The sequence below is a fragment of the Nelumbo lutea genome, chromosome 1, assembly GCF_056320005.1.
Source record: "Nelumbo lutea isolate HS-2025 chromosome 1, American lotus-T2T, whole genome shotgun sequence".
In the NCBI taxonomy this organism is placed as follows: Eukaryota; Viridiplantae; Streptophyta; class Magnoliopsida; order Proteales; family Nelumbonaceae; genus Nelumbo; species Nelumbo lutea.
Window position 1 is genome coordinate 135,301,008 of NC_142684.1, and position 71,595 is coordinate 135,372,602.

At 38.9% G+C, this 71,595-nt stretch overlaps 4 protein-coding genes and 2 pseudogenes across 11 annotated transcripts in view; 3 read left to right on the top strand and 3 right to left on the bottom strand.

Moving 5' to 3' along the window:
- Positions 1 to 391: 391 nt before the first annotated feature.
- Positions 392 to 19,377, bottom strand: LOC148877742 (RNA-binding S4 domain-containing protein). 2 transcript variants are annotated; one of them, XM_088943345.1, is made up of 10 exons: positions 19,230 to 19,377; positions 19,003 to 19,115; positions 10,668 to 10,799; positions 10,507 to 10,580; positions 10,320 to 10,425; positions 9,665 to 9,733; positions 7,286 to 7,350; positions 7,065 to 7,163; positions 1,032 to 1,131; positions 392 to 668 (listed from the first exon to the last, which is right to left on the bottom strand). In XM_088943345.1, exons 1-10 carry the CDS (start codon positions 19,375 to 19,377, stop codon positions 606 to 608), a joined length of 969 nt encoding a protein of 322 aa, XP_088799471.1. In that variant the 3' UTR covers positions 392 to 605. The 2 variants fall into 2 exon arrangements, with proteins under 2 accessions (XP_088799471.1, XP_088799480.1); XM_088943354.1 differs by lacking the exon at positions 9,665 to 9,733.
- A 138-nt stretch (positions 19,378 to 19,515) lies between these two features.
- LOC148877743 (dihydroorotase, mitochondrial-like) lies at positions 19,516 to 33,214 on the top strand. 5 transcript variants are annotated; one of them, XM_088943305.1, is made up of 8 exons: positions 19,516 to 19,647; positions 24,251 to 24,393; positions 24,561 to 24,742; positions 27,004 to 27,140; positions 29,280 to 29,445; positions 29,530 to 29,646; positions 30,748 to 30,908; positions 32,732 to 33,214. In XM_088943305.1, exons 2-8 carry the CDS (start codon positions 24,311 to 24,313, stop codon positions 32,927 to 32,929), a joined length of 1,044 nt encoding a protein of 347 aa, XP_088799431.1. In that variant the 5' UTR covers positions 19,516 to 19,647; positions 24,251 to 24,310; the 3' UTR covers positions 32,930 to 33,214. The 5 variants fall into 5 exon arrangements, with proteins under 5 accessions (XP_088799431.1, XP_088799447.1, XP_088799455.1 ...); XM_088943335.1 differs by having other exon boundaries at positions 19,580 to 19,671; XM_088943313.1 differs by lacking the exon at positions 19,516 to 19,647 and adding an exon at positions 22,347 to 22,532.
- An 8,062-nt stretch (positions 33,215 to 41,276) lies between these two features.
- Positions 41,277 to 42,405, bottom strand: LOC148877744 (non-classical arabinogalactan protein 31-like). The gene is made up of 2 exons (XM_088965335.1): positions 41,909 to 42,405; positions 41,277 to 41,789 (listed from the first exon to the last, which is right to left on the bottom strand). The coding sequence occupies exons 1-2, from the start codon at positions 42,315 to 42,317 to the stop codon at positions 41,500 to 41,502; spliced, it is 699 nt and encodes a 232-aa protein (XP_088821461.1). The 5' UTR covers positions 42,318 to 42,405; the 3' UTR covers positions 41,277 to 41,499.
- Positions 42,406 to 60,224: 17,819 nt separating this feature from the next.
- Positions 60,225 to 61,176, top strand: LOC148877745 (G-type lectin S-receptor-like serine/threonine-protein kinase At2g19130; annotated as a pseudogene).
- A 3,715-nt stretch (positions 61,177 to 64,891) lies between these two features.
- On the top strand, positions 64,892 to 66,066 carry LOC148877746 (G-type lectin S-receptor-like serine/threonine-protein kinase At2g19130 pseudogene; annotated as a pseudogene).
- A 1,216-nt stretch (positions 66,067 to 67,282) lies between these two features.
- LOC148877747 (proton pump-interactor 1-like) overlaps positions 67,283 to 71,595 on the bottom strand; it is an 8,285-nt gene continuing 3,972 nt past the window's right edge. For all 3 annotated transcript variants that reach the window (XM_088943398.1, XM_088943402.1, XM_088943411.1), the window contains 3 exons: positions 68,649 to 68,747; positions 68,027 to 68,542; positions 67,283 to 67,914 (listed from right to left, as the gene is read on the bottom strand). In XM_088943398.1, coding sequence (XP_088799524.1) covers positions 67,603 to 67,914; positions 68,027 to 68,542; positions 68,649 to 68,747 — 927 coding nt within the window. In that variant the 3' untranslated portion in view covers positions 67,283 to 67,602. The remainder of the gene's footprint in view (positions 67,915 to 68,026; positions 68,543 to 68,648; positions 68,748 to 71,595) is intronic.

Sequence of the window (71,595 nt, forward strand, 5' to 3'; positions counted from 1 at the left end):
GCTTATGTTGCCAGGAAATTCAGTTTCTACATTTAAAAAAATGATGTACAATAACGGATCCTGTGGTAGAGTAACCTAAGTACTATCTCCCCCAGAGGGCACAAAATTCAAAATTCAATATGATTAGCATCTGACACATATAGGACGTTTTAAAATCTTATAATTGGCTCTGCCAATGGTGGAATTGGTAATGTTAGATTCTCTTTATTCTGACGGAGATTAACAACATTTGAGACTTGATTTTAGATACCCAGAAATACTATTACAAAGACCTAAAGTTTTGTATACATGGAAACCATGGAGACGCAACTTCAAAGCAACAGATTTTCTAGAGATTGGGCATCTGTTTTTTGTTTCGAACTGTGTCTGATGCATGCTCATGACAATCCAATTCACTGCAGAAATTGCCTACCTTCATAATGTTGACTCACGAATAACAAAATTTGAATCCCTTGTAATCAATCTTTCCACGACAAGCTCATTATAGAATACAAATTCCATGAATAAGGTATTCAGAGAAATCCTTTTTTTTTTTTTTTACAACGAACAGGAAACAAAAATTACTACCTGGGGTAACTATAATTGACTGAAGATTTAACGCACATTTATAAATATCGAATGAGTTCAACAGCAAACTTTCCTTTCTTGCTTGTGTTTATCTCGCCAATCTGCATTAACAAGAGCGTTGAGTTTGATGATTGCTTCAAAAGTGAATATTGACTCCCTATAGTAATAATAGTATGCTTTGGAAAGAAACTATCCACTCTCATATTAACTCGATGCTGATATAGAGTATCAAATTTCCTTTAAACTAATTTATTCTATGTGCTAAAAGTGGCTGCCCTAATAACTTTAGAAGGTGATATACTATGCTTTTCCTTTCTCTCATTTTCATTTTTAAAATTGACCTGGCATTGATAAAATGACCTTTAGATAGGGTGTTCATTTATAGATTGACTCAGTTAAAATATCATTTAGTATTAAGGTGGTGCAAAAAGTAATTGATGGCCAATTGAGATCTTATAGCCTACCTTCAACCTTCCCTTTCCACTGACAGAAACAATGTCTCCAGTCTTGAGTGTGGTTCCGTTCTTTATTACAGGACTCCAGTTGACACGCACATCTCCATTACTAAAGGAACAGAAAGAGGAGAAGATTTTATGGATCAATGCTGATAGTTGAATTACTATCAGATAAAACATCATTTCCATTACCTTTCATTATCAAGTTGTATAGTAACACAGGGTTTACTAACATACAGCTAATGCATAAAATGGAATATCATACATATGGAAAAGGTCTATGATGTCCTCAAAAGTATCTGTTATATCTTGAGATTTATAAATGAAACTGAAGCAGGTGTCAATCAAGGAACACGACTGGGGGAAAAGAAATTTTCTTCATATTCTTAACTAGTGGGAATTTTGCAGTTTCTTGGTGATATGGATTTTTGTATTTTTTGAAAAATTTCGAATTTATTTTCTAGTTTGTTAATGTCTCAAGAATAAGGTTAGGTATCTTAAAGGGTCAAATTGATTTAAAGATTTCATTTATAGTTTTTAGAATTTTGAAAAGTTGAAGATGCAATAACATCACTTTTCTTTCAACCTATTTTTCTGGGATCAAAGCCCTTCTGTTTGTGTGATTTTAGTATTATTAGATATTCAACTAAGTTGTGACTATTTTATTGATGAGGTCTTAGCTTGTAAAGGATTGCTTGGTCATGGGAGAGATTTGTGTCAAAATTATATTTAAATGTTTATGACCTAATTTGTCAAATCTGAGCTGTTTGTATTTGTATTTGCCCTATGTTCTGTTTCTGGAAGTATGGTCCATTTCTAATATCAATACACTTTTTGTTACTGATGAAAATATTCAGAGTTATTTTAGAAATTGTAGTCCTCATTTGAGTGTCCCTATGTTAATATACGATCTTGCCTTGGTTTTTGAGTAATTAGAAGTTATTTTGATTTAATTTGGAGTCTACAAAAGGAGAATCAAGCCTTTATGTTGAGCCTATAAATAGGCATTGTAATTGAATTTTTAGATGATAATTAATGGAATAGTTTTCTAATCGTCTTCTTTTTGAATATTTTTCTTTCATAATTCAAGTTCTTAATTCCATCAAGAAGATCCCAATAGGATTTTTTTCGTTCTCATCCTAAATTAGAAAAAGTACATCTTATGCAGAACAAAAGCACAATTTTATCATGTAGAATGAATGGTATCCTTTTTAATCAAATGTCATGATATCTGTTTGCTACCACCTTCACATTGACAAGATAACAGAATGATTTTCCTTTCCTTCTCAGTTCTGTTGTTATTTTCTCTTTTCTAGGAATGCTAGTCTTACACAACTTGGTTAGGTTACAAGCAAAAAGAAGGAAAGTTTAAATTCACTGAAAAAGTTCTGCATCACCAGAAAACCAGACATCTTCTAATTTCTTAACTCCAGTCCATGTATTGTAAAAATATCTCATGAATGTCCTTTTCTTCTTTTTCTCTTTTAGTTGTCCCAACATAGTCCTTATCCATGGAGATTAGTCATCTACATATATGTATTATTACGAAATGGGTGCTCTCTCCGTGCAGGAAATGGAATCTACTCATGCGAGTAGATTGAGAGTCCCACATGAGAGCAACCCAATCATGTGACTCAAATTTCTACCTCTCCCGCCTCTCTACTCATTTTTAAATCTTACAGTCTCTCTCTCTCTCCCTTTCCCTCTGACTGAGAGCTAAGGGAAACCTTGCCATTTTCCCCTCTGGTGCTGCCATTTTACCCTGCCGTTTTTTCCCTCCTGCGAGGGAGAACAAAGGAGACCCTGCCGTTTTCCCCTCAACTCTATCTCTCCCTCTACTCTGACCATGAATGAGAGCTAAGGAAACCCTAACAAAATCCTGCCGTTTTGCCCTCAACTCTATATCTCCTACTCTAACCGAGAACAAGAGGTAAGGAAACCCTATAATTTTGCACTCTGGCGAAGGGGAGCGAAGGAGATCCTGCTGTTTTCCCCTCGGACAGTATGGATTTCTGCTCCTATAGTGTGCTCTTTTCTCTTGTCTGATCTTTGTGACCCTCTTTAGCCCCCTCCCTCTTCTTCTCGGTCCCAAAGTCCCAAACCCTACCTTCCTTCTTCTACAAAACCCTAATGAAACCCTGCCATTTTTCCCTCAACTCTATATCTCCTATTCTAACCGAGAACAAGAGGTAAGGAAACCATATTATTTTGCCCTTTAGCGAAGGAGACCCTGCTGTTTTCCCCTCGGACAGTATGGATTTCTGCTCCTATAGTGTGCTCTTTTCTCTTGTCCGATCTTTGCGACCCTCTTTTGCCCCCTCCCTCTTCTTCTTGGTCCCAAAGTCCCAAAGCCTACCTTCTTTCTTCTACAAGATGGATTTGTGTTCGTTCGGTGCTCAACCGTGTTACCCCAAAACTCTACCACCCTACTCCCTTCTCTCTTCTCTCTTCTTCTTCTCCTACACTTCTTGAAGTTCATCCCAACTGAGCTGATAGTGTTGTCTGCTTTGTCGGATTACCGGCAACCGTTTAGGAGATTACATTGGTAAGTAATCAATCTGGTAATCGTTCAGGAGATTACGTGGGTAAGTAATCAATCCCTTAATCTTTTAGTTTTAATTAATTACAACATTAATGAATTTTAATTAATCATACCTATTAATTATATTTTGCATGGTGGACACTTGTATTGCTGGCCATCTCCTCGTAGATCTGATGGCTCAACAGCTACCCTCACTTGGCTGAGGCTATGATTACCAAGCACATGAATCCTACCGTCAGTTGTTCGGTTTGATATTTATTTATTTGCACTTTTTTGAATGTCGAAAATAATTATATTTTTTAGCTGTCGATTTGGTTTGCCAAGCACATCAAGTGTGTAATAAGTGTCATTCTCACTCTTTCTAATCTCTTCCTATTTCTAAAAATTTTTTATTTTTTATTTTTATACCACTAACTTGTTTCTGGCACTGGCTATTTTTTTTCTGATGGCTGATTTTCATTTCAGTCAGTTTGATTGATTGGGTTACAGCCATAATAATTCCTTCTCCTCCCCAAATCACTTTCTATATATAGACTTCCTGGTTCTCCCTTCTAGCATAACCATCCCTTTGCTACTGTTTTGGTATTGTCTTGCTCCTCATTCCCTTCTTCTTTGAGTTTTGTTTTGATTTTGCTTTATCTTAATCAGTTTGTTCCTAAACTGTTTTCCTTTATTGAAACCTTTAGTCATGCAATTTTTCTTATTACTCTAAACATATTGAATTCGTTGTGTTTTTTAAATATTGCTGTTTGTTTATGTTTTTTTAAATATGGTTGGAACTGTTGTCTGTTTATGTTTTCTTACAACTAAAAGTCATTTGTTCTTCTCTTTTTGGTTGAATGAATATCTCTGTTCTTGGAAAGCTTTGTTCCAAAGGATGATGGTTGGTAATGTTGCAACCTTAGTCATTCATCATTTTTCAGTAAAGACAACTCTTACTGGTTTAACTAGTAAGACCAACTGAATTCTGTAATTTCAATCTCATGTTTATTGGTTAATAAATTCCATTACAACCTAATGGAACTCAAAGTTCCATTACATTTGGAGTGCAACCCTAAACCAATATTTACAGTTCTTAGTATGTGGCTGCACACTCTCATGTTACTAGCATTCATCATATTTACTTATATAAGTTATGGTGGTTATCTGTTGCCTTGTACATCTATTTCTTTTATTTTGTTATATTTTTATTCGATGACAGTTCGCTCCTAATTTTCTATTTCTTCCTCTGAGTTTCTTTGCATAAAACACTAATGCTGAAATTGGAAAAGGAAAAGAGGGTGCATGTCAGTATAACTTGATTCAAATTCTTAACCCATAATCCCAAATTCACAACTCTCTACCAAAGAATTTAAAAATCACATATTTATCAACTCTAGCAACCAAATTGTTAGATGATAAGAAGTCTGTCAGCAGTACAAGATGGATGTGGCTTAGAGCATGGATGCTTTCACTCATTGCAGTAAAATTAGGCAACTATTAACACTTAGATTTAGGTTTTATATTTCTCTCCTTTGGTGGGAGATACGAAAAGAGAAGTAGACTAGGTGGACTTCATTTCATTCCATTTACTTTATCCCTTATTGCAGAACTTATATAGTCATCTATCTACTCACTACTTCCAATCTTTTACGTTATTGGCTCTTTTAACAATTTATTTTTATTTTCCTTTTTGATTGAGTAGGTTTACTGAAGAGAGCAGTATAGCACATCATTTCGCAGAACCACAGGGCTGATTCTCTGAAAGAATAACAATTTTGTTTTTTTTACTATTTTTGCTTATTTTGTAAGAACCATATGGGCAGTGGCCAGTGGGGGAGGTAAACACCAGAGAGGGCTTGAACTAAATTGTGTCTGTAAGTTTTCATGTGAATATAATAGGCAGGTGTTATCTATACTGGAAACATCTCTTCATGTTTCTATCATCAGTAAGTCTTCAGGAATTGTACTAGGAAAAACTTTCATACTTTACCTTCCTCCCCACTCTTTAGGAGAATCATGTCTATTTATGAATGTTAACTTTGTTTTTCTTTTTGTTGAAATTGGTTGGTTTATCCATTAGATCTAACTAATGTTGATTTTGTTTTCAATTTTGCAGATGCACAAAGTTGAACATGGACATCGTATACACTATACCTAGTAGTCTAGTACAGTTACTTAAATTTAGTCATAAGCCCTCTATGTATTTGTGAACAAGCAACATTTCTAGCCTTCCTTTTTGTTAATTTTCAATCTTTTTTCTCACTATTTGCTCAGTCTTTTTTTTTTTTTTATTTAAAGCAGTTAGGTTTTATTTTCTAATTCACCATTTTTCCATTTCTTGAACTCACTGTATAGAGAATTTACTTGGAGGAAACAAGTGAAACTCAAAGAATTGACAAATTTATGCTACATCACATTTGAATATTGTATTGGTACATATTTTATTTCCTACCTTCCAATTTATTCAATAAAAGTCAGGAGTTGCAATTATGTTTCATGGGATATTTCTTGCCCAGCCGATGCTCATTCTAACACCCATTTGATGTTTTGTCCTCATACTTGGAATACGTGTGATAGGCCTCCTTTATGCCTACTCCAATAGGGTTGTTTTCATCTTTAACTACTTGGGTTCAAACTAAAGTTGGAGGGTCTCACATGAATTGTGGACCACTAGTTGAAGGGCACGTATTAGGGATTTCAATGGATTCTGAAAGCCCCGAACCTGATTCCACATCTGGCCTTATATTATTCAAATCATATTACTTTATAATATATTAATTTAATATATAAATTTATATATGATAATTTCAATTTTTATATTTATATTAATGAATGATAAATAAGTTAAAAGGTAATTATTTTTTTATTTTAAAAAGTATGAAGTAGAATCTAACTAAATCCAATACAATACAATCCAAGATCTCTACAATCTGTTGTCATTAGCCCTGCGAAGCAGGGCCCCCCCGCTAGTACTTACAGTTCCAAATCATGATTCAGCTCTCCTCCACCAATCAAAGATCTTCAAGTGTTCTTTCAAATGAGAAGTTACATTGATCTTTCATTGCAGGTATCTGATGGGCAAGTAAACACCAATGCCCCTCTCTCTCTCTTGATAGTAATGCCTGACCTCTCTTTTTGTGTTTCTTTCAGCAAAAGAAGATGATTCTCCCATAATTTCTGATTTCCACATCTCATACCAAGGAAATGATTCTTTTTTTTTTTTTTTTGTTTTTAATCACCCATCTTTTTCCTCTTCTAGGGAAAGGCAAATGGTGATTTACAATGGGGAAGGAGGAGGGAGACCATTAAGAGGGGAGAAAAGAGAGAACTAATGAAATTCCTATTTTGAAGGATCAAAGTTTTCTTTAAAATCGAAATGATGAATCTTCAAATACCAAAGTAATGTAAGTGAAACAATTGAGCGCAACCTTATATGGAAGTAAAGGAAGAAGTTGGAGGGAAAGCCATACAGCTATAAACTAATGCAAGAAACAGTATCTATATGAAAATGGTCATACCTTATCAAGTTAACTAGTTTTGATCGTGAAATCTTAAATCCAGCACTAGCAAGTGCATCAACCCGCAATGATTCTTCAATTGTTTTAAATGATTTTGTCCTGTAAAGAGTAAGCAACCATCTGCAGTTTTTATCTGATCTCTATATAAAATGTATCAAACAATTGGAAAACAGAAACAACATAAATACCAATAAGGGGTTACAAAAATGACAAGTTCTAACCTTGGTGGTTCATAGTCTAGAGCAAGCAATGGTATCTTTTCACAAGAGACTGGAACATTACCAACCTACAAGAAGAAAATTGGTGGCATCATATATTTTGGATATTAACCTAACAACATTATGCCCAAAATATCAAGGTCCCTCTCTTCTCCAATAAAAGATCCATTTGGATTAAGTTGGACTATGAATACATGTATTTGTAATTGTACTAAAAATATTTGTACTGAAATTAAGCTTGATGATCAGGTGATGCCCCAAATAAACCATTTATGGTACAATGGATCAATCACCCATAACAAAGTGTTAGTGTCGAGTATGTAGGGGTATTACTGTCTTTATACTTATGTTGAGGTTGCTGATGTGTAACATTATGTTAGAACTAGTGTCCCCCACTTAAGTAGGGGCACATGTGTCTTTTCCATTATGTTAGTAATATAAATATCTGGCCGAATGGGAGAGGTAATTTTTTCTCTCATTTGAACCAGACTTTTCTTCTCTCCTTTTCTCCTCCTTTCTCTCTCTCTTTCTTTCTTCTTTCTTCTCTCTTCTTGGCTGTTATCAAACTAACAGAACTCAAGGGTAGGCCGAATCATAATATGGTATCAAAGCACAACTAAGCAACTCGGATCTGCCCAGATTTCTGTTTTCTGCGCACCCAGTCTAGGGTTTTCTCTTGGTTTCTTTGCCATTGGTTGGAGATAAGGGAAATGGCTGAAAAGGAGTGGTCGCCCTCTTCTGCAAGGTGGTTAATGTGGAGAAGTGTATCCAATATGCTGCGTGATTGGCATATACCATTATATCAATGAGACTAAAAAGAAAATTCTATAAGATAGTATACTAAGACCAGCTTGCTATATGGAACAGAGTGTTGGAGTGATCAAGAAACATGATCAAAATATGTGTAGCTCAGACAAGGACGTTGAGATGGATAAGTAGCAAGATTTTAAGTGACAAAATAACAAATGAGCAATTAGAGAAGACTTAGGAGTAGCTTCAATTACTGACAAGATGGGGGGGGGGGGGCAGTTAGTTGAGATGGTTTGGTTATATGCATCAATGGCTACACAAGTGGGGAATGAATTGGTGCAAACACAAGGCTTTAAAAGAGCAAGGGGAATACCAAGAAAAATGTAGTTTGAAGTGGCAAAAAAATTATTTAAGGACTTGTAATTTGACCAAAAGTTCGAAAATAGAGTACAATGATGGAAGCTGTGGGAGAGAATTCATGTAAAAGCTGAGGTGGTGATTGAATCCCTGGATTCAGATAGAGATGAATTATTGAGGCTGGGAGATTTCATTGGCTTAATGGAAGTTGAATGGGAAGAGAAGATGAAGGATATGAGAGATGACTTTAGAATGTATAAGATCCATGTCCACCAAATTGGCATCCTTACTCAATCCAATCATTTATGCAAAAAAAAAAAAAAGCCAAAGGTCAGCCCATGTCCAGTATATCTGTCCCAAGAGTCCAAGACCCCAGATAGCCGAGACCAATATCAGGATATGGCCTTTTTACTCAATCCAACCATTTAAGTTGATCCAATGGGTGACTGAACCCATTTCCAACATGCTACCTGAAATGGATGAGTTTGTGTTACATGCCCACTAGGGGGGCATGTGTTATGGAAAAGAGATGTTAGGGATATTAGCCAGCATGGGTTTAAGTGTCACACAGGATGGTAAGTTGAGTGTTTGATGTAAATAAATAAGTCATGTTAATGAGATGTTTGAGTGAGTTATGTTGTTATGGACACAATAGAGGGCAGTGGGCCACGTACTTGTTTGTGTGTGTGTGAGTACTGGATCATGAGAAGTTGGAAGCTAGCAGGAAGACTCCTGTTACGTCTGAGAATCTGATGTTCCTCTCATGGCATTATTGAAGAATTTTACCTTTAAACCGTTTAGGTTTTTATCAGAGGTCTCTCGTCTCTCTCGAAGCAGTCAGAAACTACTGTTACGTCCTACCAGGAACGTAACAGTTTGGCTGGGTTATAAGTGGATGGGTCAAATGAGTCGGTAAAATATTACAACCCTTAGGCCATCAGGTGGTAAGAAAAGATTGCACAGTTCATTTATTTAAAAGAAGATATGGCACATACAAAGTGGGGATTGATGCAGCCAAAGCCAAAAAGGTGAGATAAGGCAGATGACGGGAAGGACTTACCTAACCCATCTTCCCCCAAAAAGGAAAAAGAAGAAAAGAAAAGACAGGGGGCAAGGTTGGTCTACATTTTGCTTTATGTCTGACAAAGCACGCAAAAAAGAATATAATAATTTGAATTGAGGCAATGGAACCACTAAAATTTAAAACAACTCATTGTGATCTTCCTAAACATAGGATAACTTAGAAGTAAGTGATGCATATGAAAAAACCACTACCTTGTCCAATGATGACACCATAAAATCCACAAGTTCTGGAACAATAAGAACCTGAGCCCCTTTTTCACCCTAAATAAAAGACATAAAAGATCAAAATAGAAATTGAACATGCTTTCTTAAGGTGAAACCCTATAACCTGAGTGTTGTAGATCTCTGCACTGTATAAATGGTATGATAACAAATGTTGCATGCACGTAGGGATAAAACAGAAACAAACCAAGTGATCTGCCAGAGACATACGGTCCATAAATAGAATATTAGCATATGCATCACACCGAATGGATCAAGAAAACAGATTGAGAAAGCTTAAAGCTCTAGGGAAATGTTAACCCCATTGGGCAAAATAACCATCTCATCAACTTGAAGCTCCTGAACTGTTCACTAGCTTATTCTACATCATAAGAACAAGTACATCAGGTTTGCCTTGCTCTGCTTCATGTGCCATAAAATAATTAATCTGCTGATGGAAGGGCCAGGTTAAGCATGATATACAAATCATATTCTTTTCAGGTCCTGCTAAACCTAGCATTTCTACAGCAGGCTTATTTTTCGGTCTATGAAATTTCCACACAACTCACTCTGAAAAAATAGAAAAGTTAATATGGATGAATTGCCAAAAATGTGAAAATATCTACTAATCAGTTAGAGATGGAACCTGCAAGAGAATATCCCCAAGCTTCTCCCTTGCAATCCCTGTACCAAGAATTGTGCCAAGGAAGTCACCATGAGAACAAGGTTGAAATCCAAAGTTTCCTGTGATACTGAGAGGATAACTATTTAGCCATTTGGATACCACTGAATCCAACTGAGTAAAACATAGGTGGAAATATAACTAAGTAGACCTCAGTGCAGCAACTATATCTGGAGGACTTGTCATTACTTCAAAATGTCCAACTGAGAGCCGGCAACGTTCAGCCTAGGCAATTCTAAAAACACATCAAAACGGGGCAATGATAAAAAAACTATTAGTAATGGAAATAAAATGAATACTTGTTAATTTAACCTGTGGATATCCTCCTTGAGGTACACCTTTGATATCTGCTAATTTTTCCAGCAAAAGCATTGACTCTTTTAGTATGGGTGGAGTAAGGAAATCTGTGTTGAGAACTTCTCTTCTTGTAGATGCCCGTTTTGCCTTGTGAAAATATTGAAGACAAATAGAAAATCAGTTCAACAAACTTTTACAGAATTTTTATTCATCAACAGAACAAAGGTTTTATTAATAGGTGATCAAAGAAACTAGCAAATCCCTTTTCCATCCAAGCAATACAAAAGGGACAAGAACAGTGCTGTGCAACCATTCCCAATAGATAGCATCCGTTTCCTATTCCAACATTCCAATTTGATGATTTTGGTCATGATTGACACCATATCATTATCACCTTTCTTGCTGCTTCAAGTACTACTTTCATAGAGACCTAATTCATTATCTCCCACTAGAAGTTCCATCCTTTTTTTTCATGATTTTGCTTCTAGCAATTTATTTTGGTATAAAATCTGTCTTATTTTAACTCCATAATTGTCAGTTAGTTGAATGGTTGATTGTTACATTTGATCCTTGGTCAGATGAATAGCACTCTAACTATCACAATAGATAACAATCACCTTTGGATCCAAACTGAGTTCACCAAACAAACCTCTCAACCAAATGGCTTCTTTAACTACCTTAGTCACTGCCATATACTCAGCCTCAGTAGTAGACAAAGCAACTATAGACTGTAAAGTAACTTTCCAACTAACAGCACAACCACCAATAGAAAATGCATTACTCTCCGTATTTGGTTTGGACCTATAAGCTGAAAAGGGATCGGGCTTGGGCCTATATCTGCTCACTACACTAACTGCGTGTGAAATGTCAGGTCATGTGCAAACCATGGCATACATAATACACATTGGCAGGTAGTGAATTGGATTCTTGGATACTTGAAAAGGAATATCAGATACTTGTTTGGAGTTTGGAAGGAGCAGTGACAGTTTGATGGGTTATGTTGATTCAGATTATGCAAATGATCTTGACAAGAGAAGATCACTCAGGTTATGTATTTTCTATTGGTGTTTGATTATATGGCAGTGATTGAGCCAGTTAAAGAAGATATTTAGTTGAGAGGTTTGTTTGTTTTTTTTTTTTTTTTGATCAATAACACTTTCATTAAATCATCAGTAGAAAATTTACAAGTGGAAGACAAACACACTTATCTTCCAAGAGCAACAAAGAACCTCAAGAAAGGAAAAAAAAAAAAAGAGACACTAAAATTACAGCTTAGCCCAAAACAGTGAATCCCTTTCTGCCCCTTGTTTAGCTAAACCGTCAGCTAGGGAATTAGCTGATCTTTTAATCCAACATGTCTTAACTTCCATCTCCCGCACCAGCCACTTGAATTTCCTCCTCTCATTATTGTACTTCCATAAACCATTTTGATCTTTAGTTAGCCACCCTATCACCACTTCTGAATCCCCTTCAATTATGAGTTTCTTGATGTTCAACTCCTTAGCTTTCCGGACTCCTTCCATAACTGCAAATATCTCATCTCTAAGAGAGTCACCCACTCCAATTGGGCCTGAGAACATGGCAGATATGACCCCATTTTCATCCCTAAAAACACCCCCAATCCCCGATTGTCCCGGATTTCCCCTACTACACTCATCAAAATTTAATTTCAAGAATCCACTAGGTGGGGGGGGGGGGGTCCAAGCCACACTCATTACTGACTTGGTCTGTGTGCAATTTGCAATTTCACCCCACTTCCTCAACATGTCATCCACAGTGTAACCTGTGAATAGTTCCAAAGATTTCAGCCACTATACCGCCCTAATATGTATGATAGCCCTCAGATCTGCTGCTCCTCTCTGAGTTTTTGGGAATATCCTGGAGTTTCTTTCTTCCCACAGTGTCCAACATACTGCAGCTCTTAGTCCTCTCCACATTGTCCTTCCCCTTTTTATCCACCACCTGAAAAAGGAAGTGCAGAAAAGGCCCTACAAGTCTGATGGGGGATTCCAGCTGCATCCAAATAAGGAAAAAGCCCAATCCCAAATTGACCTCGCAAAGTGGCAAGACACCAGTAGGTGAAAACCAGTCTCCCCATCCGCTTTACACAGAACACACCACTGAGGTGACAAGCAAGTATTGGTTCTCTTCTTTTGGAGTAGATCACCAGTGTTGATTCTTTCCAGATAGGCTTCCCAACAAATACTATCAACCCTAGGAGGTACTGCTCTGCACCAAACCTCACCAACGGGGAATGGGGGGAAGGTAGGACTGGTGGACTGACTTAAGACCTTGAAGAACGAAGCACATGCGAAAATTCCATTGGGGGTAGGTGTCCAAATTCTAGAATCCGCCCTAGTGGGGTCTAAGACAACGTTATCAAGAAGTGCTATAAGGCTTGAAATACTGTCGAAGTCTGAGTCCCTCAAATCCCTTCTTAGACCGAAGTTCCACCCAATCCCAGAAGTGGAAGAGGATGGGGTGGTGAAAGACGAGATCAGCTCATTTTTCAAATCAGAAAGAGCATACAAAGACGGAAATTGATCCTTTAAAGGGGCACTCCCCACCCAGGTTTGTTCCCAAAATTTTATGGAGTTACCGGAATTCAAGTCATACCTGATATTGGAGGAGAAAACTGGTAGCAGGTCATGAATGGCTTTCCAAAGAGAATTGCTTGTGGTCCTAGCTCTGATTCCAGCGTCTCATCTATTGTGCTCCAGCCCATGTATACTTGCCACTATTCTAGCCCATAGCTTCTCCTTCTCCATAGGGAACCTCCACAATCACTTCCCCAACAGAGTCATATTCCTTCTCCTAATACTCCCAAGCCCCAAACCACCACAAGACTTACTCTTACACACTATCTCCCAGCTAACTCTATGATCCCTCTTCTCCTCTCCCGGCTCCCAGAGGAAATCTCTCATTAGCTTCTCTAATTTGTTAGCAATCTTCATTGGGATTTTAAACACCGACAAGAAAAAGATGGGTAAGTTAGCAAGCATGGCCTTAATTAGTGTAATTCTCCCACCAAGAGAGAGGTAGTTCTTTTTCCAAGATACCAGTCTTTTTTTCAAACCTTTCCACCATCGGGTTCCAAAAGCTCTCTCTCATGGGATTATCACCTATGGCAACCCTAAGTAGTTCAAAGGCCACCCCAAAACTTCACACCCCAGCACTTCAGCACTCTCCCTGATCTCTCCCTCCTCCAAATTCACCCCCACTACACAGATTTTCCCAAGGCTAACCTTGAAGTTGGACATTTGCTCAAACAATTGTATCACCGACTTCAAGTTCCTGATAAAGCTCACATTACCGCCTTCACAAAACAGAATCGTGTCATCAGCAAACTGTAAGTGAGTGAGGGGGGTTTCCACCCTCCCAACTCTCCAACCTCTAATGAGCCTCCTAGAATCTGCTCTGTGAATCAGTTTCCCCAAAACCTCCGCAATTAGAATGAACAAGAAAGGAGAAAGGGGGTCTCCTTGTCTTATACCCCTATTGGCTGGAAAGAAATCTACCACTGTCCCATTCACTAGCATTGAGTAATGACAATTCCGGACACAACCCATGATCCACTTACACCATCTAGCCCCAAACCAAAATTTAGTCAAAACATTCCTCAAGAAATCCCAATCCACCAAGTCATAAGCCTTTTCCAAGTCTAACTTACAGACCACTCCCTTCTTCTTGTCCCTCTTAAAGTTCTCCACACTCTCGTTAGCAATTAAAATCTGATCAATAATTTGCCTTCCACTCACAAAAGCTCCTTGATAGTGTGCGATGATATCTGGCAGTACCTTCTTCAGCCTCAAAGACAACACTTTTGCAATGATCTTATACAAGCTATTAACCAAACTAATTGGCCTAAAATCCTTCGGGTGGGGTGCACCTTTCTTTTTTGGAATTAAGGCTATAAATGTAGAGTTCACACCCGGATTGACAATTCCTCTCCTAAAAAACTCGTCAAACACCCGCAAGAGATCATCATTCAAGATATCCCAACAGTCTTGATAAAAAGCCATTGTGAACCCATCTGGCCCTGGAACTTTTGTTCTCTCCATAGAAAACACAACCTCCTTGATCCCTTCTAGATTAAAGCTCCTTTCCAACCTTCTCCTGTTCTCCTCCCCTACATCTGGCCAATCCAAACCTTCTACTTACACCCTTCTACTCATAAGCCTTCTTAGAATAGATTTGAAGTGCTCCACACAGGCCCTGGCAATCTCCTATTGTTGTACTAACTCAACTCCATCTACTATCAATTTGGAGATAAAGTTCTTCCTTCTCCTGCCATCTGCTAGAGAGTGGAAATACCTAGTGTTTCTGTCTCCCTTTTGCAACCATTTACACCGAGATTTTTGCCTCTATCTAATTTCCTCCTTGTGCAGGCAGTCCTCTAACTGTCTTCTCAAATCTCTCCTGAGATCATTGTCTTCCTCTCCAAATTCCCCCCTTTCTTCTTCAGAGTCAAGGCTTTCAATCTTATCCATAAGATCTCCCTTTCTTTTTTCTATCCACCCGAACTCCATCAAATTCCACTCCTTGATTCTTGCTTTCAAGAATTGTAGCTTCTTATGGAATCTCATCCCCTCCCATTCCACCAGTGGGTTACACTCATGCCACCACTCCCTCACTTTGTTAGTAAACCCTGGATGAAGTAACCACATATTTTCAAATCTAAAGGGGGTAAGACCTCCACACCTTCTCTCCTCCTTACATAATACTATGGGCCAATGATCCGAGGTCACCCTTGGGAGAGCTCTAGAAGCCAAGGTTCCCCAATGTTCTTCCCAATCCAAAGAGAACAAGAATCTATCCAGCTTAGAACAAATGGGTCTAGATTGGAGATTTGACCATGTAAATGTCTTATGGGCTAGGGGAATCTCTTTAAGCTCAAAGGCATCCACAAAACTATTAAACTTCCTCATGCTTTTTGTCACCCTCTGATTAACCTTATTGGACTCCTCCGAGAATCTAATCACATTGAAATCCCCACCCATGCACCAAGGCCCATCCCACAACCCTCTAACATCAACCAATTCCTACCACAACTCCTTTCTCTCTCTGTAGTCATTCGGTCCATAAACATTTGTGAGCATCCACATATAATCATCCTCCTGCTGCTTAAACTTCATGGAAACTGAGTACTTTCCAATCAACTCCTCCAGACCTTCAACCACATCCCTCTTCCACATTGTTACAATCCCCTCGGAAGCACTCCACGAGGGAGTAGCCACCCAGCTAATCCCCCTGGCTTTCCATACACTCCTTGCCCATTTGTCATTAAACTCCATTCTCTTAGACTCTTGCAACAACACAATGTCTGGGTCATACCATCTTATTACCTCTTTTATTGTCGCTCTCTTCCTTGCACTCCCAATTCCCCTCACATTCCAACTAAGAATCTTCATTCTGCTTCTTTTTACAACCCCTTGCCACCTACCCACTACTTTCCCCCTTTCCTTCTATCTCCTTTTACCCCGAGCTTCTTGTCTCCTTCTACATCTCTCTTCAATCTCTCTACTTCACTCAATCAACTCTTCTTTGTTTTGATCTTCTTCTTCTTCTTCTATATGCTTTCTTTCAAAACATTCAAATCTTCCAGCCTACAACCCAACTTCCCTACAAATTCTGCTATCATGTCTTCTCTCACCGAGTCCTCCACCCCTACCCTTCCTACAGAATCCCCTCCATCTCTGTCCACCTGCCCTTTCTTCCTCTCCTCTGGTCCCACCTCTATTCTTTCCTCTCCATCCTTCCTCCCTTTCCTGTTACCTCCCTCCTTCCCTATTCTCTCCCCATAATCCTCTCCATCTCTACCCTCATTCCTTTCCCTTCTCTCCACTAACCCCTCCCCTCTTCCTTCCTCCCCTTCCCTTCTCTATATCAGTTTTCCTTCCACTTCCTTAAACACTCTTTCAATGATTTCCCACACTTTTTCACTCCTATACCTTCCTTCCCACACCTTCCCACATTCCTTCCTTCCCCTCTCCCCTCCTCGGAGATCCCGCCTGCTAGCTCGGCTGCATATTCATGGGCTACAGGACATGGGACAGAAACGAAATCTAGAACCAAAGACACAGGAGACACATTAGTAGCACAAACCGAAATCACTTGATTACCTGGGACTGATAGACAAGCTAGAAAAGGACTGATGCCGGCCTCCCTCTCTTGTTTCAGAGGTTGGTAAACATCTATCTCCCCGAGTTGGTTAGGAAGTACTTCTGTCCTTTGGTCAACCTGGTGATCTTTCCACTCTACCCCTGGTTCACCCCTAGATGGTGTGTTCCTGCTCTGCTTCTGGTTCTCCCGGTTTGCCCCTTCTGATAATCCTTGTACACTCTGTGGTCTTGGGAATGAGTTGAACCGGTTGCAATCTTCACCCTAAAATAAGCTTGCAATATTCCACCCATCCATGTAACCTCCAACACAACTACTTTCGTCGTTTACATTGCCCACGCTAGTACCATCAACAGGAAGGTCCTCTGATTCTTCATCGCCTTCACTGCACTGCACCCAACCTTCATTCTTCTCTTCCCTCTCTTCAGTTCTTCCCCTAGAGTATCTTGGCTTCGACCTCTTTGAGGAGCGTCGCAAGGGGCTAAGTTCCTTCAGACTTCGTCGGGAAACCCACTGCAAATCCAGCTTCTTCTCCAGTTTCCGGCACTATGCGCATTCCCCCCTGTCTCGCGACTAGAGACGATGATAGACTGTTAACCTCGTCTATCTTAGTCGTAACCCCAGTCACGTGATTCTTTAAAGGCTCACGCGCCTTTTTAACAGACTAGGTTGGGCCCACTGACCCATTTGGGCCTTTATTAACACCAATAACATTCCGCATGGGCTTTGGCTTTGGCCCATTCTTAAACAACCGCGACCTCACGTGACTTTTAAAAGGGTCACGCACGTCCAACCCTGGGCTCGGTTTGGTTTTATCAGGTCTAGGTTCAGTTCTTCCCTGGACCAACCCCTTTTCCTTGTTCAAAAAAGCCAGATTAGCGCCGGTTACAACCTGTGCAAAAGACCTACCACCCTCCAGACTGTTCACTGTTTCCACACGCGAAAATCCCACGCCCTGAATGCTACCCTTTTGTTTCTCCAACATCTGTTTTTCTATTTTAGTGAAAGTGCTTTTCTTGTTTGAATCATCCAATCCTTTCTTGCCACGCAGTTCTTCTTCTTCAACCTTCTCATCTCCCTCCCTACGAGCCTCTTTCCAGAGCACCGGTTCAATGGATGAAGCCAACCACACTGAGTAACATTGTCCTTCAACTAGCACCTCTATCTTCCGAAGAATCTCCTCAGGTTTTACTCCATTCAATAAAATGGAAGTTGAACGAAGGTCTTCCCAGAAGGTACCTCCTAGTGATCCTCCACACATCAAAGCAATGGCTTCAGCAGTTTCTTGCTTCCACAAGTGAAAGGGAAGCCCTAAGAGATGCACCAGCACTCCATCTTCAACAAAGAAATCTTTGGAGTTTGATCCCGGACACCATCTTGATATTGTGAAATTTCCAAGTTTAGCTTGGATATTTAATGCCTCAACTTCTACTCTATTTTCAAGCAGATCTAGCAAAGGTGATTGTCGCCTACTGTGATAGTCAGAGTGCTATTCATTTGACCAAGGATCAAATGTACCATGAGAGGACAAAACACATTGATGTGAGGTACCATTTTATCCGTGATGTTGTAGAACAAGGAGATATCATTGTGAGGAACATTGGTACTACAGATATGTTAACAAAGCCTCTTCCTGTGGCTAAGTTCAAGCATTGCTTGAACTTAATTGGTATTTGCAACATTTAAGTTTGTCCATTGAGGCTTTTGTTGGAGAAGGTGGAGGGAGATGCTATCTTGTGATGCTTGAGAGAATTCAAGCCAAGGTGGAGATTTGTTATGTTTGTGCCTTGAATTCTTTGTTGTGACCCACTTCATGAATCCGCTCCGAAATAATTTTTTGTGCATCGAATTATTTGTGGCGACCTACTTCATGAATTCACCCCAATCCATATTCAGTTTATAGGTTCGAACCAAATATGAAGAGTTATGTATTTTGGGGGTTTTCTCTCTTGTACACTTAGCCTTTGTCATAAGACTGAGGCATTGGGTGTATTTTTTGGGGTTTAGGGCTTTATGTGAGTGAGGTTGTAAGTGCATAACTCTGTATTTCTTTTCTTTATCTCTGTTTTACTTTCTTTTTAGGTGCATGCTTCTCTTGGGTTTTTCATAACATTGATCAATTCAAGTGAAGCTAATAAATTAATAATAAACTATTTATTTTTATAGCGGTAAATAAGAAGAAAAAAAAAAGAAAGAATAAGGAACATTGGCACTGAGTTAAGGATAGTACCATTTCAAGAATTTGCTTCACAGCCTCGATAGAATTCTTGTCACCCACAACCCCTTTCAGTATAGCATCAGCATCTCCCTTTACAGCATGTGCCGCATCACATATTCCCTTAACTGTTTCACCAATTGAGCATCAGATCAAAGTCTCTCTCTCACTCTCTCTTTATCTCTAAAGCTCTTTTTTTCCTTGAAGGGTTTATTAAAGAGTTTTTAGTTTTCCCTACGTACCTGAGGAAATCTGAGGAGTTCCTATAAAAGGAACAGAACGAAGGATTCCAGGAAAACGAAGCTTCTCACTGTGGAGGGGACGAGGGAACCAAATCGTCTCAACTGCTCTCCTAAGAATCGCCGGAGCTGCGAAGTTTGTAGCGGCCATTCGCCGATAGCATGCGCACTTGGTGGTTTGTACACAGGGAAGTTAGAGTTGCGTTCGCTGTGCGCGTTTGCGGGAAACAAGGAAATCGTCGAAATTACGAATTAGAGGACAATAAAGTCCCTGAAACTATCATACTATTACAAATTTACCCTTGAGAGTTAGAAGTAAAAAGGGTGGTTACTGCAGAGTGCAGAGTGAAGACAAGGCCCGACGTCTCTGCCACGCGAAGCTGATTTCTTTGTTCCATTGAAGAAGCTCAAACCTTCTGAGGTACACTGGACGCGAATCGTTTATGTAATTTTCATTTAATCCGTTAATTGAGATCCTTTCAGTTAATAGTCTCTTTGTCAGCTTCGTTGTGAATGGTTTAAAAACAAACACGATCAATAGATGGGATGTTAGATCCATCTTCACTCATTCGTTTGTCTGATTTCTAACTCATTTAGTTATATAGGGCTTTTCTTTTTCCCTTTTTTCTGAGCAAGGAAGTTTTCTAGTCTTTTTTTTTTCTTAATAAGTTTCTTCTTGTAGACAATGTTTGCGTTGGGTTATAAAAGCCTTGAATTTGGGAATGCTGTTAGGCTTGTTATTGAACACCAGATTTAGTTTATCTTCAGTACAAGGTTTTATCAGATTTAATTTTTCTTCATCCAATTATATGCACTCTTCTCAAGCCAAAGGAAAATGAGTGTCCTGACCAATCCAAGCATTGTCTTCTCCAACTTCGACATATTTTGTTAGGAATGAATCTCAATCTTAAGGTCATTTTTAGTATTGAATTCAAACATCTAAAACCCATAAGGGCATTCTTAATATTTCTCCCTATTCTAGCAAGGTTTAATGGCCGTATGCTTGATATAGAATGCTTAAGGATTAGGATAAAACTTAAAAGTGAGGGGAGGTCTTAGCAATTTTTTGAATCCTCAGGGAAGGTTTAAGTATTTATCCCTATTTTAGGATAAAATTTATTATTTTCTTGTTTTTGGTTGGGTTGGAGCATTTACTTGATCTTGTAGGTAGCTGCCATCATATTCATCTATCACATTGGTTTTCTTCACCTATCAAAAAAAAAGGAAAAAAAAAAAAAAAAACAGAAGACATTGGTTTTCTCTTCAGCAATTCTTTTTATAGGTGAACTGGTAATCTTATTACCCTTTGATAGATAAAAACACTTTTATGGTGACAAACAAGATAAGGTCTGGATAAATCCAAACTCATGTCTTGAAGTGTACCCATTATTTTTTAGTTTTCTTTTCTTTTTTCGTTTTATTTTTTTTTTTTTGGGGGGGGGGGGTTTACTTGCATGTTAAAACTCAAACTGCCCTGCCAAACATTGAGGCTATTGTTAATTTGTTTTATGAGCTGTTACCTCTTATCCTGCATATCAAATATTATTTCAGTAATAGCTATCTATCATTTAAAATTTTCTTTGGATTCATTTATTTTTCAGCATGCCATTTATATAGGAAGAGAGTCTAGCATCTATGGTCAGTATGCTCATCAAAAGTCCAATTATTGTTAATTACGAGAAATATTTTCATGTTAGAATGTCATATAAGGACATGTTTGCATGTTTCTAGGGGAAAAGGTTAAGTTGGAGAAGAACTTTCATGACTCAAAATCCTGAATTGCATTCAAGATAGACTTTGGATTAATAAAAGACATCTAGAATGATAATGACCCTGGTCTTTCCTTGCAGGGTATGTTATCATCATAAAATCTCCTTTCTTATTGTTGTTTTGGTTCAAATCATTTTTGAATTATTTTTGTTGGGCTTAAATCACTTTTGACAGCTGTGCTTGAAAGAAAAGGAACTTTTCTAGATCTCATTCTTTGTCAAGAACATAACATATTACAATTTTTTTCCTCTTTTCATATTCTTTTTTTATTTTATATACTCTTTACTGAAGCATCAGAATAGGACGATATGCAACACTCAGGAGTTATATTCACGAAAATGTAAACAAGGTCTCCTGTTTTTGGTTATGTTGGTTTGATACTATTCTATTTGATTTACCTACTAACTATATATTCAGTTAATGTTCATGTATTTTGATCATGGCTGGCTGAAGCCTTGCAGCATGGAACAGTGTACAACTGTACACTTTGTTCACTTTGTTGCAATTTCAAATCACCTTACCTCTAGATAAACTTGATTTCAATTTCCTTCATTGATCAGATTCAATAGACTATTTCTTTCTTTTTTTTCTTTTGGACCTACTGAAATAGCAATTACTCTCTTGCAAGTTGAGTCACTGACTCTATAAAGGACCCAACATTCTCAAGTATCATAGCACGCAACCACTTGATGATGAACCTTGAAGTATATATCATGATAGTATCTTGAGTCCTTGTGATGGATGTCCAAAAGACTCATTGTTTTTGTTGCAGGATTTTTATCATATTAGTAAGGAGTTGCTGGTCTAGTTTAGGCATGTCAATAGGTCATGTAGCTCAGTTCAGTGGCTTTCGTCTAATGGTCTTTCAGCTGAAAGATGTTTTTGTTTTTCTCCTCTGAGTTGATTGCTTGAGTTTGTTTCTTTGGAGTTGTGTCCTGTTGGTTGTAATGGTATGGTGTAGTGTGCTGTTCTTGTTTGCGTGTTATTGAGCATTTGCTGTTTTTTAATGAAAATTTCCTTAAAAAAATAAAAAAGAATGGTAGCTTACATATTAGCACCTGTTATGGTTGAAGCAGTATACTTGACAGAGGAACATCAGAAAATTTTAAAGATGCATCTTATCTGAGTTACTGGGTGGTGCCATTTATATTTCATGCCTATAGAGATACAGCATATGTTTTTTTTGGGAACAGGTAAGAGGTGTAATTTATAATTTTATTGGACAAATGTCTGTCCTGCACCAATCTTGAAAGAAGAGGGCTGCAGATTCAGGATAAGTCATGTGTCCTTTGTGATGACCATCTGGAAACTACAGACCATTTATGCATCCATTGCCCGTTTGTTGCTCAGGTGTGGCATCATTTCTTGAAGATGGTGGGGATTTGTTGGGTCATGCCTAAATCAACTAAGGAGTTACTTTGCTGTTGGAAAATCAGCAATTTGAAGAAGAGAGGGAAAGTGGTATGAACCACTATTCTGGCAGCTGTGATTTGGGCCATTTGGTCTGAGAGAAACAACAGAATTTTTAATCAAAAGGTGAGAGGGGCAGAGGATATAGTTCAGCTGGCTGTTGGTAAACTGATTTCTTGGATCTCAGTCACTCCTGAATTCAGAAAATCAAATGTAACTCAATCAATCTGGTGTCTGTAGTGGGAGTGTTTCAGTCCTGCCTGTTTGTGGGCAGGTTCTGTTCTGTACTTTTTTCGAGTTAATTTTAATAAATTACCTTACCTTTCAAAAAAAAAAAAAAAAGCAGGAGAGCAGTGTTGAGGTGTACACCTGGAGGAGGTGCACCTCTAGGCAAGGCACCCCCAAAATGCCCTGAGGCGTATGCCGGAGGCATTGACACCTCTAAGGTGTATGCCTCAGGTGCAAGAGGCGTATGCCTCATGTGCCTCATGTGCACCTTATGTAAAAAGATAGAAAAAAATCAAAAAAGAAAGAAAAAAAGAAAGGAAAGGAAAGGGAAGGAAAAGAAAAAAAAAAAGAAAGGGAAGGGAAAGAAGAGAAAAAGAAAGAAAATAAAAGGAAAGGGAAGGAAAGAAAAGATAAGGGGAAAGAAAGTGGGTTGGGGGCTAAACCCCTGGACCCCTTCGGCTAAGCCCCTAGACCCCTTTCGCTTCGACAAGACCCCCCTTTTAACTAGTGCTATGCATCTTCATTCTTCTTAATATAAAATATTTTTATTAAAATAAAGAAAAATGAGATCCTCCTTCCTCTTCTCCCTCCTCCTTATCCCCCCTCCTCTTAAGTAGGCTTGTGCCTCATCTTCGGCAGTTTGGGAGGCTTATGCCTCTTACATTGTGAATCATGCCTCATGCCTCATGCCTCTAGGTAATGGAACACCTCGCATCATGCCTCTGTGTTTTAAAGCATTGCAGGAGAGTACGTGAGAGGATGTAGAATGATGCATCAAAATATGGATAAACTTTATCTATCCTTGGCAAAAAACTATATGGGAATAGAGCTATGTATATACTAAAAGCCTTCCATGTCCCAGGTATTGCATGACCATCTACAATGGAATTCAACTCCTTGAGAATCCATGTATTATGAACTCTAATATTAGCTAATATCTCACAAATTTCATTAAAAACTCCTTGAGAATCCATGTCCCAGATATTGCATGACCTCTTCTGTTTAGTGTTGAGTCTCTGTCCCCTATGGGTCCACTAGAAGCTTAGAAAGTACTTTCATCTGGCTTAAGGAAGACCCCATGGTATACTTGTAGAAAAAAAGGAAGACCTCACAACACAAGTTAATTTGTTGAGTTGCCTTTTCTGTTCTCATCTTCTTTCCCATGGGTACATATTCTGTATTTCATAATGCAAATCTTCCTTTGACACGCATAATAGCTCATAGTTCTATTTCTACATTCCTGATCAGGTTCAACCTTTTCTTGGTCTCAGTTTAGCCTCCAGGAAAGAATGAAGAAAAGGAATATCCTTTTTATGAAAAAATGGAGAACTTTTTCTAATTTAAAACATCTTAAAAATTCACACTATATATAACTATATTTTATTTCATTCTAGATGATTTTGATAGTGACATGTTTTTTAAGTCCATTACCCATTGTAGTTGCACACATTGTTTCTGACTTTCTGGAAGTATATATATGCACATTTGGCAGGATTTGGTATTGATCTTCAAGGTGTTATTTTTAATTAACTTACCATCCTTGTTAAATTTAACTTAAGAGTTGCTAATTGTTTTGGTTTTTCTGGACTTAATAGTGGATGTTTGTTGGATTCTAGGCATCAAAGTGTCATCTTGGAAAGGTTAAAGAGCCTTACATAGTAAAAAAAAGAGTAAGGATGGAGCTGTCAATAGTACAGCCTGATGACTGGCACCTTCATCTTCGTGATGGTGACCTTCTTGAAGCAGTTGTCACCCACAGGTCTTTTTCTTTAACATGTTGATTTTTTATAATATTCACTGAGTAGTTCCGATAAGGCTATCATGTTGATGGTTTGCATAATGTTGGCAACTTTTTTTTATCTTTTGAATTTGGGTTTGTTGTCTGTTTCTGTTGTATCTTACCTAATCTATTCTGTGTACATATAGTGCACATCATTTCAGGAGGGCAATTGTGATGCCAAATCTGAAACCTCCTATCACCACCACAGCTGCAGCTGTGGCTTATCGAGAATCCATACTGAAAGCACTACCAGAAAACAGTCATTTCACTCCTCTTATGACACTCTATTTAACAGATAAGACCAGTCCTGATGAGATCAAGCTTGCCAGTGAGTCTTTGTCTTTAGTACAAACAAGTCTAATTCGGAAATTTTACATTCCAAATAACTAGATAAGCAATTTTTCTTCTAATGGCTTCTTTTAGTTTTGATATACTCTTTATGGATTTGCATATACCACTTAAACCAATTTGAATGAAGCTAAGAAGTTGTAATTTAATACATATTATATCCATCTTGGCTTGGGGTGTTATATCTGAATTTATAGTGTACAAAAATGTGAGTTCATATGCCTTTATTGTTCAAATATCATGTAAAGGTTGAAAGTAGGAAGAAGGTAAGTCAGACTTGTCAGGTTTAAATTCCTTTCTCTGTTCAACAGCTCCTTTTGGTGGAATAAATCTACATAAAGGAAGCTGTCTAAAATGAAAAGAAAACTGACACTAAATAATATTAGAACAGAATTACATATTATAAGTAATTAGGCAACAAGTATTCTGGTTCTAGACAACTACTTGTCAATTATAGCATACAACATGGAGGGAAAAACTTCTTTTGAATGATAAATTTAGTATCTCAAAAAATGAAAAAAAAAGTAAAATAGAGTAAATTAATTTTTTGATTTATTTTATATTAGTTTAAACATACTTGTTTTACATTAAGGGCTATTAATCCCATTACCTTGGATAATGGAACCATTTATCCATCTACCTATCTTTCTAAAAAGTCATCATCATCATCAAGCTCAGGTTTGGTGCTCCCATATCCCTTCCAGGGTCTGCTTTTTTGTGTGGGAAGCCAGCTTGAAGAGAATAAAGGCTTACGATCTTCTTCACAAAAAGAACCTTGGAAGAATTTATTTCTCCCCTCATGTCTGCTTCTTCTTCTTTAAAGCTGGGGAATCTGCCAACCACATCCTGCTTCACTGTGAGGAAACCAGAAAACTTTGGAATTTTTTCCTCGCCCTATTTGAGTATAGTTGGGTCTTCCCAGAACACGTGGTTGACTGTCTAGGACAATGGACAGGAATAGGATTAAGCAAAAGAGGGAAGATATTGTGGAAATCTTCTGCAGATGCTATTTTTTTGGAGCATTTGGGAAGAAAGAAACAACCGTATGTTCAACAACAGAACTAGAAACTATGAGGAGCTCCTTTCTGTAATCTGCTATAGATGCTTCCTGTGGACTTCCAGCTCAGAGTATTTTAGAGGTGTCTCCTTTGCTGACCTTCGAAGAAATGCTGTAAATTTCTTTCATTCTAAACATATATACTCCACCACCACCCGCAGTTTCAGAGCTGCTGAGAAAGGGGAGACAACTTTGTATTTTGATGGAAGTGCCTTTGGTAATCCAGGTGCAGCAGGAATTGGAGGTGTCCTTAGAAGAAGAGATGGCACTAATGCACTATAAGTTGGGCCATAGTGGACCGATTGGGATAGCATCTTCAACAAAGGCTGAAGTCATGGCAGCCTTAATCGGCATCAGGATTGCAAGAGAGAGACCTAGGTTAAGGAGATGCTGCCAATACCATTGATTGGCTAGCTAATCCTGATGGTGGGCCTTGGGCATTAGCTCAGTACTTAGCTGAAGCAAGAGACATCCTTTCTACTTTGAATGCACACTAGGGCTGGGTATCGAGGGAGCTAAACTCTGTAGCTGGCGGTCTAGCAAAGTCTGGTGTTCATAGGGATTACTTTTTTAGTGATACTTTTCTGCCTGTATAACTCTTTGAGTGATTAGTCTCTGTGTACATCTCCTCATGTATCTACTCCCTCTTTGAATAAAGTTAACTTATTTAAAATAAATAAATAAAGGGAGAAAGGAAGAAGCAGATATGTAGTTGAGAAGTGTAGTTATCATAAGAAGAAAGAAACAAAGGAATTAGACATCCCCCCCCCCAAAAAAAAAATTATCATCATGACCATAAGAGTTTGGGAAAAAGTTTTTAAGTTCCAGCTAACAACCTGATGCAGTCCTCCTTTATCCGGGCTTGGGACCAGTAGTGTAAGACAAGCTCGCACTGGTGGAGTTACCCCCCCCCCCTAATAAATCAATTTCGTATAACAGAGAGACATTTACAATTTATTTTGAAACCACATCAGTGGGAAAGAATGACACTTCACTTCTTTGCACTTGAAATGTAACTCAATTTTTTGCCATGAAGTCATTTGTACATTGATTTATTCATTCTATTTATAAAACGTCTATTGGCCAGATATTCCAAGAGTCTCCAAATTGCACATAATAAAGTGAATGTGTTCTCAAAAATTTTCTTATCTCTGTGGTTTAATGAATACTGACTGATTTGACAGGAAAAAGTGGGGTAGTTTTTGCTGTGAAGTTGTATCCTGCTGGTGCTACTACAAATTCTCAAGATGGTGTTACTGATCTTTTTGGGAAGTGCCTACCTGTTCTCGAGGAGATGGTCCAGCAGAATATGCCATTGCTGGTAATCTTCCTTTTGGACCTGACTACAATTTAATAATTCCTGATTGAAAATTGTTTAGCAGTTCTTTTAATTCATGGACCTTTAATTGCCAGTTGAACATTTTTAGTTTTATGTCAGTAAGTTTGAATCTTATATAGGAGAACAATAGAAAATACTAGCAGTAATGGTGCTTTACCTAGTTGTTAAGGCTGAAAAGGGAAGATGTGGTGTTTTTTATACTTGAATTTGTAACACACTCTTTTAAAATTGGTGGGATTTCAGTTCTTGTTCAAGTTGATTCAGAGTGAGAATTCTAAACTAATGCATCAGATGTAATACCTACCTAGAAATGTCAATTTACTGGCCTTCCTAGAAAGGCATATTCTTTTTCTTTTTTTCTTTTTTTTTTTTTGAACTTATGGGTCAACTTTTGAACTTTTTTTGAAAGGTATATCTGTGGAAATGCCTTGGTGAGAAGCTCTAAATGGATATGCAAGCCTCACCTTTTGCTCGTCTATTCAGTGGTGTGGTTCAAGTAGCTTCCTAGGTTTGAACTGAATTGTTATCAATTTAAACTGGTGAATGAAGATATTGATATGGCTATCTTGTTTCATAGAAACTTCTTCTTTTTTTTTTTTATCAATAACAAGAAACTTTATTAAAGATATGAAACTATATGAAGCTTAGGTACAAAGGGGAGGCAAAAAGACTTAACTCCCCATCAAAGAGTACAAGAAAAAATAAAAAATTAGCCCAAAAAAATGAGTCCCTATTTACCCCTTGCTTTGCTAACCCATCAGCAAAGGAATTAGCAGTCCTCTTCACCCAGTTGTAGTGAATCACCATATCCCTACTCAGCCATTTAAATTTATTCTTCTCATTGTTATAACTCCATAAGCCGCTGTCTCCCCCTTTTAGCCACCTAATCACCACCTCTGAGTCACCTTCAAGGACCAAACATCTGATGTTCAGCTCCCTTGCTCTTTGGATGCCTTCTAGGGCTGTGAGGATCTCAGCCCTAAGAGAGTCTCCTTCCCCAATTGGGCCTGAAAACATAGCAATAATAGCCCCCACCTCATTCCTGAATACTCCCCCAATCCTAGAAGGCCCTGGGTTCCTTAAACAGCTGCCATCAAAATTCAGTTTTATGAACCCAGAAGGAGGAGGGGACCACAAAGGACTACAGCTCCTCTTACAGAGGGCAGAGGAAGCTATCTCCTTCCAATTTCTCACCAAATCAGCCACAGAATAATCTGAGAATAGTTCCATAGTTTTCAACTAATGTGCCACCCTTAACAGAATTAGATCTAATAAGTTTCCAATGGTTCTTTCCTTATCTGAAAATATTCGTGAGTTTCTTTCTTCCCATAGAGTCCAACACACTGCAGCCCTGATGCTTCTCCACATAGTCTTCCCTCTCTTCTTCGGCCATCTGAAAAAGGAGGGAGAGAACAAGCTTTGAAACACACCCAAAAAGGGAAAAACCCACTGCCAAACTGATTTAGCAACCGAACAAGTAACACTGACAAATGGGGGAGTTGGAGTTTTGTAAATGATGTTTGGTAGGAAGAATTATTGACATAGAACCTGGAGGTGAGGATGTTCAAAACATAGGACGGACTACATTAAATGGACTTGGGTATGATATCAGGTGCTATGTATGCATCTAGAAGTCAGATCCATCAAACTTGCATAATCCTTAGGTGCAAAGACTTGGCTTAGGGTTGACAATTGGGTATGGTCTTACAGGTGCAGAGACTTCAATGTCATTGGATAAGTTCTATACCTTTTTAGAGTGCCAATTTATCACCTCTCACAAGGTTTACCATGTCAAGGGAAAAGAGAAATGTTACATAAGTTTTTTTTCCTTTTCTGGTAAATTGGGCAACTCATGTATGGGGTTAGCTTTAGAGGCATCATGAATACCTACAAATTGACTATATATAAGGTGGGAGTGGAGCTAAACCATATTTAGAATTTGTAGTAGCAGGATGAAGTTGTAATACGCTTTGTATTAGTTCTGTTTACCCTGTATCTGGAAGATGGAACATATTATGAATCCTTTGACCTCCTGATGCATTTGTTCCTAAGGTTCTCTCATCTAGATCAAATATTCTATAAATATATCCAATGTTAATCTCCCTTGATATAATTCTGCAGGTCCATGGGGAAGTAACGGATCCAGAAGTTGACATATTTGATCGTGAAAAAGTCTTCATTGATACCATTTTAAGACCATTAATTCAGAAGCTTCCACAGTTGAAAATTGTAATGGAGCATATAACTACTCTAGATGCTGTTAGATTTATTGAATCTTGTAGTGAAGGTACATCTGTCAAGTGCCCTGACTTAATAAGAAGCATTTATTTCATTATTTTTCACCTCCTAATTGTGTACCCTCTTTCATTAGGATCTGTTGCTGCAACTGTGACACCACAGCATCTCCTTCTCAATAGGAATGCTCTATTTCAAGGAGGACTACGGCCACATAATTATTGCCTTCCAGTATTAAAGAGAGAGATACACAGTATGTTTCACTATCTTTCTGCTCACCATGGTGTACTCTAAAAGTTTCATGTGCTACCATGGTGATTCAATATATTTTACTCTTGGAGAATTCTCCTTTCAGAATAGAACGATGTAGCTGTGAAAAACCTGGCACTTTCATGGCAACATAGGATTATGCTTATTTGGAGAGAGATAAATATGATACTGTGGTTTTTGTTACAGTTAATTCAGAAGTTCACTCAATGATTTGTTCTTTATCTCTCTCTTTTTTTTGGCCTGAGACCCCCATGTTACATAAGGGAGCAAAGTCACTATAAGTATTATCTCACTAATGTTGATAGGGGGCTTCATGCTACTAAATATTGGAAAAACCTAACATCTTGTATGTTATATTTCTTCACCTATAAAAAAAAAAAAAAATCTTATGTTTCTTCTTGTCTATGTTTAGTATAGTATATAGCCACAATTATAGCACAAAAACTAGAACCAGAAAGAGCATGTTCTATGGGTAAAGGCTCAATCTGATGTAAATATGTAATAGAATCATAGAACCAGAGCAGTGCAGCTATTGAGTTGATGCTGGACAGTAGCTTTACAAGTGTGACATTGCAAATTGATATTATTTGCACATATGATTTTTGTGCAATGTCCATGCCTGCAGATTATTGGAGGTTTCCAACTTCTTGATGTTCATGATACTTCTATTATGAATATGTAAAGAGATACTAAGGTGAAATTACCTGAATTTTCAAATATATTGTCCATTTTAGTTTTGAATTCTCTGTTTGAAGTCATGATCTGAGGACTCTTTGTTATTATTTTCACCAATGATAACTTAACATATTAGTATTCTTTCTGTTCAATTACTCATTGAGCTCTAAGTGCTCCACTGCTTTTTTTTCCTCAAAACTTGGTGGTCATAACAAATTATTAGCTTCCAGAGTTTTCTTCCCAAGCACTGTACTAGATGGTCTTTGATATTCATGACTTTCTGTCCTACACTCTTCTCTGAATCATTTTTCTTTCTTGGGAAGTTGCATTTAGTTTTTTAATCAGCTATTGTTGAAATTGTATTCTCAAGGTATCTTCCTTGAAATCATCTAGTTGCTTCTCATGCCAGGACAGGCTATTGTATCAGCAGTTACAAGCGGAAGTAAACGGTTTTTTCTTGGAACTGATAGTGCTCCTCATGAAAGACGACGAAAAGAATGTCCTTGTGGATGTGCAGGGATATATAATGCCCCTGTAGCCCTCTCACTTTATACCAAAATATTTGAAGAGGTACTCTCTCTCTCTCTCTCTCTCACACACACACACACATACTTCTTATGTTTTGTTTCTTTTGAACTATACAACTTGAACATTGTAATTTTCATGCCTGGGTTCTTCCATTTAACTAATATATGAAAGTTTGGCATTTGGAAAATACGAAATCTATCTTACTGTCTGTCTGAGGTAAATATATCAAGCAGGCTTGTACAAATGTGATTCTTGGAGGCTAGCTCATATTTGAGTTTCTATAAATTATTGTATCGTAAATGAGAAATATTAAAATTTCATTGATAAAATTGTAACTTGATTCCTATATAAGTTTAACAAATAGAAGTGGTCAAAGTTCCACTTGAAGACTGTCTCTCCAGAAAGAGTCTCTCTTTCAGTAAGACACATTAAAGATGTTTGAATTTCCCCTGCCATTGTAAATCACTAAATGCAACAACACATACAACTGCTTCTTATTCATTGTAATTATTTTTTTCACGGGTAACAAGTATATTTTATTATTGATGAAAGTATGAAAGGGGCTCTGCCTTCCTATGCAATTAGATAGATGTAAAAACTTTGAAACTCATATGCAGCATGAACATCTAGTCTCCTATTTATGATTTCAAAATCATATATTCCCTAAAAAATACCATTACCCAATGCTGGTCCCAGCTCTTGGAAAGGGTGGACTGAATATGGACCTAACCTCTGGCAGTTTTTTACATGAAGTGTCTGTTCTCAGCCTACATCATTCTTATGCTTCCAGCCCAAGATTTTACTGTTGTACTCTAGCGCTCATCAAGTAAGACTGGATACTGAAGAATTTTGTTGCTGATAGTGTCTGTAAGTGTGTGTACTTTACTGATGATGACCCATTTTTTCATCTTACCAGTGGAAGCCTTGAGATGTGAGTCTTAAGTTTCATATCTATCTGCTTTATTAAGAAAAGAAAATATAATGGAAATGAGAACGACATACAAATTTGCACAAAAGGAATATATTTTTATAGAGGAAGAGCATATAAATGATCAGATCACATAAACAAAGACTACACAAACATAAGGAGTTTTAGAGAAATTCAGTGTATTAGGACACCATTTAATAAACTACTAAAAATCTTTAAATGCAAAATAACACTCAAAATATATTTAAATATGTTTTTTGATTGGTGAAATTGATTATATCACAAATATATACATATATGTATGCATATTGTTAGAAATCTGACCAGTCACAGGAGCCCAGCTCAGAATGCCCAATCAGAAACAGCCCCCAGGCAGCCCATCCAGGAGAGACACCCAAGATCACTCGAGAGAAGCCTCCTCTCAAGTTTCTTTATATCTGGCATCCATGTCACACCAGTTAGTTACTCATCGCAATCTCCATCATGTGCGAGTGGGTGATAAGAGTATAAATATCATGTAATCAGGTCCTTGGGGCATTAGCGAAGATAAACCCTATTTTCCCTTCCTTCTTCTCCCTCTTATCTTCTCTTTCTCTTGTTCAGGAGGGTGAGCTCCCTCGAACCAGCTCATTGTTATCAGTTCTTCCTCTTGAATGCTATCACATATACATATGCATGTTCATATATGCATACACATGTACACACATGCCTTAAAGTTAGGAAGCCTTGAAGTTTTTTCCTTGAGCCTCACCTCAAGGTGACCCTCAATGTGTAAGAAGGCATAAGCTCCATATGCCTTTTAAAAATCAGGGATAATGAAGAGATTAATTACCCTTTACTCAACTAGTATTGTTCTTTGTTTGTTTGTTCTTTTTCATTTCTTTTTTATTGTTTGTGTGTGTGTATGTATGATAACTGGATTCATTATTGTTTTTAGGCAAATGCACTTGACAAGCTAGAGGCTTTTACCAGCTTTAATGGCCCAGACTTCTATGGTCTTCCTAGGAACACATCAAAAATCAAATTGATCAAGAACCCATGGAAGGTGCCAGAATCCTATACATTTGCATTCGGAGACATTATTCCCATGTTTGCAGGCAAAACTCTTGAATGGCTGCCATATATTTCTAGTTGATCATCTCATGCCATTGAGAATCTCTTCTCTTTTGTAATCATTCGACAATTGGGGGAAAAGGCTAGCAGCCATCTTTTTGTTTCTAAAATAATAATTTAGATATGCGATTGCCTATACCTGTGCTCTAGCTGCAAATGGTTTTAAAAATTACATGATATTATTGTCAAGAAATATTTGCTTGTTTCACACATTTAGTTCTCCTAATTTTGTTAGTTCAATCTTGTCATTCAACAATGGACACTATGGTAATGGTTAGCTAAATACTTTATTTTATTTTTTCTTTTAGTTTAATGCTCATTATACTTTCATTTTTCTTTTAATTTTCCAGTTTATTCACTTCCATTTAAATGATACATTTCACCTTTATGTTTGAAACATAAAATAAAGACTTTTAAGTTAAAAACAAAAAAAAGAACTAGAATACCTAGAATTGTTGTTTCTTTCCAAAATTATGATGAACTGAGATTAATTGTTGCTTTAGCTTCAAGTGATGGTTTTAGGTTGTTTTTAGTGGCATTGGATGCAGACAATTTATAAAACATAGAGGAATCAAGTTTTAAAGTATATATCAACAGTTTTTAGGTTATGGATACATGCTGCAAATGTAATGGCTGAAACTTGGTTTATTCCATCTATATCCATGGTATCTGTGTATTGTATCCTCACTGTTATTTTCCCTGCACAGATAAATCTAGCTTAATTCCTTGTGTAAGGCCATTGATTAGACGTGGGATCTCCTGCCCACGTCTGCTCACAACACACTACCCCCATGAATTGGGAACATTGCCCCCTGCATAATACTATGCAGGAGGATGAGATATTATCCATGTGTGACTGTGATGTTATGTGGGCAAACGTGGGCAGGAGATCCGGACTCAATTAATTGCTATATATGTTTAATAGCCTCCCTAATTAACTTTAATTAACTCCCTAATTAAGACATTTAAATTCAAATCATGCCCTTACGTAATGCTAACTTCCCCAGGCGCCAGGCGGCCTATAAAAAATGGCAAGGGATCTAACCACTATATCAACTAGAAAACTATCAAAAGGGAGGAAAACAATGGCTTTCATTGTTATTTCTACCACTTTACATTTTAACTAGATGAAGTGGGCAATTCACCCTTCACACAAATTATTAAAAAGGTTATTATCTGAAACTCCTCACTTGTACGAGACCCTCTTAAATTTATTCACTTTTAGACACCTACGGAGACATCTTTGTCAAACAGTTCCTATATGTAGCATATGTTCCTTCCGTCAAGTCACCATTAGTGACCTGATAAAAATGGTTCACCGAGACCCACATCATTATATTACTTTAGCCACAAAACTTTAAACCCAGCAATCCTTCCTTCAGTTTTCTAATGACTAATGGTGACAATGATCACTCTGCCAAGCTAGGCAGGAAGAAGAATTAGAAGACATGCAACTAGTTTCATTTCTGGTGGCAGCACTCTGAGCAGAGCCTGGCAATTTCTGGCGGGAAAAAAATGGCTTTATAAGGATCCATTTGGTTTAGCTAGAATCAGAATCGAACTCAAAATGGTCTATTGCCATAATCTGTTTGGTTCAGACAAGAATGGAAATGAGAATTGAAATCAGCAGGAATGTGATTTCATTCTCAAGAAAGGGGGAGAGAATGACCATCCTCTCATTCCCTCAAATGGAGGAATGCCATTCCACCAAGAATTGGAATGGAACTCTGATCCCGCCCAACCAAATAGTTAGAATTGGGATAGCCCAGATTGCAGACCCCTATTCCCGTAAACCAAATGGGGCCTAAATTCAATAGCCTGGGTTGTCAATAGGACTTTCCTTGCAAGAAACGTAATTCATTCAGGCTCCTTGTAACAGTATAGGTGCTAGATGCATTGTTACATTGACATGTGAAATAAGGTGCATGCAGGGAGAGCCCTGTTGACAACCCCTTGTCGTTCTCCTCCAACTTGGATAAGTACACGACCCAAATCAGCACTTCATAATGGAACATGGGTTGCCGAAGATGGAGAGAGCTAGCTGGCTTATGTGATTAGTGAGACTAGTTTGCAGTGGTACTCCATAAAAGATGATTGGTACTTCATTCAAGAAAATAGCCATTTCCCAATCTTCATCAAGTATAATATCATGTGGAATTTTTGAGTTATAAATATCAGAAAGAATTTATTTATAGGGAATACAACTTTCTAACATAGAATAGGTAAAATTCCATCTATGTTGAACATCTAACATAAAATGTTTAGATTTTAAAACATAATTATGACATAAATATTTAAATTATTGTTTTCTTTTCCTAGAACTTTTAATATATATAATTCAAATTCTAATTTTAGAAATATGATGAGAAATAATATTTAAAGCATCTTGAATACATAAGTTTAAAATGTGACATGCACATCTAATATGAAATAACTTACCATTAAAATGAGGTTTTAATTGAGATTTTAAAATATTTATTATTGAATCATTATTGATTGCATTATCAAAACTAATAGAAAAAAGTTTATTGTCAATTTCATAAAAAAGTAAAGCATTTAAAATACTTGCAGCAATAGCTGGGCTAGTATGTGGCCATTCAAGCCTAGTATAACTTAAAATTCTTTTTTGTAAAAGCCAGTTTTCATCAATAAAATAACTAGTAACACAAATATATCTTATATTAAATTTAGATGTCCAAATATCAAAAGTAATTGCAAGTCTAGAATTAAGATTTAATTTTGTTTATATGAATAAAAAATTTTCAAAGCATATGCATAATAGTATTCATAGAAACTTTTTAAATTGAGGATTTATGGAATTACGTAAAAATTTTTCAAATTTACTATCCTCATCTAATAAAAATGGTTGTCAGCTGTACAATATATTTTGTCAATTCTTGCCTCATTTTTTTTTCTTGTGGATATTTAAAAGTACCAAACCCCCTCCCAGTTTGTGTTCGGGTTTTTTCTATTTCCCTTCTTCTTGTTTCTCATGGGTGAGCAAATATCTTCCTAAGTACCAGTAACAATAGCTAAAGTCACTCCTACATTTTTAGCAAATGACCATTTTTTTCGTACCCCTCAACCTCCTTTATTTTAAACAGTTTCCAAATTGGGTTAATCAATTTAGTTCCCTTCTTTTTCCTACCCCAGGAGTAGTACTACTACGGGTGGGAACTCTGGCAATTTCAATAGCATCCATATCAATGCCAACGCTATCATGTTGCAACTAAATATTGTTAGCATTGAACATGCTAGGGAATTGGTTTAGGGAAGAGTTGGCCATTTTTTTAATTCTAAAAAAATAAAATTAATTTCATTTCACTCATCTAAATTGTCGGTTTAGAATCTCAACTTGATTTCAATGGTCGAAGCTTTCAAGCCTCCCAAATTGCTAACTTGAGATACTTGAGCAAACCTTCTTGTTGAAACTTGAAAAAAAACAAGACTTGAGAGTTGAAGATTAGAGAAAGAGTTTTGAGAGTATAAGAGTGTATGAGAGCCTGAGAGAGTATGACAAGAGAATTGTTAAATTGGTGTGGTGAGAATGGTGAAAAATTGGGCTTTTTTGTAAGAATTAAAAATAATTCAATTGTCCAAAATACCCTAAAAACTAGTTGTTTTTAGTTTTTGGGAGGAGTCTTTTGGTCATTGTAAAATCATTTATTAGTTTATCAAAAATGCCCCCCAAACTAGCTGATATATAGCTATTGGGGGCATTTTTGTCATTTTTCTCCCCCAAAGCCAAAACACATAAATACCCCTATATAATTGTTTATAGCTATTTGGGGTGGGGGGTGTTTCTGTAAAAAAAAACCCAAAAAACTGAAACTAACTATTGGGAGGGGAGGTCTCCAACAGCTAGTTCCTTGGGCAGGCCGCGTTTGGCCCACTGCAGGCCTGCAAGCCATGTCATGCGGGTCCACAACCCACACATTCTTACTATGACTGGCACAACCCACGTGTTGTCATACCGGGCCACAGGCTGCACAACCCGCATATCATCGTACTGAACCACAGGCTGCATGACCCGATTTACAACTCTACATACAAGATATATATATATGAGTAATTATCCTTTTATTAAGATATAAAATATTATTATATATTACTGTTTATTATTTACTAATATATGTTATTGGGCCAGGTTCGGGCTCGAACAGGGTCTATTTCCATGGGCCTAAAATTTATGCTTGAGCCCGAGCCTGTGAGAAATAGGCTGATTTAAATTGGGGCTATGTTCATAGAAAGAGAGAGAGAGTACTTTGGTTGCCGAGAAGTCTGAAGTAAACTAAGATATTCATACTTTAATTGCATACAAGTGGGGGCAATATGATAATTTTATAACTTCCGTTCATTTTCTAATGGCGCATTGCAAACGAGGGGAGGGCCTTTAGATGATGTGAGATAACAGATGGGGATGTTTTAGATACAAACCCTTATTAAAATATGTTTTCTTTGTATTTTGTACATTATTTTCAGTGATTCAAACCATAGAGTTTACCTATAAAAACCTTGAATTTAGTATTATTGTTGTATCTTTTAGAACTTGATAAAGTTTTTCTATAATATTTATGCATATTTTAGTTTTTTCATCATATTGGATCCACATAGGCATTTCAACATGGTGCCATTTTTTTGAAACATGGTGCCACATTGGATCCACATAGGCGTTTCAATAAACGCCCATATATATAATTGTTTGGTTTATATGTTTTTCAAAAAAACACTTGAACCATGGGCATGCCTCGTAAATTGGGACCCCACCCATGCATGAAACGTCAAATTTGGTGTTTTATGTATTGGTGAATCATTGCCCCAATAATTGACTGATTTGCGATTACGTGTATCTTATGTGGTGCTTACCTGTTAGCACATGTATGAAAACAGTGATAAAAATCACCTTACCAAACGACATAGTATTATTCACTGTCTACGTGGCAAAAACACTCCCAAACAAAATCAAAGTATTTTTTTGTGAAAAATGAGTCTTTAAAGCATTGACATTTTTTCTTGAAAATCAGTCCCACAAAACGCCCATGCTTCCAAACACCATCAAAATTAGTATTTATAAAACTTATTCTTAGAACCATAAGAAGAAGATAGGAAGCCATTTAGTAATAGGTGAAGGAATGGAACTGAACTGAACTGAGCCTACCAATCAAAACAAGACAAATTAACTTGCTTGTGTTACATGATGAAACATTCATCAACATGGAGAATATATTATTCCATCTCTCTCTCTCACAGAGAAACTAATATGCCATACGACAGACAACGAACCGGAAATTGGCGTAGCACCCAAAAGAGTATCAACACCTGGGTACTTGCATGCAGTAAACGACTCCTTTGGGGCCGGAGCTGGAGCCGGAACGTAAGCCTTCGGAGCAGGAGGTGGGTGTGGGTATGGCTTAAGGGGAGCTGGAGCTGCAGGAGCATGAGCTGAAAAGCTAAGGAAAGCTTGACCCCAATAAAAACCCATTTGCTTTTCCTTGGTTTCTTATTAGAGCTAGGTAGCTTCACATAAGAAGAAGGAACAGAGCACGATAGACGTTAAAGTGGCTTAGGGACGAGATTCTCGGCTGTTTTAATTAATTGATCCAAATGGTAGTAAAATGGTGATATCTTTGGTTGGTCAATGGTTATTGGTAAGAAGCCTGGAGATATATTGATGCATTAGAAAAGCTTAGAATTAGGGTTTGTGGAGAATTTTTTAAGCGCTAATTGCTTATTCACCCGTATAGATGGAAATTAATTACACACCATCTTTTTAAAAGTTTTCATAAATATAAAAAAAGCCTAGCCTATTGTAAATTTAGATTTTAGGGTAAAATACAAAAACATTTCCTGAAGTTTTTGACAATCATAAAAACCTCTCCTATAGTTTTATTTTAACAAAAACTTCTTTTTTATTTTTGACAAAGTCAACAATGATCAAGAAGGAAAACGTTAAAGAGATGATATTTTTTCAAAATATCTATTTTACCCTTTCTCCAATATTATTCATCTTCTTCCTCATGACGCAAAATGACAGAATGGCAGTGCACTCCCCTCTCCAACCTTCCTTCTTTAATTTCCCTCTGATTCACTCTTTCTCTCTCTCCCGAATAACACTATTCATCATTCCCCCCTCTCTCTCGGTCTTCAATCTTCACCAATGGCATCTCTCATCTCCTCTTGCTCTCTCTTTCTTCTTCTTTTCTCTGTTTGGGGCTTCCACACCAGCCACTCTGTTCCTCCCCATCATAAAAGATGGTGCAACCCACCAATATGTGACAACGTCCTGCTACCGATGTTCATCCATTAACCAGTGCTCGTCGACAATTAATGGCGAACCAGGTCTTGTAATCACACTGATTCCACGAGGCCCGGTCAGAGCTCGAGAAACCCCGTTGCACTCTTGTATTCCAGAAACCCCGATACGAGCAGAACCTTACGAATCTTGTACAGATCAATGTTTTGTTCAATCAATTGAACAGTTCAATTCCAAAGGAACTCAAGAAGTTTACGACTAGTTCCTTTCTGAGCACTTCATTGTGTGGTTCACTGCTTAGCCCTTGTCCCGACAAACCAACACCATCGACAAACATAGAGATCAACGGTGGTGCCAACAATAATGACAATGGTAGGAAGAAGAAGAAGTTGTATGGAGGAGCTATTGCAGGAATTGCGACCGGGCCGGTGTTTGTATTCTTATTGATTCTTCTCATTTTGTTTCTTCTGTGCGAAAAGACAAAAACTAGGAAAACGAACGACATTGCAACGGTGAAGCAGCTCCTGTCGGATGTAGAGATGAGAAACATATCAGAGATGGAGACAATGGCACTCTAAGCAGTGGAGGATTTGGGCGCTTTGGTAGCCCCATATCATCTCCTCAGACCATCTCCACTATCAATAGAGATGATTGATAAAACTATAAAAGAGTATGAGATTCATGAGAAAATTAACAGAGATGTTCTCTCTGGATGATGGTACCTTTCAAGATGTTCTTTAACTGCAAACAAGAGCTTATAGTTATCTTGCTCGTCCGTCGTGAAAGCATTCTTGACGACGAGCTCATGACCGAAACAATCAAGTTTCTTGACATCGATAGTCTCTGGCTTCGCTTCTCCTCCATCAGTATCCGAAGAAGCATTCTTCAAGATTGCGAAGTTCATTATTTTCCAAGACGACAACTTCTCGATTGCAGCCCAGAGAAGGTCTTCTTCATCTTGTGCAAGCAAATCAGACTACCATGAGGACGCGCTTCTACCGTCGATTTCGATATCGAAATACTCACAAGACGAAGAAGAGGGAAGGTCACTGCCATGAAATAACCACCCCTGTTAGCCCCTGTCAGCCACCATAGTGCCCTTATGCAAATCAGACTACCCCTGTCTGCCAAGGTCACCACCAAGCAAATCAGACTACAAATCAAAGTGCAAGACTGCCATGAAATAATCACCATTGTTGGAGAGAGAGAGAGAGAGAGAGAATCAGAGGGAAATTAAAGAAGAGGGAAAGTCACCGCCATTCTGTCCTTTTGCATCGTGAAGAAGAAGATGAACAGTGTTCGAGAAAGGGTAAAATAGGTATTTTATCATCTCTTTAATGTTTTTCGTCTTCCTCATTGACGGAAGGAAGGTATTTGTTAATTTTGTCAAAAATAAAGGAGAGGTTTTTGCTAAAATGAAACTATAGGGGAGGTTTTTATGATTATTAAAAACTTCAGGGAAGGTTTTTCTATTTTACCCTAGATTTTATTGACATCAGGATGCTCTTAACTTGCTTTGATCCACAAACAAATATATATACATTTTCTTAATATTAGATTTTTTATTTTATCATGTTTGACTGTCATGCATATCCAAAACACATCTCAATGCATCTCTTAAAATCTTTTTTTGATACGTTGGACGATTGAAGGGAATCCATCAATTCAAAATCGAAAAATATGAACAAGAAAAAGAAAATTATGAAGCAGGTGAATTGAACTATGATTTATTGTATTGTCTTTCAGTAGTGAATGTCATTAAGTGGATTGTGAGATTTTTAACAGAGCTGAATGGTGATCAGCTGAATGCAATGGCTGTGTATCAAGCCAAGGAACCCACTATTTTCCACATTAGTCATCACATTGCTGTGAGTTATCCCAACATGGCCGAAACTGTGAAGTTATATATCTTTCACATGAGATGAGAGTCTCCTTGCTTCACCCAAAAGAAAAAATCTCCTGATACCCACCAATGAGATGATGACAGTCAGGGTCGAATAGGCTCACCCTTCTAAGCACACTCAGTCTGTGCATCGCTATGCTTATATATTACTCAAAGCTTAGAAAAGAAACAGTGAATAACCACCAAATTCATAGTGGCATGGCACAATATATGTAATTCTTAATATTCTTCTATTATTAATATATCATTTATTGTCACACAACCTGACAGCCAGCTTATTCTAGTTTCTTATATATAAAAACAAAAGACACCCACTAAACACTAAACAGAGCCCTAGCTCGCTCACTGCAATGTAGGGAATATTCATATCCTAAACCATAGCTAGAAGGGAACAAGAAAAAAAATAATAATAATAGCAAAGGGCCGGGTTTAGTGATCAGCATTTGGGAGCGAAGGCAAAAGGGCCAACGCTGTAGAGAGCGAATGACAGCGGGCTTTTGGGCTTCTCGTACCTCAAGACAGCCCCACTTATCCCCTGGTTAAGGTTGGTTTTCAACTGGCACGAAGCTGAGGGTAATGATTTGACCAAGAACACCTTGCACTTGTGTACTCCGTAAGTGGTGATCGTCTTTGGTGCTTGCAGGAAGAAGTAACCGTTCTTGCCTGTGGTCGCCTCATGACTTGTGGGGTATTTGGTGTTATTGCACTGCAGCTTCACGGTTGCACCTACGTACCAACCAAAATACAAAGCAAATTAACTTGCTATGTTATGTTAACATGCATTTCATCAGCACAGACAAACGGAAACAAACTATATATATGTCGTCATGGGACAGATGACGAACCAGAAATTGGCGTAGCACCCAAAAGTGTATCAACTCCTGGGTACTTGCATGACTTGCAGTAAACTACTCCTTGTACAGCCACCAGTGTTCTTGGGGGCAAGGGAGGGAGAACTTTTGGTGGAGCTGGAGCTGGAGCTGGTTTGGGAGGAGGAATCTGACTCTTTGGGGCCGGAGCTGGTGCCGGAACGTACGCTTTCGGAGAAGGAGGTGGGTGTGGGTATGGCTTAAGGGGAGCTGGAGCATGAGCATGATGATGATGTTGAGCCGGAGCTGGAGCCGGAGCGTGAATGTAATAAACAGGTGACCTCTTAGACTCCGCAGCTTCTTCACCAGAAGAAACAGTCAGAGAACCCAACAAAAGCAGTGAAAGCTGAAAAGCTAGGGAAAGCTTGACCCCAAGAAAACCCATTTTGTTTTCCTTGGTTTCTTATCAGAGCTAGCTAGCTACTAGTAAGGTAGCTTCAGATAAGAAGAAGGAACACAAAATGAAAGACGTTGAAGTGGGTCGTCAATGAAGTATGGATTTATAGTGGCTTAAAGACGGGATTCTCGGCGGTTTTCATTGATCCAAGTGGTATTAATTAAAATGGCGATCTTTAGTTGGGCAGTGCAAATCTGGGTATTGATAAGAAGCCTGGAGATTGATGCATTGAAGAAGCTTTGGGATTAGGGTTTGTGAAGGTTTTTTTTAAGGGCTAATTGCTTATTCACCCGTAGGCCGTAGAGATGGAAAGTGGTGCATGGCTCACAATGCACTAGCTTGGTAATAGGTTCTAAAAAAAATTACCGATTTTAATTCGAATTCAGATCCGGTCGAATCGGATCTATAATAAATAGTATGGAATATGTTAGAATCCCTAGTAGCACGTTCACTTATAATTGGCTACGTAACCTGAAGGACATGGCAGAGAGAGGTGCAATCGATAAATACCAAGTGAATAATAACAGCCCACCTTCAGCCTGGCATCTGAATAGAAAGAAAGAAAGAGGAGAAATTAAGGAGAGACGCGAGGAGATATAGATATTATTCTTCTTTTTCATCTTTTCATCTCTCACACTACTAGTAAATTAAAGTAAATTAAAGTGAATTAAAGTAAAACTAGTTAATTAGCAAAGCTCTTCTTTCCATACCTCAAAGCCTGTTTACATTGTGCACTGCTTTTTCTGACTAATTATCCTATGGCCATTGGCCAACTATGCCCTGGTTAAGCCTCACGAGAAAGCGTGTAAAGTATTCACATTATAATATTTACTTAACATATGTGTTATAAGCATAGATATATGATGCAAGTACTATTATTAAATAATAAAAATAATTTATGAAGGGCTGACTTATTGATAGATGAGTCTATTTTATACTTCATTACCTATTTCCTAGGTTGTGGCAGATACCCCAATTATCAATACATAATAGTGTAGCCATTTGGATTTGGGTACACTCAATTATTCTGTAGCCAATTTGACTTTGTTAATTACATGTATTTTTAATTATTCTCTCCATTACCATTAATGTACAAGTAAAACACAGGTTCGCTCCTCTTCTAAGCTTACAATTTAAATTATTAGACTCAAATTCAGTACTTACTCCTTGATTCCGGTTTGATTTGATGACTAATTTGGTAGGTGAGTATTCTTTCTAATTCTAGCTAGCTACCTATATTTTGATTTTGATGGGTTTTAATTAGTAGGAATTGCAGGCATGGCATGCATATGAGTATTAACTTGCGCAGTACTTCACGATCAAGTAGATCTCCTACGTTGTTGCTTCGATTCGATTGGAGTCATTGGATCTTGGATGTGGGATGTGGATTCCACCACCATTTACCATTTACCCATAAACCATAAATAAATGATTTGATTTCTCCGATTTTATAAACATTTTGAGGGGCGTGAAGCTGGGGATCCACTAATTAATTAAACAAGAACGGGGGGCAGGAGACATTATGTAATATCTTCCTCCTTATGGCCGCTTCATGCAATTAATCGTGATATATCAGGGTGGAGTTTGGATTGATGTTTGATTCTTGACTCTTAGGTTGCTAAGGATTCTGCTAGGTTAGAGTCTTGGGTGGGCTTGATAAATAGATTTGGTTTGTTTCTTTCATGTTTAATCATATAGGTTAGGTTTTCAAAAAGAAAAAATAAAAAATTATAATATTTCTCATTAATTTATTTTTTTGTTTAATATGATAAATATAATATGTTAAAGATATGTTTAAAATTATAATATGTTAAAGATTTGTTAGATTGGGATGAAAATACAATTCCAAATGATTTTTAGAGCATTGATTTTTTATCTCGTGCTCAAGCCAACCTTTCAAACTGGTCAACCTGCCATCATTTGACAAGAATTTTGAATTCATTTACCACCACACCATTTGTTTAAAAAAATTAGGGAACATTTTCAATACGTACTTTATTTATTACCTAAACTTTAAAATGCGACAACAATTTAGTACTCAATTTCCATTTTGCCATACAATAGTGCTCGGCATTAACTCATCTTACTTTTATATTAAAAAAAAAATAACAGTGGTTCTGGCCATGGTGGTGGCCAGCGGCAAGTTTTTTGGACTTTGTTTCATTTTCTTGATAAAGAAGATGATCAATAGTATATTTTATTTTTAAGGGTAATTTTGATATTTTCAAAAATCTTAAATCGCATGAAAATTGTAGCATTTTAAAGTTCAGATACTAAATTGGCCCTTGACCTAAAATACAGGGTACTTATCGGGAATTTTCCCAAAAATAATTGACTACTTGATCACTATATTGTTGCACTAGCTTGCTAATTGAACCATTAAACCATTTTACCTAACCAGCCGGGGTCATGTGTCAAATATTATTTTTCTGTTTTCCTAATTTTGGTTCCATTTTTATCAAGGATAAAAAGAAATACATCCATTTTTAATATTACAAAGGAAAGCATAAAAAATATCTTCATTTTCTTGAAATGAAACCATCTAGAATAACAAGAATCATTTCACTAGAATAGAAAATAAAGTTTTTTTTTTTTATTCACTTCACCCATACATGAATGACTCTCTTCATCTTAAATAAAAGAATTATCCACTCCTTTCTCCAATAATTTAAGAAAAACCAAATGAAAACAATAAATGTATATTTATTAATTAGAAAGAATCCTCTATCATTTCATTTGAATATTGAATCCAGCCAGAAATCTGTAAGGATTTATTGGAGTAACCAAGAGGACTTTTGTTAGGATCATACCTTGGTTGATCGAGCTACCACATGGCTACTACCATTTCTTGGGGTCACCCTGTTAGACAGTTTTGTATGCCCTTAGTTTCAATCAAAATGATGTATTTTATGAGTTTATTGTAAATGAATAAAAGTGCATATTTGATTCATGTTCTCTTGGTATGTTTCTGTGTAATACCCTTAAACTGGACATTTAATGAGACTCGTGTTAGTTTAGAATGTTCACAGCCAGTGGATCGGTCTGGGGAGACCTATCCTGACAAGGCTAACACTGTGGTGCCACCAAGTCGGTTGGGGTGGCTTGTCTCAGCTACCAGGGTGAGACCCTAGGCACATACAGTGTGGGATTAATTGAATCTTTTAACTGGATCAGATTTCCAGTATTGCCCTGGACCTTGGAGATTGATGGGCAAAACTAGAAAGTTACACCCGACCCCTAGACTCGATTATGATACTGCACTAGGTGTCGGATTGGGCTGTCTTTGATGTACCAATCAGTGAGATCCTTAGGGGGGTCAATACCTGGGTATGTTGGGACAGTCTGAGAATTCATCAAAGTGGGTGATCATAGTGACAGGATCAGCCCCTTTGTCGGAAAAAAGTAATGATCGGGGATGCACTCTCATTGATGGAAACCAAGACTGTCAGCAGCTGATTTCAATCGTTGAAATTTGTTTTGCAAAATATATTTTATATGAGATATAAAATTATATATATTATGGTTTCGAAATGATTTGCAAAAGGTTTTACTTCCCGGGATCCATACTTGAGAGAGTGCAACACTGTTCCTTGCAGCCGAGGGAGAGGTCCTCTCTTGTCGGGCAGTGTATGATCATTAAGGGCTAAGAGGTTAAGTGTAAGACCATTGAGGATAATACCTGATGGGCTAATCTTGCATTTGCCCACAGTCCCTGGGTGTTACAAGGTGGCTTGGCCTAGGGACCACATAGGGTAACTGTTGGGCCCATAGGGCCCATCTAATGGGTTTCAAGGGGTGCACTGTCCATAACAGTGTATTCGGCCAGGCCTTGTAACAAAGGCTGGGCTGAACCCATGTGGCTGATGTGTAGATCAATGTTTGGGTCCCACGCCATACAAGGAAGCCCAACTAGGCAGCAATTTGGAAGGCTAAATGAATACATAACCTTAAATGGGCCTTAAGACCATTTCGAACTGGGCTAATTTGATTAGTCACTTAAGGGGCGAATTCTGAGATGGATTAACTGATAGGATTGGGCCCACACCCTATCCACTTAGAGAGTCCAACATCTAAATAAGATTTAGATATGGAAACTTCCTAACTAGATTAGGAGATGGCTGATCTAATCTGTAGATAAGATAAGGGTTATCCCTTATCTTAAAGGGACTTTTAATCCATATATGATTTGGGTTAGCAACTCCTAATGGGATTAGGAGCTGATCCCTTTAAGTCTATAAAAGGAAGAGGGGGCGGCAACCTTTAGACACATCACAATCATCAGCAACAGATAGTCTTGTCTTCAGAGCTGAAATCACAAAAGAGAGAATTTTGTTCCCTGCAAATACTCTCTAGCCGCCTCCTTCCTGCAGCCGCTGCCTACAGCAGTTCGATCTCCATTCCTTGGGAGAAATCAAGATTGGATCTTGATTCCAATCTTTTGGAGAAAAGATTGGTGGGAGTTGTATTCACAAGCCGTCCAGGTGATTCTTGAGAAGGATCAAGTTCTTTTGGAAGAACACTGCTGATTCTACTCCACCCTACACTGCGCCATCTTCAGTGGGAGCAGATTTTGGATCCTACCTCGGGCATGAACACCTCCATTGAGAGATATTATTTCTCTGTATCAGGTATTATCTCTCTCTACTCCTTTTGGTTCAGATCTGGTTCAGTTTATGGTTCAAGAATGATCATTGAAAATGTGATTTTCTAAATAGGGAATTCGATTCCCAGTTGAATGGAGAGAAAAATTTTTGAAATTCGCCCCCTTATTCCTCAATCTTTGGGCATCCATGTGATGGATTTCCTATCTCTTCAGTGGTATCAGAGCCATGGTTCAAATCTTAAACCATTCTGTTTCAGATCTGAACCTGCGCAAATAAGGAGAAGGCGTTCTACCCAATTTGCGCAGATATGGGTTTTGGGAAATTTGTTCCCAAAACAGATGGGCAAATAATCTGAAATTAATTTTAAATAAATCTGATTATTATTTAGAATAGTTCTTTATAATTTTCTTGATTTATGGGCTATTCGTACAAGAGGAGATCGAATTCTTGGTTTGCGTAGGGAGAACTGCAAGATTTGCAGTTCATTGAATTTATTTATTACATTTGGTCTGTAAATAGTTTTTTTTTTTTTTAGACTCAATGTATAGGCATTCGATCTGATGTAATAATTAATAGAAATAGGATTTCTATTTATTTTTATTTTTTTGGATCGAAGATGGCGGCGCAGAGAAGGAGATTTTGCAGATGGGACATTCGCTATTTGCGATTTGCAGTTTGTGAAAATGCAATCTGTGATCTAACCTCTTTTTTGCAGGATGGAGTGTGCGATTAGCCCTGATTAACTGATTCTTGTTTTTCTTTTATCAGTTATTTAATTTCAGATTATTTTCTTGAATTAAGGATTTAATTAAAGATCAAACCCTAGACCCATTCGAACCAAGATTGGTTCAAACTATTTGGACCAAATCTAGGGTTTAATCAAGGCTAAAAGTCAGCCCTATTTTTCCCACTAATGGGCCTGAGGATTGATATGTAATTAAATAGTTAATTCGGCCCAACCTGTAAAGGCCTAGTTTTAAATAGTTAAAACTGCTAAAAGCCCACTTTAAAGGATAAAGCTATATGGGCCGAACTAGGTAACCCTAATTCAGCCCATATACCTAGATAATATTAATGGTTAATATTATGGAATTTTAACGGGCTTCCAATGGGCCTTACAGATAATTAATTGATTGGATCAATTTATCCCTGCATGAGATGTTTGGATGTGTGATGTGCTCCGTACATGGGCCATAAGTGCTTGGCCCATGCTCATTCGACAGTGGATCTTACGCACACCATGGTTGAATGCACATCATTGCCATGGTGTCCCTTTTGGTGACCTCCCTCAGTGGTGGGCCCCACACCTCATCAAGAGGTTACGTGCGGAACCCTAGCCGTTTTAAGGCCCACCGAAATCTAACTTTATGAAAGTGAGTGTGAGCCACTTTGGTTTGACCTAAATCAAACTAGGGCGTAATTATTTGTTCCCTCCAGCTAATATGAGTGCAAGTGATAGGGAGATTCATATGATGAACTCTCTAAAAGCCTTCCATCATTAGCATGAGGATGGATCCTTCAGTAATAAGGAAACGCACCAGAAAATGGGCTATCCATTTGCTGTTGTGCTTGTTTGAGTGTTTCATAAGATGATAGGGGCGTCATAGACCGATGTGGGAGGGGCTTCACCAGAAAATGGGAACTTCCTCACGATACCTTGGCGTTCATGAATATGATGGGTAAGCACTCACTGGACAGAAAGGTTTACCTGAAAACGGCTCTGAACCTTGTCTAATAGAGGCCAAAGGGAAAACTCATATGATGAGTGGATATGATCATTCACAGAAAGGTGGTTGGGTTATGCAGCTGAAACAGTTGGCTCCATGCACCCTATGTGATTTCCCACATTTCTAGAGACAACCCATAGTCTCCGTCACTGAGAAAGGAAGGAAATCTCAGAGATGAATAAATGGAAATGGAGCGTAGATTAAAATCCATATCTATGAAATGAACATGAATCAAATTAGGTTGTGGACTGATGTTTGCTCTTTTATCAGAAAATGGCAAACAGATCATTTGCAAAGCTTCTTGATGACAACAAGCTTAAGGGCCCAAACTATGCCGATTGGTACAGGAACCTTATGTTGGTCCTAGCTTCTGAAAAGCTGGACAAAGTGGCAAAGAATCCTGCCCCGGAGCGTCCGGGTGACAGGGCTTCTGAGGCCCGAAGGAGAGACTATCAGGAATGGGAGGAGAAAAATTCCCTAGCCCAGTGTTACATCATTGCTTCCTTAGACAACCCAATACAGAGGCAGTTCGATCAGATCGAACTTGCCAAGGACATATTGGACAGCCTGAGGACAATGTATGAAGAGCAGAATCGTTCTACTCGACAAAAGGTCTTGAAACTGTTCATGACCACACAAATGTCCAAGGGCCAACAAGTTCACGACCATTGTCTTCGGATGATGGGTTACATCAACGAATTGGAGGCTCTTGGATCCGGGTTGGACCTTGCAACCCAGATAGATGCTATCCTTAATTCTTTGCCTCCTTCTTTTAATCCATTCATCATGAATTATAACATGAACAAGCTGAATGTCAGCTTGCAAGAGCTCAACAATATGTTGCAAAGAGCTGAAGAACTGATTAAAAAGGATGAGCCTGTACTATGCTTGTTGAAGCTAGCAAAATGGCAAGAGAAAGAGGAAGGCAAAGAAACCTTAGAAGAAAGCCACCAAGGGTAAGAAGCAGAAGAAAGACAAAGCATCAGATGGCTGTCACTTCTGCAAGAAGACCGGCCACTGGAAAAGGAATTGTCCTGCCTACCTGGAATCCAAGAAAGGTAATTTCAAAACTTGTGTTATAGAAACCAATTTATTGGTAGCTTCTGCATCCTGGTGTATTGACTCTGGGGCTTCAACTCATGCGTGTAACTCACTGCAGGGGTTCAAGGTAAGCAGAAGGCTGAGTGAAGGAGAAGTCACTCTCTACTTGGGGACTACTGCAACTGTTGCAGCCGCAGCAATAGGAACCGTGGAGTTAATTTTTAGAGAAGGAAAAATTGTACTAAAAGATTGTCTTTATGTACAAAATTTAAGAAATTTGATTTCTGTTTCAAAACTGTGTGTAGATGGTTATTCTATCTTCTTTAGTAATACAATTATTATTAAAAGAAATAACAGATTCATCGCATACGGGGAACTGGAGAACGGTCTCTATGTTCTACATCCTTCTCTACAAACTAACATAACCAAAACTACGTCGGCTGAAATCCCCAAGAAGAGAGCCCGTGATACAGTTAATCCCACATGTCTATGGCATTACCGACTTGGCCACATCGGTGTTGACCGAATCACAAGGTTGGTAAAGGATGGTCCTTTGGATTTTCTAACTGTAGAAGATCTTCCCACCTGTGAGCCTTGCCTACAAGGCAAGATGACGAAACGACCATTTAATGGTAAGCCTGAAAGATGTACAGGCACACTTGACCTAATACATACTGATGTATGTGGTCCCCTGAGTGTTAGGACACGGAATCAACACGTGTATTTTATCACCTTCACAAACGATTTCTCATGATATGGTTACGTGTACCTAATGAGACACAAGTCTGAATCCTTTGAAAAGTTCAAAGAGTTTAGACAAGAGGTCGAGAAATAGTTGGGGAGAGAAATTAAAGCCCATCGATCTGATCGAGGTGGCGAGTATCTCTCTGACGAATTCAGGGACTACTTAAAGGACAATGGGATAGTATCACAATTAGCTCCTCCTGCTACACCACAACTTAACGGTGTTTCAGAGAGGAGGAATAGGACCTTATTGGATATGGTCCGGTCACTTCTCATACACTCAGAGTTACCCACATCCTTTTGGGGTTATGCATTAGACTGCGATTTACGTGCTGAATCGGGTTCCAACCAAATCGGTTTCGAACACTCCATATGAACTTTGGACCGGAAAGAAACCAAGTGTCAGACACTTGAAGATTTGGGGTTGTCCAACACACGTTAAAAGAACGAGTGCAGACAAGTTGGAATCCAAGACCAGTCGTTGCCTATTTGTAGGCTACCCAAAAGGCTCTGTAGGTTACCTATTCTATGACCCAAGTGAGCAGAAAGTGTTCTGCAGTCGAAATGCCCAATTCTTGGAGACCGATTACATCCTAAACACCCATCGTCAGGAAATTGTTCTTGATGATGAGAGCTCAGGAGCAGTGGGAGATGTCCCACAAGTTCCAGGTAGTGACCAACCTAGAAGATCCACTCGGGTATCCAGGCCACCAGTCCGTTATGGTTATGACCAGGATAGTTACCTGGTGAAAACCTTGACTAGTGAGGAGGATCCCGTGACTTACGCGGAAGCTATGTTGGACATAGATTCCCATAAGTGGGTGGAGGCCATGAGAGCAGATATGGACTCAATGGAGACCAATGGAGTCTGGACTCTAGTAGATTTGCCCTCCAGGGTAAAAGCAATCGGTTGCAAATGGATTTACAAGAGGAAGAAGGGCCCCGATGGTAGGGTTGAGACCTTCAAAGCTCGTTCGGTGGCGAAAGGGTACACTTAGAAAGAGGGCATCGATTATGAAAAAACTTTTCGCCTGTGGCCATGCTTAAATCCATTAGGATCCTGCTAGCTGTAGCAGCATACCATGATTATGAGATTTGGCAAATGGATGTCGAAACTGCATTCCTGAATGGAGATCTTATTAAAGATATCTATATGCAGTGGCCGCAAGGCTTCATAGCTGCGGGTCAGGAAAACATGGTATGTAAACTTAATAGATTCATTTATGGACTTAAGCAAGCTTTTAGAAGTTGGAACATCCATTTTGACTTTGTTGTCAAATCGTTTGACTTCGAGTAGAATCCGGATGAACCCTATGTTTACAGGAAGTACAGTGGAGATAAGGTTACCTTCTTAGTTCTGTATGTAGATGACATTCTACTCATTGGGAATGATGTAGGAATATTAACTACGGTGAAAGTATGGCTTTCACAGCAATTCTCCATGAAAGACCTTGGAGAAGCCTCATATATACTGGGTCTTCGACTCTATAGAGATAGATCGAAGCGGATAATAGGATTATCCCAATCTGCCTACATTGACAAAATAGTCAAAAGATAAAACATGAAAAACTCCAAGAAAGGAAATGTTCCTTTCAGGCACGGAGTCACTCTCTCCAAGAAGATGTCTCCCAAGACTTCTGAGGAGATTGATGGCATGAAAGACGTTCCCTATGCCTCTACCGTAGGGAGCATCATGTATGCCATACTGTGCACTCGCCCTGACATTGCTCAGGCAGTGAGTGTAGTAAGCAGATTTCAGGCCAACCCAAGGCAAGAGCACTGGACTGCTATGAAAAACATACTTAAGTACATTCGAAGGACAAAAGAGTTTTGTCTAGTATTCAATGGTAGCTCACTACAGATCCAAGGGTATACAGATGTCGATTTCCAGTCGGATCCAGATGATAGAAAGTCTACATCTGGATATGTTTTCACGATAGGATCGTGTGCTATTTGCTGGAAAAGCAGCAAACAGGGGTCCACTGCAGACTCCACGACCGAGGCCGACTACATTGCCGCAAGTGAGGCTGCCAAAGAAGCCATGTGGATGAAGAAGTTCGTTCACGAGTTGGGAGTAGTTCCGTCCAGCACATCGCCCATCCCATTGTTGTGTGACAACAATGGGGCTATTGCTCAGGCTAAGGAGCCACGAGCCCACTCGAAGTCGAAGAACATCGAGAGGAAGTACCATGTACTAAGGGAGATTGTTGGTAGAAGGGACGTCCTGATTCAGAAGGTAGCGTCAGCGAAAAATGTAGCAGACCCATTGACAAAGTCACTATCACAGAAAGTGTTTAAGAAACACGTGGAAAGCATGGGACTCCGACTAGTACTTGATTGGACCTAAGTGCAAGTGGGAGCTGTTAGACAGTTTTGTATGCCCTTAGTTTCAATCAAAATGATGTACTTTATGAGTTTATTGTAAATGAATAAAAGTGCATATTTGGTTCATGTTCCCTTGGTATGTTTCTGTGTAATACCCTTAAACTGGACACTTAATGAGACTCGTGTTAGTTTAGAATGTTCACAGCCAGTGGGTCGGTCTGGGGAGACCTATCCTGACAAGGCTGACACTGTGGTGCCACCAAGTCAGTTGGGGTGGCTTGTCTCAGCTATCGGGGTGAGACCCTAGGCACATACAGTGTGGGATTAATTGAATCTTTGAACTGGACCAGATTTTCAGTATTGCCCTGGACCTTGGAGATTGATGGGAAAAACTGAAAAGTTACACCCGACCCCTAGACTCGATTATGATACTGCACTAGGTGTCGGATTGGGCTGTATTCGATGTACCAATCAGTGAGATCCTTAGCGGGGGGGTCAAAACCTGGGTATGTTGGGACAATCTAAGAATTCATCTGAGTGGGTGATCATAGTGACAGGATCAACCCCTTTGTCGAACAAATGTAATGATCGGGGATGCACTCTCACCGATGGAAACCAAGACTGCCGGCAGCTGATTTCAATCGTTCAAATTTGTTTTGCAAAATATATTTTATGTGAGATATAAAAGTATATATATTATGGTTTCAAAATGATTTGCAAAAGGTTTTAATTCCCGGGATCCATACTTGAGAGAGTGCAACACTGTTCCTTGCAGCCGAGGGAGAGGTCCTCTCTTGTTGGGCAGTGTATGATCATTATGGGCTGAGAGGTTAAGTGTAAGACCATTGAGGATAATACCTGATGGGCTAATCTTGCATCTGCCCACAGTCCCTGGGTGTTACAAGGTGGCTTGGCCCAGGGACCACTTAGGGTAAGTGTTGGGCCCATAGAGCCCATCTGATGGGTTTCAGGGGGTGTAATGTCCATAACAGTGTATTCGGTCTGGCCTTGTAACAAAGGCTGGGCTGAACCCATGTGGCTGATGTGTAGATCAATGTTTGGGTCCCACGCCATACAAGGAAGCCCAACTAGGCAGCAGTTTGGAAGGCTAAATGAATACATAACCTTAAATGGGCCTTAAGCCCATTTCGAACTGGACTAATTTGATTAGTCACTTAAGGGGCGAATTCTGAGATGGATTAGTTGATAGGATTGGGCCCACACCCTATCCACTTAGAGAGTCCAATATCTAAATAAGATTTAGATATGGAAACTTCCTAACTAGATTAGGAGATGGCTGATCTAATCTGTAGATAAGATAAAGGTTATCCCTTATCTTAAAGGGACTTTTAATCCATATATGATTTGGGTTAGCAACTCCTAATGGGATTAGGAGCTGATCCCTTTAAGTCTATAAAAGGAAGAGGGGGCGGCAACCTTTAGACACATCACAATCATCAGCAACAGATAGTCTTGTCTTCAGAGCTGAAATCACAAAAGAGAGAATTTTGTTCCCTGCAAATACTCTCTAGCCGCCTCCTTCCTGCAGCCGCTGCCTACAGCAGTTCGATCTCCATTCCTTGTGAGAAATTAATATTGGATCTTGATTCCAATCTTTTGGAGAAAAGATTGGTGGGAGTTGTATTCACAAGCCGTCCAGGTGATTCTTGAGAAGGATCAAGTTCTTTTGGAAGAGCACTGTTGATTCTGCTCCACCCTGCACTGCACCATCTTCAGTGGGAGCAGATTTTGGATCCTACCTTGGGCGTGTACACCTCCATTGAGAGATATTATTTCTCTGTGTCAGGTATTATCTCTCTCTACTCCTTTTGGTTCAGATCTAGTTCAGTTTATGGTTCAAGAATGATCATTAAAAATATGATTTTCTAAATAGGGAATTCAATTCCCAGTTGAAGGGAGAGAAAAATTTTTGAAATTCGCCCCCTTATTCCACAATCTTTGGGCGTCCATGTGATGGATTTCCTATCCCTTCACACCTGATGTCCTTGGCCACATCAGTAGCCCAACCTGTCATGCACTAGAGTCAACAGATGTACCTACAGGTGAAAACCTCGGACAAGAGCAGGGTACAGAGTGTCTCTACCTTGCTGATAAGCCTCCCCTCCAAGGAGCACGGGATCTTCCAAAGACCTCGGTGGGTGGTCTCCTCTCTCAAGCACCGTAAGAGACATGACTAAGGGCACCATGACACGCAATTATTTAAAGGCATAGTCTATATAGCACATTGATTCTCTTGCCTTCCTTTGCTTTCTTGTTTCCTCAACCTTGGTAAATTAAGACCAACTCAACCTAGCAGATTCTTCACCCCTTACTAACTTGAGTGTCGGAGTGCCTTCCTCAAGAACCTCTTCTTATGGACCTCTAATTGTGTTTGGTTGTAAATTCTGCTCGATGCACCACTTCGTCCTTCCACCTCGGCTCATCCAAATTGGCAAGACCTTATTTGTTGCTCGTCCACATCAATTTGAACAACATCAACTTCAATGTTATATTTAAAAAATTAATCAAATCATAACTCACTCAAATAAATAAGAAAGGATAGTTTGAGGATTTAAAAATATTAAACAACTAAGTGAGACTCTTTTTCGTAGTTAACTGGCATAACTCTAACTAAGGGGTTATTTGTCATAAAGTGAAAGTTTAGGGGGTCTTTCTTGCAAATAAAAGTTCATGGGGGTGATGCGAAAGAGCTTGGTGTGGTTAATTTAATTGTTGAAAGTGACTCTCTATCTCAAGTTAAAGCTATTTCAAGCAGATCTATTGACTGTCCTCAGATTTGAACTTTTTTTTTTTTTGGTAGGAAAAGCTAACAGTCTATAACAAACATACATCAGAAAAAAACAAACAACTGAAAAGAGAAAACAGGAAAGACTACGCAATTAAGAGCCACTCCGGGCAACCAAACAGTCATAGAGCCAATTGCAGTATCACTGTCTTTTAGTTCTACCAAGTTCGTTTTTGTGCACAGACAGGTTAATGTTCTTGCTCATCTTACGCATCAGGGCTTTTCGGTTCTGGACCAGCTTTCCTTCCTGGCTGCTGCATTCTGCATTATCACAGGACTGTCCCCTTATGCATCAGGGCTTTTAAGTTCTGGACCAGCTTTCCTTCCTGGCTGCATTCTGCATTATCACAGGACTGTCCTCCCCCCCCCCCCCCCCCGGTTTGGCTAGCTGGTTGTTTTTTTTGCTTCTGCTTTCTGCTGTTCAGCATTTTTACCAAAAGAAAAAAAAAACAAATAACCCTCCTCCAACTATTCTTTTTCATATAAAGTGGAAAGTGGAAACTACTACATTTTACCTCTCACAAACAAATAACACAAATGAAATTTGCATACCCATATAATAATACCAAAATTTATAAATCAACCCATTTGCATATATACCAGTGCAAGTGAAATTCGCACTGCAAACAAACTGAGCCTAGAAGTCGAATGTAGCTGCTATTGACTTGGCTTTGTAAAGAGGCGGTGTGTTGTTGAATAATCATGGAGTTGATTTGAGGAGTTGTTTAAATATTATAGTTTTCTTTTTTTTTTTGGTGGGGCAATTCAACAATTCTGGTCAAGATATATAACAATTCCTTCGTTGACTCATCTCCTTGGTTTAAGTCTAACAACTACTACATAGCTATCTGGTATAAAAATGTTTCTGTTCAAAATCAAACAGTTGTTTGAGTTGCAAATGGAGATCAACCAACCCATCTCCTTCCCATCGTCCTCTCAACTGAAAAGATGCAATAGACTTATTGGATAAAAGGTTGGTGGTAAGGGTGTCAATGGATCGGTTTTGGATTGGATGCCATCCAATCCAAAATCAATTTGGATGGATTGGATGGACCAACAAGACCTTAAATTAGACCAACCGGGTTTGGGTTGGTTGGTCTAATTCGGTTGAAAATTGGATGGACCAACCGGGTTTGGGTTGAAAATTGAAACCAATCTAAATCAAAACGAATTAGAACAGATTGGACAATCCAAACATTGAATTGGACTGGTCCAAAATGATCCAAAATATTCATTAGATTGGACCTAGTCCATTTATAATGAACTCACATTAAACTGGATTGAATTGGATCAAAACCCAGTCCAGTTGACACCCCTAATTGGAGGGTCGTGCTGACAAAGAAGAGCTAACTAGAGTTTGCAAAGTGACTTGGTGGTGAATTCAAGATGATGAGGAGAGGCCATCAATGGGGATAATTGTTCAAGTTCTGGAGGGGTCAGTTGATGGGTACACCTCCCATCCCTAGGTTTTTCACTATCATTGGTAAATCTGTGCAGAGAAACTTTTATCATATTACTGGAGCCTCTCAGTCACAGGCACATAGAAAAAAATCAGCTGTTTCCAAATCTAGGAGCACCAATTCCTTAATGAAGGCAAGCTAGTTTGCAGAAGTCTATTGAGGTGAATTATACGCTTCATTTTAGAATAAATCTCAGAAGTTGCAGTGTCAATTGGGGTGGTTCGTTTCGCTTGAAATTCCTTACAGGTAAAATCTAGATTAGGATTTTAGTGGTTCAGTTCTGATAACTGAAAGAGATTTGGCCATAGTTATACGCATATATCAATTTGTTTTGGGATAAATATGGAACTAGAGATGAGTTAATAATCAATTATTGAGACATATTCAACTATGGATCTAACACTGCTTCTGCACTTTTCATTCAGTTAGAGAATTGGAATGCCAAATTTTGGGGTTTTTTTTTTTTTTGTTTTGGAATCTAACATTTCTCATCATGGTTTTCGAACCGCCATTGACCTGGATGGTTCCTAGGCTGAAACCACCATTGACCTGGATGGTTCCTAGGCTGAAACTGCCATTGACCCGGATGGTTGGATTATTTGGCCCGGGAACCATTTAGGCAACCGGTTCCGTTTTACCCTAAACCCAGCCTGTGGCTAAAAACCATTGAATCAGTCAATGACCCGTTTACCTGAATGGTCGAATCATCAACTCATTCAATGGTTTTTGGCTGTTTTCTATTTTTAATTAAATTTTTTTAATTTTTATTGTTATAATGGGTCATTTGTTCAAACCAAACGGTCGAACCGTCGACTCAAAAACTGGTGGTCAGAATGATTCCGTTTCCTAATCATTTTTTTTAAACCATGTTTCTCGTATCATAATCAAAACCGGGTATCTCTCAATCAGAATCTACCCCATTCAAAACCCTAATCAATTATCCTGCATCAAATAGTTTCGTTGTTTTACTCTACTTTTTTATTGTATTTATTTATGGGTTATTTATAAAAACACCCCATATAGTTTCGTTGTTTTACTTTTAGTAAAACCTACCCTGTGATTTAGGTTTCTTTTAAATACTCCCTATAGTTAATTTGCAACTGATTTGCCTAATCGACTTTATGTGAAGAGTCATTTATATTTACTGCTGCCTAGAAATGGTAACTTGACCACCGAAACTTAGTATAAAATGTCCAAAGGCATGGACTTTTGTTTTTTTATACATAAATTATCCCTAGCAATTCATATCGAACTTTTAAAATGAAACAATGCATGGTTTCAGCAAAATGAAAAATAAGAGAGAACAATGAATCCCCAGGTTATTAGTTTGTAAAAACATGTGTTCCTTCTTCAAATAAAGAAGAAAATTGATTGAAAAGAGTTCTTGCCCTTGTTTTACTAGGGGCAAGAATGATATTTTCATTTATATTTTAAATATTTATGAATTTTACTATTTTATTATAGTATCATGGGTTCACCCATTTAACCCAAATGATTGATCTGTTTACCTGCCACTTGGACCGGAAAAAAAAAAGCAGTTTTATTTTTAGGTTAGTTTTAAAAATATGAGTTTTCATACTTTTAAAATTATTATGTGGATTTATAAAGGAATTCAATGATGAGATACAAAAATACTTTAAATAGAGAATTTAATTAGAGAGAATGGTGCGCTCAATTTTTCCTATAGTTTTGTATAATTATTATTTGATTATGACATCATGAGTTTACCAATTTGAACCAAATGATTCAACTGCTTACCAGCCACTTGGATGGAAAAAAGATGATCGCCTTTGTTTTTATATTAGTTTTAAAACATGGATTTTTTTAATTAGGAGAACTCAATCATGGAAAGTAAAAATACCTTAATTAGAGAATTCAATGAGTGAGAGTGGGAGTTAAATCCTTATTCAATGAGTGAGAGTGGGAGTTATATCTTTAAATATGTGACTTAATGAGGGAGGATAGAATATGAGACTACTTCTCAACAAAGCCAAATTTAAAGCAAAAGCAAATGAAATTTACAATCAACCTACTTGCACTCCCATACATTTATACAGTACAAATGAAGTTCCAACTGCAAACAAACTGAGCTAAAGCCTAATGTTAATGCTATGTCATAGCGGATTCAGATTCTCCATAGTTTGCAAATTTTGTCACGGGGTTGATTTGAGGAGTTGTTTAAATTTTAGAAATTTTTTGAGGGGAATTCATCGAATATATATGATTTTGTTTGAAAAAACAATTGCCACATCAGCAAAATTACTGTAATATGACATCATATATGTAGGGTTATAGTAATAAACTAAGCATGCTATTAAACAGGAGTTTTTGTGGGTAGGAGATCCAGAGCCCCTAAGGGGGTGTTCCTTTTTTGGATTTTGAGAGGGGGGAAAGTTGGTTAATGGAATTTTGGTTCCTATTGATCAAGAATCTCATGTTCATTTTTCAGATTTATGTGGGGACCAGGGGGTAAGTGATACCCATATCTTAGGTGATTAAATAACTTTTTCATTTAGGGGAAAAGTTGCTAACACTTGAATAGACATAAATGCCCCTTTAATAATGGATTTTTATAGCTAAAATGGTCATTATCACCTTATTTACCTAGGAAATAAAAGAACTTATCCAGATAAGTGTTTCTCAAGAGAAACTTACTCAAATAATTGCATTTACCCGGATAAATAACTTACCGAAAAACAAACGGGGTCTAAGAGGTATATAGAGCAGAGGTTGTCTGATTCGAGAGTTGCCCCACTCCATACCCGTATTTTCGGGTTTGAATTAACACGAGGATCCGTGGTTTAAAATGAATAGACCCGCCCAACCGAGCAAAATATGGATCTGATATTGATTCCACCATGTCTGTATTTTTGTTGTAGTGCCTAAGACGATTGTGGATAGGATCCGCTAGATCACCAGCTGACTGGGTTACTCATTTTGCATATTCGATCGTATCTTAGATTTGGATTTTGCAACGTCCACCTGAGAGGCTGAGAGTGAGAGTGAGAGCATAAATAACACATTTGGACTTGGACTGACTGGTTTTATACGGCAAATCCGGTTTGTCTCAGTTTGATCCGACTAACCCGATTTGTTCCGGTCAAGATAACGACTCCTGGGTTGACTCGATAATGAAGTCTGATTCTCTAGTAAGTTCACTTTTTTAGGTCAGAACTCAGAATTGGGTTCTCAGAGTCGGAGAGCTGCCCTACTACAACACTGCAATACACTCTTCAGTTTCTTATTGAACAATTCAGAATTACGGTGAAAGCTTCTACGGAGATGGGTGCTAGAGAAAAGGCACTTTTCTTTCTTCACGCTCTTGCTCTCTTCTTATTCACTTTTGAAATGCATCTATCCAATGGAGTTGATACCATCTCTGCAGGCCAGTCTCTCTCGGCTCGGGAACCCAAACCATAGTCTCTCGTGATGGTATCTTCGAGCTTGGTTTCTTTACACGCGGTAAGTCTAACAACTACTACATAGGCATCTGGTATAAAAATATTTCTATTACATATCGAACCCTTGTTTGGGTTGCAAACAGAGATCAACCCCTCTCCTACCCATTGTCCTCTCAATTGAAAATCTCCGAAGATGGTAATCTAGTCCTTCTCGACCACTCCAAAAATCAAATTTGGCCCACAAATTCAACCATACAAATGCCCAATTCTACTATTGCAAGGCTTCTTGACAATGGAATGGAAATCTTGTGTTGATAGAAGAAAGATTGGATTCCCCTGCTGTAATCTGGGAGAACTTCGATCACCCAACCGATACATGGCTTCCCTCGAATTAGACCCACATGGAAGCAGTCAGTTGGTCTTGCTATGAAATGGGTCTCGGAGGTACTGGTCTACCGGCGGAGTGAACGAATCCTCCTTTCCTTCATATAAGGTGTCACAGTGGGAGGGTACAAAGTTCATATATGTTTCAAATGAGAACAAGAGTTATATTACCTATGAAGGTTATGATGTGGCTGATATTTCAAGAATTGCGATGGATGCGTCAGGAATGATTAAGCTCTGGTATGTGGTTGTGAACCGACGGAGTTATTACGATGAGCTCTTGGAGCATTGTAATGTTTCTGGGCTGTGCGGGTCTTATGGTATCTGCAAGGATCTTTTTATTTCCAGACTGTGAATGCTTTGAACCAAAATTCAATAAAGGACGGTGACTTTGGGGTGATTATTCGGAGGGGTGTGTGAGGAAAACCCCTTTACAATGCTCCCATCGAGGAAATGACATGTTCTCCGTGACGTCCAACCTGCTAGTTCCGAAACCGCATTTGTTTTTAGCAGTTGAAAATGTTGAAGATTGGCCCTCCAGTGAAATTGTGACACATGGCATCTCATGACAACTAGTAAAACACTCAGCCAACAAATTTACGAAGATGGTGACCCACCCGGGCACCAGTCTGGCCGGCCTGGCGTGACCTGCGCGCGGCATAACATGCGCCTGCATGACCTGCGCACGGCACACGCGACCTATGCAGCAGGTGCGCAGCCTGCGCAAACTGCACACGATCTGCGCGAGCTGCGTACGGCGTGCGGCCTGTGCGACTTGGCCGACCTGGACCAGCCTAGCGCATGATCCGGCCAAGCCGCCCATAAGGCGCCCACCAACAAACCTGGCTAGACACTGACCCGCCGACTGGCACAGGCGCCAGCTTGACGACCTGGTCTAGACACTGACCCGCCGACTAACACAGGCGTTGACCTGACGACCTAGCCCAGACACTGACCCGCCAATTGACGCAGGCGCCCCTCCGACAACCAGGCCTAGGCACCGACCTGGCCGCCTGACACAAGCGCCAGCCTGACGACCTCGAGGAGTTCACCACCGTACCCCGGTTCTGACAGGATGCGACGAGTCTTACCGTTTGGAGGTTTTTCACCCACCTAACCCGCAAGGACTCCGGTATATAAAGACATCACCCCCCAAAGGGGAGGGGGATGAAAAAAAGGAAATAACCCCTGCTCTCTAGCTCTCTCATATTATCTTCAAAGCTCTCTACAATAAGAGTGCTAACTTAAGCGTCGGAGAGTCCCCATCGGGAAAATACCCTCGGGACCTTTGATTTAGTTCTCGCAAGTCCTTCAGCTCCCGCCGCTTACAAAGAGGAGGAAAAGATGGAGTTCTCGCAGGTCTCTCAGCTCCCGCCACCTACAAAGAGGAGGAAAATATGAAGTTCTCGTAGGTCCCTGAGCTCCCGCAGCCTACAAAGGAAAGAAGACCACCTCATGCTGAGGACAGTCGGATTGCGCCGCACCAGAGAGCTCCAACATTCTCTAAGTCATCGGTCGCCTAGTAGGCAGTCCGCCACCAGGCAATTCGCCACCAGGCAGTTTGCAACTGAGCAGCTCACCACCGAGCAACTCGCCACCGGGCAGTTTGCCACCAGGCAGTTCGCCACCGAGCAGCTCACCACCGGGCAATTAGCCACCAGGCAGTTTGCCACCAGGAAGTTCGCCACCAAGCAGTACGCCACCAGGCAGTTCGCCACCAAGCAGTACGCCACCAGGCAGTTCGCCACCAAGCAGTTCGCCACCAAGCAGTTCGCCACCAGGCAGTTTGCCACTAGGCAGTTCACCACCAGACAGTTTGCCACCGAACAGTTCGCCACCAGGCAGTTCGCCCCCAGGCAGTTCTCCATCGAGCAGTTCGCCAGTAGGCAGTTCACTACCAAGTAGCTCATCACTAAGGCACGCCACCACCGGGTCAAATAACGAGGTACTTAGCCAAAAAATTTTACATCACAAAACATTGGTACGTGGCCGAAAACGATTACATCAATTGGCGCCGCCTGTGGGAACACGCTACAAAAAGCTAAGTTTTCATCATACAAAAGCTAAGTTCTCATCTTGCCAAAACTAAGTCCTCACTTTTTAGAAATTGAAGCTATCGCTTTATAGTTTACATTTTTTATGAACTCAGAGACTATGCAGGGAGCTAACGGACTAAGTAGCTCTACCAGCCTTACTTTCAATTCAGATAATGCCACATCAGTCCTCTCCACAAGGTCCCCCCTTACAAAAATGAGCTCTTCGTGGCTTTCGCGGGAGTTGGCGGCCAATGAAGTTCGAGCCCCTAGTAACTTCTTGTAGGAGTAGGTGACCGACATTACAAAGCTGATGCAGGCCAAGCCTATGGGCCACATTACTACTTAAGACCCGATCGCCTCTCTAGCACGGGCAAAGTTAGAAAAGAGTAGACCACTGGTCACTCCCAAAGCCAACGGGCCACATTACTACTAAAGACCCAGTCGCCTCTCCGACACGGGCAAAAGTCAAAGAAGAGTAGACTACGAGTCGCTCCCAAAGCCTACGGGCCACACTAGTAATTGGATCAGCACTTACTAGCTCATCGACTTACGGGCCAAAAGAAATCTACTCCCTTCGCTGAGTTACTATCAGCTCGGGAGTGGGGGCTATTGATGAGGACAGATTTGGCCCTCCAGTGAAATTGTGACACATGGCACCTCGTGACAACTAGGAAAACACACAGCCAACAAACTTACGAAGTTGGTGACCCACCCGGGCACCATTCTGGCCGGCCTGGCGCGACCTCCTACGCGCGGCCTGCATAAACTGCACACGGCCTACGCGAGCTGCGTACGGCGTGCGGCCAGCGCGACCTGGCCGACCTGGACCAGCCTAGCGCATGATCCGGCCAAGCCGCCCATAAGGCGCCCACCGACAAACCTGGCTAGACACTGACCCGCCGACTAACACAGGCGCCAGCTTGACGACCTGGTCTAGACACTGACCCGCCGACTGACACAGGCGCCGACCTGACGACCTAGCCCAGACACTGACCCACCGACTGACGCAGGCGCCCCTCTAACAACCCAGCCCAGGCGCTGACCTGGCCACCTTACACAAGCGCTAGCCTGACGACCTCGAAGAATTCACCACCGTACTCCGATTCTGACAAGATGCGACGAGTCTTACCGTTTAGAGGCTTTTCACCCACCTAACTCGTGAGGACTCCGGTATATAAAGACCTCACCCCCCAAAGGGGAGGGGGATGAAAAAAGGGAAATAACCCCTGCTCTCTAGCTCTCTCATATTATCTTCAAAGCTCTCTACAATAAGAGTGCTAACTTAAGCGTCGGAGAGCCCCCATCGGGAAAATACCCCAAGGACCTCTGATTCAGTTCTCGCATGTCCTTCAGCTCCCACCGCCTACAAAGAGGAGGAAAAGATGGAGTTCTCGCAGGTCTCTCAGCTCCCGCCACCTACAAAGAGGAGGAGAAGATGAAGTTTTCGTAGGCCCCTCAGCTCCCGCAGCCTACAAAAGAAAGAATACCACCTCATGCTGAGGGCAGTCGAATTGCGCCGCACCAAGGAGCTCCAGCATTCTCTAAGTCATCGGCCACCTAGTAGGCAGTCCGCCACCAGGCAGTTCGCCACCAAGCAGCTCGCCACCGGACAGTTTGCCACCAGGCAGATCGCCACCAGACAGTTCGCCCCCAGAAAGTTCTCCACCGAGCAGTTCGCCAGTAGACAGTTCACTACCAAGTAGCTCATCACTAAGGCACACCACCACCGGGTCAAATAACGAGGTACTTAGCCAAAAAACTTTACATCACAAAACATTGGTATGTGACCGAAAACGGTTACATCACCTTTGTTGTTGGATTGTCTGAATTTAATATATACTCAATATAGCTAGAAGATCTGCTAAATGTGAAATCACTCCCAGCCGAAAATGCTAGCGGAAGAGATCTCCATATCCGGCTTGGGGTTCCCAGGGACTCGAGACATAAAACGATAAGAACAACGTTGGGCGCCATTGGAGGAGCAGCTGCGGGGGTTATAATCCTATTGGGCATTATCGTGGTGATTGTTTGCAGATGCATAAGGGAAACGGTTTACGGCAGCAATGGACGCGACTAGAGAGTTTTTTGGTGGTTTTTAAGTATAGGGATTTATGTATTGCCACCAAAAACTTATCTGAGGAATTAAGGGAAAGGAGGTTTTAGTTCTGTTTACAAAGTCAAGAATTTTTAAGTTTCAGAAAGAAAGAGCAACAATTCCGAGCGGAAGTGAGTACCATCGGCGTAATGTAGCACATCAATGTGCTTTACCTTTGGGGTTTTTATGTCCATCGTACTGAGTGGTTTATGGCCAAATAGTTCACTGAATTCTCATTTGTTTCGAGATGATTTACCTACGCTGGCCAGCTGGGAAACCAGATACAAAATTTTACTGGGCATTATTACCAGGGGATTGGCCTACCTCCATGAGAGCTGCAGGAAATGCATCATACACTGTGATACCAAGCCGGAAAACATATTTTGAATGCTGAATTTAATGCAAAAGTGGCCGACTTTGGGCTAGCAAAGCTGTTCGACAGGGACTTCAGCAGGGTTCTCACCACAATGCGAGGGACCAGAGGTTATCTGGCGCCAAAATGGATGTCCCGAGTAGCTGTTACACCAAAAGCCGATGTCTATAGTTATGGAATGGTGGTTTAAGAGGTTTATCAGGCAGGAGAAACCTGGACGTAATTGAGAATGAGAATGGGAATGGAATGGATAATTACTTTCCCTATAGGACTCTGAACAAGATGAACAGAGGAGAAGATGTTGTTGGCTTGTTAGATAAGAGGTTGGAGGGTCGTGCTGACATAGAAGGGCTAACAAGAGCTCGCAAAGTGGCTTGTTGGTGCATTCAAGATTATGAGAAAGATTGGCCATCAATGGGGAAAGTTGTCCAAGTTCTGGAGGGGTCAGTTGAGATGGGTACACCTCCCATCCCTAGCTGAATCTGTGCAGCTAGGGATGGGAATGGAATGGATAATTACTTTCCCTATAGGACTCTGAACAAGATGAACAGAGGAGAAGATGTTGTTGGCTTGTTAGATAAGAGGTTGGAGGGTCGTGCTGACATAGAAGGGCTAACAAGAGCTTGCAAAGTGGCTTGTTGGTGCATTCAAGATGATGAGAAAGATTGGCCATCAATGGGGAAAGTTGTCCAAGTTCTGGAGGGGTCAGTTGAGATGGGTACACCTCCCATCCCTAGCTGAATCTGTGCAGAGAAATTTTTATCATAGTGGAGCATCACAGTCACAGGCACCGATTCCTTAATCAAGGCAAGCCAGCTTGTAGAAGTCTGTTGAGGTGAATTATATGCTTCATTTCTGGAACAAACCTCAGAAGTTGCAGTGCTAGTCAGGGGGGTTTGTTTCGCTTGGAATTCCCTTGCAATGTAAAATATTTCTAAGGACTGCCAATGGTTCCAATACCTGAAAGAGATGAGGCCAAAGTTATATGTATATATCAATTTGTTTTTAGGGTAAATATGGAACTAAAAATGAGTTAATAATCAATTAGTGAAACATATTAAAATATGGATCTATAATTGTTCCTGAACCTACCTCGATAAGAGCATGATATGCAGAATGCGTAGAAATCATTGGTTCCGTTTTTTTCGTATGTATTGCATCGATACAGGCTGTATCGGGCTTTTTCAGCCGATACGGGTCCAAAACAATCTGATACAGCCCGATACACTTGATTTTTTATGCTGCTTTAAATTTAAATTTGAATTTTAGCGCCTAATTTGAATTCTCTTATTAATTCCACTAATTAATGATACTCTTTCATTAATTCTGCTAATTAATGATACTGTCTCATTAATTTTGTCTTGTTAGTATAAAAACTACAGCCTTTAAACAATGGCAAGATTGAAACCTTAATCATCAAGTTTTAACAGCCATAAGTCTTCACTAGGCCACGCCCATTTATTTGTTATAGTCATATGCATTATTATTTTTAAGTAAATTTTCTCTTTTCTTAATGGATATTTATTAATAAGCTAGAATTAATTATTAAAATTTATATACTAATAAATATTAATATAAATTGATGTAAACACAGAACATTTACATTGGTTGTTTGAAAATTGATGTATACACATTCACATTTTAGTTTTTTTTTGTTTTCTCATATTTTATTTATTCTATCATTTTTCAACAGTTATTAATTGTAATTATTTACAATTAAATGATTGTAAACATAGATTTTTACATTTAAATAACTTATTTACAATCATTTAAAACTTATAATTATTGTTAGTAATATACTTTTAGAATATATTTGAATTTCCTAGCATATATATTTATGTATCTTAATTTTTCGTCTATATCTATACATATCCAAAGCATATCCTGATACATCTTTTAAAATTGTCTTTCCAATACACCTTACTTTTCCAATACTTTGAACCATGACAATAACAGATTGGCCGATCAATCTAAAGCCTGCTCGATCAGATTTACTATTCAACATGGCATTAAATATAAACTTTGAACATTAAGGTGCCATAGCTTAGAAGTTAGAAGTACACCAATAAAACTAAAAATATGCTTTGGCTGCAATCCCTCAAGGTGCTCCAACACAGCATGAGCAACCAACAACATTATGATCTTATAGTCCATCCCCTCCCAAGGATGTAAAAAACAAGAATAAAAGTCGCCCACTACAAGGACAAGGCAGCTGCAAGCTCATCAGCCGGAAAATTAATCTTTAACCAGTCTAAAATTACCTACTTGTTTGGTTTTTCATAGAAAATAGTAGTAACCAAGGGCCATGAGCATGACCACCATCAAAGCAGCAGGAACAGCCCAGACCCAGTAGGGAGTTGACCTCTTCCGTTTAAACATGACTTTTGGAACTGGGTCTTGACCTCTTGCTCGAGTTCTATACCTAACCGTATTCTCCTTTTGATCTTTACTCTTTGATGGGACTGGACCTTCAACACTTTCTTCTGCCTTTTCTGGTTCAGCAACCTCTCCATTTACTTCAGTCTGCTCCTCAGGACTGATCGGAGGTTGTGTTGCTGCAGCCTTTTTCTTTGCTCTCTTTTCTCGCTCCTGAAGAGTCGAAGGAAAACATAGGGTGCATCAACATCTCAAGTTCCCATTGAAAAGGAAATTAGATTGTAAACATTTTCTAAGATAAGAAAGAAACGAAAATAATACTTGCCTTGAGTTTCTTTTCAGCTTCCTTTTGAGCCCTTACAGCTGCCTTAACTGCTGCTTTCTCTGCCAACTTTTTCTTCCTCTCAAAAGCCTGCTTAGCTTTTGCAATTTCCTCTTCTCTTTTCATTTCTTTCAACTTTTCTGCATCCATCTCATTGACAGTAGAAGACTCCTTAACTGGTTTTTCAAATCCAGATATGTTCTCCTCGTCTTTATTACCAACTTTCACTGTGGACAACTCTGTTGATTTATCATTGTGTTCTTTCTGTACCTTCTTGTTAGGAATGGCATCATTTTGGGTAGTAGGTCTATAATCTTCTTTTGGTTGTTTTATGTTGGCCTTTGCCACTACATCTGGTTCAGTAAGTGCCGGTGCCACTGAAAACAATGGCTTCTCGTCGGGGTTCCTCATTCTTCCATCCCTACTTAACAGACGGGCATCAAGTGATGGCAAGATTCTTTTCTCATAATCTTCTCTGAAAGTCTTATTGCTACTCCAGAGGGACATGAATTTCTCAACCTGACCATGGAAAGACAAAATAAAAGTTAAGAACACCAAAATATCTCTGGAAAGGGAGGTTGCACAAAGATCCTTGATAGGATGGATAATAAGTGATCCAACAGACCTCTGTGTGAGATAGTTCTTCCAGTGCAGCTATATCCTTCTTTGCAGCAAGTTCTCGGGCATTATTTAAGAGTGCACGAGTTTGGAAATAGTGAGCATTCTGAATGAACAAATAAGCACAAAAAAAAGCATCAGAAAACAGGATTAAAATTAGGCATCCCTTATATTTTGCTAGCACAAAAGTTAATACAATTTCTTTTTTATAAAAAAGGAAATTCAATGTAATATAAACTTTAGACATTTCAAAATTTCAAAAAGATGGTTATTTTGAGAGGCAGTATTCACAATAAACCGATCAACCCCAGTTCCTTTTTCATTTAGGTTAGCCTGACTCAATCATATTTGGGATGGATCCAGATTGACATTTTCTGACCCAAGCCAACCTGATTATATTGATAGAAGAATTCTTTTTTGCCAATCTGCCCAGGTTTTATACAATTCAGGTTAGCAACCTAATTGTAGTTCTGGTCGGGTCCATGTTGGGAACTTTCTGAATCTACCCATCCACTACCTTAAAAAAAACAAGTGACAGATATCACGATGCCATATCCATAAGACCCACCATCCCACTCCCGTTTTTTATACAATATAGATCATTTCAGAAAATTAGTGAATTAAATGCTAAACAGTTTCAAACTAACAATAAAAGTGAAGTCTTAACATAACATTTAAGCATCCCAGCCACATCGGTGGTCTCCTGGGTAACTAACATTTTCACTGCACAACTCCAGGCCATTGACCAAGTGAATATAGTTTTGGTCAACTTGTACGAAACAAAAAACTGAAGTCCCCAGTTGCTTCTGTGGCTGCAAATATGATCACTTCATTACTGACCACAACAAACAAAAAGCATGGCCTATTATTCAACTAAGAAGAAATTTATTTCTTATAAGGACAAATCAAATCACAAAGGTAATGACACATGCCTAACTTTCTTACTTTTTTTCAAGATAACTCTTTTGAGTAACTTTTTCTATTTCTTCTAAAGCTGACAAGGACATCAGTTTTCAACCATTGTCAAGTTACTACACCTATCTATCATCTGGTGAATGAAGAGGAATTAATTGGGAGGGAAAAAGGCCATTTTACCACCATTGTGGAAAAAGGAATACAGGCATTATCATGATCAGTGTCATCTTTTAAGTCAACCTATGTGGAGCTGGTATAATCTTATTCCTAATTCCAATCTAGGGCCATAAACCCCATTAAAGAATGAGAAGACAGTTCTCTTTTTTCACTATCTATACCAATTGTTTTTTGCCCTTCCCTTTCCATTTTCAACTCTGGCTTTGAGGTTTTACTACAATTATCCCTACCCAATTCCTATAATTATTGTTTTATATGTACCAAAGTTCATAGCTATCAACCTCCATATCTACAGACTTTTTTTTCATTTTATGCTGTCTAGATCATGGGACTGGAGGTCAACTGAATTCTGCACCCATCCCAATTCCACTCCACCATGATCTCCTGAAAGCCAATAAGCTCCTTGACACAGTATCCATCAATCCCAAGCTCTTTGATGTCAATGTGTATGCTTTGTCAGGCTGCACTTTCCCTAAAGTCTCTTCTTTTCCCATGCCCATCCAGAATGATAAGGAATGGCAATGCAAATTGGATGCTTTTCCCACTTGCCAATTTGTCATTACAACTTGGACGCCTTTATGGCACATGACTTGTAAAGAATACTGAATACCATATCTTAACCTTGGTCACTCCTCACCACACTAGGATGGCAATGCAGTTCATTGCCCTTAGTATTGTCACAACATCCTCCATTCATACATTGGAATTAGGAAAGTAGACAACTAAAGAAAAAACTATTCATACATGGAAACCAACATGACCCTTCAAACCTTGCCCTCCCTATCATGGTTCAAAGTATCAGAAATGCAAGGTGTATCGGAAAGACAATTTTAAGAGACGTATCGGGATACACTTTGGATACGCATAGATACGGACGAAAAAGTAAGATACGTATAAATATGTTAGGAAATTCAAATATATCCTAAAAATATATTACTAACAATAATTGTAAGTTTTAAATGATTGTAAATAAGTTATTTAAATGTAAAAATCCATATTTACAACCATTTAATTGTAAATAATTACAATTAATAACTGTTGAAAAATGATGGAATAAATAAAATGTGAGAAAACAAAAAAAGAACTAAAATATGAATGTGTATACATCAATTTTCAAATAACCAATAGAAATGTTATGTGTGTAAATAAATTTATATTAGTATTTATTAGTATATAAATTTTAATAATTAATTCTAGCATTCATTAAAAAATATCCATTAAGAAAAGAGAAAATTTACGTAAAAATAATAATGCATATGACTATAACAAATAAATGGGTATGGCCTAGTGGTGACTTGTAGTTGTTAAAACCTAGTGACTAAGGTTCGAATCTTGCCATTGTTTAAAGTTTGTAGTTTTTATACCAACAAAACGAAATTAATGAGACAGGATCATTAATTAGTGGAATTAATGAGAGTATCATTAATTAGTGGAATTAATAAGAGAATTCAAATTAGGCGCTAAAATTCAAATTTAAATTTAAAGTAACAGTAATTGACTAATTAATGAAAGAAAAGTTAGAATTAAATATAGAGGTAATTAAAGAGATTAATGAATGAAGGGCACCCAAAAAAAAATCAAGTGTATCAGGCTGTATTGGATTGTTTCCGGCCCGTATCGGCCGAAACAGGCCGATAGAGGCCTGTATTGGTGCGCTACATACGAAAAAAATGGAACGGATGATTTCTACACATTCCGTGTATCGGGCTCTTGTCGAAACAATACATATCGGTCGATACAACCCAATACATTGCAAAATTTTGAAACTCTCCCTATAAGTACAAGGTTGATAACATGACAGTAAATAACAAGCCTCAAACTGAATCTTAATCCCTTAAAGGGGTGAATACCCATTGGCACAT

Excerpts from the sequence above, each read along its gene's own strand:
- LOC148877742 (XM_088943345.1), bottom strand. The coding sequence starts at position 19,377 with ATGGCCGCTACAAACTTCGCAGCTCCGGCGATTCTTAGGAGAGCAGTT. Across the intron at positions 9,734-10,319 it reads TTGGGGATATTCTCTTGCAG|GGTGAAAAAGGGGCTCAGGT; the intron begins GTTCCATCTCTA and ends TCTTTTATTTAG. Across the intron at positions 7,164-7,285 it reads CTAGACTATGAACCACCAAG|GACAAAATCATTTAAAACAA; the intron begins GTTAGAACTTGT and ends TACTCTTTACAG.
- LOC148877744 (XM_088965335.1), bottom strand. The coding sequence starts at position 42,317 with ATGGGTTTTCTTGGGGTCAAGCTTTCCCTAGCTTTTCAGCTTTCACTG. Across the intron at positions 41,790-41,908 it reads GGGTGCTACGCCAATTTCTG|GTGCAACCGTGAAGCTGCAG; the intron begins GTTCGTCATCTG and ends GTTGGTACGTAG.
- LOC148877743 (XM_088943305.1), top strand. The coding sequence starts at position 24,311 with ATGGAGCTGTCAATAGTACAGCCTGATGACTGGCACCTTCATCTTCGT. Across the intron at positions 27,141-29,279 it reads AGCAGAATATGCCATTGCTG|GTCCATGGGGAAGTAACGGA; the intron begins GTAATCTTCCTT and ends ATAATTCTGCAG. Across the intron at positions 30,909-32,731 it reads ATACCAAAATATTTGAAGAG|GCAAATGCACTTGACAAGCT; the intron begins GTACTCTCTCTC and ends TATTGTTTTTAG.